Genomic DNA, 71246 nt, shown 5'->3' with positions numbered 1-71246 from the left:
TCTCGTACCTTTCTTTTTTGAGGTACGAAATCTTTTGAACTAACTGGTCAACCACGCTTCTAACGTAATTGAGATTCATTTACTATGACAGATTGTCTTTTAGAGACATCAATTTTGCTGTAGTATATCCTGTTGGTATATATGACTTTATTACTTTTCTTATGTCAACAAGTACATCATAATTAATTTGCAACATTTTGTAAATAAATGATTTTTTCAACATCTTGCTCACATTGATTGTTGTGGAATCAAAGTGATATAGAGTAGTTTTATTCTAATAATTTTTACCTTATTTGTCATAACGTAATTTTTTTCCTCCCAAAGATATGAAAGTCATTTAATCAAAATGACAATCTACAAAACGTACAGTAAATAAATTACCCATTAAAAGTTCAAAATACATAATAATAGATGGTGAATCAAAACCCATATAACTTCCAAATTTTTGTTAGAAACCATTTTAGTACGTTGTGGAGGGGTGAAATAGGGACTTAGACAGCACATCTAAAAACCCGTATGTGAGAAATATTAGATTTATGATCAAATGCAAATTGCAAAGATAAATATTGATAATAGGTAGTAGGTCTCGTGTGAACCAATGATGCAGCATGTAATATAATATGACCCCAAACAAAAACAGAAAGTTTTGTTTTAAGTAATGGTCTATCAATAAGTTGTAGATGTTTAATAAATGGCTCTACCAAACCATTTTTTGTATGAATATACGCAACTGAATATTCAATAACAATCTCTATTGACATACAATAATCATCGAATGCTTGTAATCTGAATTCACCGACATTGTCAAGACGAATTGTCACGATTGAGTTATCGAGAAATTGAATTCGTGATTTTATGGTTTAAGCAAGTAGTTTCGCAAAAGCTACATTTTTAGTGGAAAGTAGGCAACACGTGATTATCTAGTAAAAGAATCAATTAATACCGTAAAAATAATAAAATGGTCTACATGGGACTAACATGTATCTCCATGAATTCTTTTTAAGAAAGTTGGAGATTCAATATCGACATTTTTACCCAAAGGTTTGATGACTAACTTGCCTTGCGAACAAGCTACACATGAATAATTATTAGGCAAAATAATCTTCTGACTCTTTAAAGGATGTCCATGTCTGTTGTTTATTATTTGACATATCATTATAGCTTTTGGATGTTCAGGTTAATCATGCCAAGGTATAAAAATATTTTGGGTCAATGAGCTTCTAGTTCGTGATAATATTTGATTCAACCATTTTTACAAATATATAATACATGCCAGATGAAAGTGCATGAAGTTTCTTTTATCTGATCTAGAAAGATACAAAAGAAGTTATCAAAGATATTCAACATTATTTTTTAATATCATCTCACTATGATATTTATTGCAGCGGGTATCTTTAAAACTAAACAAATTTCTTTTGAATTTGCTAAAATAAAATGTATCGTCAATATATAATTTTGTATTAGTTAATAAAATAGTACAAACTCTTTCGGAGCTTTCAACGATATTCGATGCACTTGATATTGTATTAACATTATTTTCTGCTAATGTTAAGTCCAAAAAATATATTTAAAAAAAAATAGTATGTGTAGTTGTACTATCAATCAAACAAGTATTTTGCAATTCATCGTAAATCTATAAAAATATTAATGATATATATATATTATGAAATTAATGATGAACGATAAAGTTTCAAATTTGTAGAAACATATTTCAAGTGGAATTTCTAAAACAAAGGAAAATATTATAAAGTAAATTAATCTATAATTTCCACCACACCACCTCCTATTAAATGGTCAATATTTCCATTTGGATCAGTAAAGAAATTAGAGACATCTATCAGATAAACCATGATATCAATAAAATCTGTTTCAACTATTTTCTTTCACTTGATTATTTTTTATAGAGATCCACAAGTTGTTTTGTCCTACGACAAGTATATGCCCAATTATCTTTCATTTAACATTTAAAGCAATTTTCTTTGTACCCCTTTTTGGATGTGCTACTTATACCTTTTGAAATTGTTGTCTTGTTGCTAATAGTTTTGTCGATTATTTCGTTCACGGTTTATTCCATGTGTACGTCCAAATTCGTGTTCATGTCCATGTTCACGTATACGTCTTTGTCTTGATATTGCATTTACTTCAGGCAATGGTATAGAACCAGTTGGACGTAACCTATGATTTTTTATCAGCAGTTTATTATTTTATTTAATCATAAGCGGACAAAATATAAGTTTTGAGTACTCTTTGAAATGATGCTCACGAGCTTACCATTGCAAGAGTGCATTCAAGGTATGAAAGGTGGAAAAAGTTTTCCAACATATTTTCATGAGTGATTTTTCCTTTACAAAATGTCAATTTCGAGAATATTATGAACAGTTAAGAAGTGTCCTCACAAATAGTTTTGAAATCTTGCAAAAGCAGGTACATCCACTTTTAATGGACTTTAGGGAAGACTATAGTCATCTGATGATCAAATTTAATTAATTTTTTTCTAAAGAACATGTGAATCTTTCTTGGCGAGATATTCAATTCTTAATTTATCGTGAAGATGATGATGAAGGAAGATGAGTACTTTTGCACGATTCTACAGGAATTCTTTGCTTCATTCTTTTATTGTCTCTTCTAAACATTTTTTAGACAAGATTAATATTAATATTAAGTATCCATGATAAATAATTTTTGTCTGATATGTACAACAAACTCAAGTTTTGTGACATTTGCCATGTGATTAATTACACAATAAAGAAAAGAAAATACAATTAATTTCAAAAAATATGATGAAACATAACATAATAGTTAATCAAGCGATCAATATCATGATATAAGTTATACGTGTTCCTTCAAAGATAAATACTAATTAAAAATAATATATTATTCAAAACATGTGCTACTTCTAGAGCATGTTGTATTTTAATATGCTTTTTCAATAGCAATATGTAAATATTATTCTCGAATATTGAAAATTATAATTCATGCTCTTCAGGAGCAAGTGATATTATTCTGAAATATTAATTAATGTTGTACTACTTCAGGAGCAACAATGAATTATTATTTAGAAACATCAACTCTTCAGAGCATGTTTTCTAGTTGAATGTTAAAATTTACAAAGTTATGCTTCTTCAAGAACAACAATCTAATACATTGTCATGTTTTCTAGTTGTTAAAATTTCCAAAGTTTCATCGATTGTTGTAGATTGTTTCAACCACAAAATTCATATTGATTTCAACAGGAATTTCATCCAATAAATAATGCATGTTTATATAAAAAAATTTACATGTCACTAAATTGATTTTGGTACATATGATAGATATTTACGCTTATAAAAAAATTACTACCTTCACGAGACTTTGTAGAATCAAACTTTCATGTTGATAACGTGCTATAAAAATGAGAAAAAGATAAGAGAGAATACAAGTCATAGATTTTTTGTATATTTTATTAAGAATCAAATTTCTATATTTACAGGGAAGGATTAGTGATACAATAGCAATAGTTTATAGGATTGCAGTGGTACAATTATCACTCACTAATGAACTTACCATTTACAACATGATTCACAATTTTTCAACAACACATTTTATTAACTTTTATCTAAATTTACTAAAATTTTAATTTTAATATAGACTTAACAAGAGCTTAATAGTTTGCGATAAAAATAAATAAATAAAATAAAACCATGGGGAGAAATCCACCCCTCACCCCGCCCAGCTCACAAAGTCATGGGTCCTTGGTGAGCAGCAATAATTTATCGAACAAATTGAGTTGTCATGATGATATCTTTCTAAGTGACCTCCACAAAATATGCTAAATGACGGGACAAGATGTGAAGAGCTACGTTTTTATTAGTTGATTTAATGGTTTTTAAGAGTCTATTTGATGTAAAAAAATTTATAATAGATTTTATGAAAATAGACCTTTTTTTTTTAATGACAAATACGTGATTAAAAAGTATGAAAAAGTTATAAGACCACATACAAAATTATTTTATTAAAAAAATGTGAAGTTGAAAATAATTAAAAAAAAATACTAAAGAATTTGTACCATACATGGGCTAAATTATGGACCAACTGTTAAAAACCAGAAAGTCACTAACAGTGCTTGTAATCCATCGCTAGTAGGAACACATTTCTTAGCAGACTAGGCCAGGCTAAAAAAATTGTGAAGATCGACACACTTGAGTGTTGAAAGCTATGAAATATGTATGCAGAAATTGGCACAATATCGAGTAGTGGTTTAAGCAGCCAGCAAATGATAAAATAACACACAAATTTACTAGATGAAATTTTAAGGACAGGTTTATCTTCAATAACCACATTCAAAAACAATACAATAATAACATGCACGAAATACCAATTAAAGGATCTTCCCATGTTAGCAATCCACCTAACAAAGGAAGCTAATTTTATAATGCATAATAAAAATGAGTTCAGTTGCTCTAATAAAAGAAAATTTCCGAGCATGTTTGGTACATAGTGTGTCTTAATCCACCTGACAAAACATACCATCTTTCTAGCAAGTTCAATTTCAATTGCCAACACTATCTTGATTACTATATTATTTCTACATTATGTAAAAGACACTTGGTTTCATTGGGTCTCCAATGCCTCTATATATTAACATAAATGTGCAGGAATAGCTGCATAAACTACATCAATTGCAAGACACACATTTTTAGGAGGCCTTCTCAGATTGCATTTTTTCATGAATTGCCTTGTAGCATTGGAGACTGCAAAGAGGAAGCTTCGACTTTGAATCACGGTATTTGTAAGGATTTGTACAAGAAGGACCAGCACACTTTTCGCGAGGAGGAGGATAGCTGGAATGTCAAAACTAACATGAAATTAGTGTCATTTCCAGTTATATTCGCCAGTGAGAAATGCACATGTATGGCCTATATATATTCGTGCACATGTTCACGGAGTGCATGTTTGGTATGCATTATTAAACATCATTACACAATATAACAGACAGGATCATGGCTTTTTTAACTTCCTCAAAGTGTCCAATACCATCCTATCCTCCCTACAAAAGAGGAAATGAGACGGAAAATATGCAAGCTTTTCACTTGTGGAAGGTTTTATCTTTACACCAATAATTTCCAAGAAATATCATCAAGCTTAACTGCATAGAAGACAATGAATTTTACCTGAGGGGTTTGGAGTCAAAAATTTTAGGCAAACCCATATCTTGTGGGAAAGTAACAATGGTACCAGTAGACTGCATAGTCCATCTAATTGTATTTGATGCAAGTGTCTTTGCATTAGCAACCTTCTCCTGAATAATGAATAACAAATAATCAGCTATTAGTTTCACAATATATTTGGAATAGCACCTTCTCAAGATACATGGCACTTACCTGTGCCAACTCTTCCAGGCGCTTCTTTCTTTTGTCTTCTTTCTTCTTTCTACTAGAATCTTGAGAGAGAATTTTTCTAATTGCCTCAGCCTGCAGGATTTAACATGCATGCTTGTTTCAAATATAAAATTCTAAAACCTAATATTAAAGAAGACAATGAAGAGAAGTAGAAGGAGAGTAAACCTCCAACTCCCGAGCCGCTTTCTCATTTTGAATTTTACGTTTCTGAGCGGCCTCTGCTTTTTTTGTTTGCTGCTCGACTTCTGAGAGTTTCTCCTTTTGCTCTGCAATACAGGAGATAGGCAGTGACAAGTTAAACAGCAACATCCCAGGGAACAACCAACAGGATTCACAATGGATAACACATCATACTCACTTCGAGGTGGTAGTGGTAAACCATCCGGGAATTCAATTTGACTCACGCCAGGTGAGGAGGCATCCTTGCCGGATAAAAGGGCTCGCTGGCGGGTTGTGAGAGTCATCTCCCTCTTGCTTTCAATTTGTATATCTGAGAGATCCTTTTGTTTTTTCTTCTTCTTACCCTCAGGCTCACCATCAGACAACAGTTCATCCTCATAATCAATGCCTTCAACTGCACTCTCAGAATTGAATTTCTTAGGGATCCTCGGAAGATTATGTTGGTATTTTGTTGATTCAGTCTCCAAATCTTTGTATCTTCCAACCTTTGCATTCTTCAGTTTCTTGAGGTACCGAATTTCAGCATCATCATCCTCATCAAATTCCTCATCCAAAACATGTCTCTTAGGAGCCCTCTTACTCTTACGAACTGGAACCAACTTCTCCCCTTGCTTCTCAAAGGCATTTTTTGCAGGCATCTTATTGATGTCCTCCTTCCCAAGATTAAAGCCGCCTCCAGAGAAATCCTTCCACGGGATCCCTTGCAAACTACTTTTTCTATCTAGAGATGTAGAATGATCACGATATGAATTCTCCTGAAATAATAAGAAAATTTCACAAATGGAAAGATTTTATGTTCACAAATAGCCAAATGTGTTAAATGACATTCAACATTCATGAACCTCGAGATTATTTTCCATACAAACAGATTTCTTAATTTATTCCCCTGCTAGATGAATCAATCATTCCATGTGCACAGTGGTCTCATATCATTAGAACCAAAATATATGTAATCAAGCATCATCAAATTTTTCATACCGTTGGTCAGCTGAAGTAAATGCCAAGAGTCAGAAGATTTCAATAATAAAACTTGGCTTTTCCATCGGGATTACTCAGGTGGAAATTTTTTATTTTTTTAAGGAAATATTCTTGATGTGCTTGGATTATATATAAATTCACTTCCAGTTTTTCACGCTCTTACAACATAAGTTTCTCCATAAGGGTAGATTGTCATCTAGCAAGCCCTTCCTGGTTAATGTGGCTTATTCTTCCAATCAAGGCATGGCACTAAGAGTGTGTTTGGTGGTGCTTAAAATTAGGAGTTACTTTCTAGAAAATTAAGTTTCTTTAGACTTAAAACGTAACTTTTGAAAATCATGTTTGGCAAAATAAGTAACTTTTTTGAGCTTAGACAAACACGCTTTAAACATATGACACGAAATCAAAGACCAAAATAAAGGTGAAATAATAGCCAAAATGAATTGAGTCCAAAAGATTTCCGCAGGCAAAGAAGATTCCCAAATCTATAATCAAGAAACAAGAGTGCAAACCTGTATAACGAGATTCTGCCTTGCTCGACCAATGTTTGACGATTGATCGATCTTAGCCAAAGACCCATCGCTTGATGAACAGTTGGAACTGGATTTGGTTTGAATCGTGTGCATTACACCACCAACCTTCAACGTAACCTTTTTCGGCTTGTTCTCATTTGCCGTTGCATCCCCCAGTACACCATTACTGAATAACACATTTGGTCCACCATCAGATCCACTCGCTGGAAAGCCCCTCGATATACACTGATTAAGATTGAAAATTTTCCCTCTAGAATTAGCATCTCCGATATTCTCATCACTTGACACTTTACTCATTTCATCTGAAAGTGGAGTTGATGGCATGGGAGATCTATCAGAGAGTGGCTGTGACTCAGGTATAGATCGGTGTGAAATCTGGCTCCTCCTTTTTCTTGCAGCGATCCCAATAGCGGCAAATTGAGGAGCCCTAAATTGATTCATTGTCTTGAGAGATTCTCAATTCTGATTTCTACTGTAACACTTGTGCCTATTAAATGCCAAAGAACAGTAATGGTATATGAGCCACGTAGAGCCTCAAATGCATTAAGTCTGCATCGAAAAAATCGAAATTTCAGGCCAAGACCATATAAGCCCTTGAAAACTTCTACTCTTACAACCAATTGACAATAGAATGACAAAAAATAAAAATAAAACCTCAACTATGATTTCGAAGGGTAAAATGAATACATACAATTTCTGGAGCGAATTTTAGAAACCAATAACATTATCAAAAGCTATACAATTGACGCAAAGGGGCATCGAGAAATCTTAAGTTTATATCCATATCGTACATATTAAGCCAAAAAATGCAAAGAAAGGCACAACAACATTGACAAAACTAACATAAAGATCAGTAATCCCTATTTCAAAACAATTAAGGAACTAAAAGCACCTCAATGAAACAAGGCAATTCACAAACACTGGCCATTGCAACAAAGAAAAGTAAATTATCAAAATCCCATAGACCAATACTATAAAATAAAGCTAATCAGTGACATCACTTGATAATAAACTTCAAAATGATAAAAATAAAAAATAAAAAATAAAGAAAACTTATTGAACAATTGGACTTGATCTTATATAAACACCCACGTTCAATTTCCACATTCCAGCAGCCCAAGGCCTTACATTACAGAAATCTAACGTAAGCACCCAAACCCACATGCACCAACGCATTAATCCAACACAATCAACCCCTTTCCCAAGCCCATCATCCCACAAAAACAATGTATCACAGACAGAGAGAATTCACCTACTGAATTAAGCCCAAATCAACAATACAAAACCGTTCAATTACACGTAAAATCGCAAAACACAAACGAAGGAAAGCGATTTACCTTGCAGATGAAAAAGAATGCGACAGAGAAAAGACAGGATACAATAGAAAACGAGCGAGAGAGAAACAGACGATGTAGTTGAGGCAGAGAAAACATGGTTTTGGTGTATGATATTGATATGTATTCGTAGATACAGAGATGGAGAGAAGAAGAAAGAGAAAGAAAAAAAGGGATTTGTGTGTTAGGGTTATGGATATTGATATGGGGGTCTGGTAACTATAGTAGTAGTAGTAGTAAAGAAGACTCTCAATTTCTTTCTTCTCCATCTTTTTTGCACTACACCTCTTTGTGTGTGACAATGTGTGTGTTTTCGTGGGAGGATTTTTTCCTTTGTGTGCTCCTCGGTCTCCTGACTCAGTCAGGTCATGACGAGTTAACTCGCCTCTCTCTCTCTCTCTCTCTCTCCCCCTCCGTTAGTCTTCTCTTATAGTTTCCCCTTCTCATGCTGCAATTACATGCGTAGGTTAACGTTAACCTACGCACCGGGTTTATTTTAGCAACTCTGGGTCCCTCCACGTGTGAGTTCTTCGTGCGCAAATGATTCATTTTTTCTTCCAAATTCCTTATAATCAAAATAAACATTTAAAATTTTTCATTTTGATAAGAAACTGCAAGTCTCAACCCCAGTGTTCGTGGGAATCTCACTCACTCTTTCTCATTTCAATACTAAATGGGAGCCTAGTTCAATGGCAGCTTTATTTCCAATTAGGAAAGTTCGAAGGCGCTTTTCTGCTGATTCGTCCTAAGATAAGGAAACATCAATAGTTGTAGTTGTGGATAGGACTTTCGTTCTTATTGCTCCAAATTTCGATCGCTTATTCCTCCAACTTTGGATACCATACATTTTGCAATTCTTAACTTAATAAGGATTTCAAGCGATCTCCTTTGCCATTGCATGACTAGATCATATTACATAGATAGACAAAAAGACAACAAAAGAAGATGAAAATGACGGGTTTTGGAAACTTTTTTAAAGGTATTCATATAGCCTTTGCATAGTCTACGAATTCTACGATGCCAACACAAGTACTTGATATAACCAAATTCTATTTTCGCTCCTAGTATATTTTTGATAACCCAGTGTTTATAAATTGATGTAAGAGGACCTATCAGATATATGGAGTTTCTTTCTATATATTATATGGATGATCCGATTTGCAAGGACCTTGATTGGGAATTATTTGATCGGACAAAGAAATAAAATAGAATCAACTTGAATTTGTTAAGAAAATGATGACTTTTCCCAAATGAAATGAAAATTGAATTCATCTAACAAGAGAATTCGTTCCTCCTTCCTATGGGTTTCCCCAATGACCCATTGACACAACAATCATGCCTAGTCTAACTAGACCATATGGCTGTTTGCAGTACCTAGATACAAGGAAATAGAACCAAAGTCAATCTAGGAACCTTACAAAACCACCATTTATTGTAAAAGAGTAACTGATTCCTTTATTTGTCACCCGGGAATCAATTGTATGCACCATACAGCGCCTTTGCCTAGAATGTAAGCAGATATATCATGTTTATTGCTCTCTCGAGACCAGGAGGAAAAGAAAGAAACGAAATAGCTGGAAATGAAATATCCCACAAAATCATTTTTTTTTTAAAGGTTTAAGTTCTCTATTATCAAAATAAATCAATCTTTTAACGACTAATTAGTTTTTATGAGTACGTATTTGAATAAAAAGTTTAGTTTTATTGGTTAAAATTTATCGGGTTGTTTTTCTTTTTCTTATTTCTTTTTGTCGTTTTAAGATTTGAGAATTGAGAAGTCTTAATCTGGTTTTGATTATCAAATTATAGATGAAGTTTGATTTGACTTTATAATTATTAGATGAAGTTTAATATGATTCTACATAATTAATTTTGATTTTATTTTAAAATTATAGATGAAGTTTAATTTGATTTTAGAATTATTTTTGAACCTCCATATTAAATTATTTTTATACTAATATATATGAATTAACAACTATTGCAACTAATAAATATTGTCATTCCAAATAGAAAGCATGACGGTGAAATAAAAATTAAAAATTTTGCAAGCAATTTATTCTTTACGAATTATTTTTTTATTTATGGTTTTTTCTTTTTTTCTGTAAACATCATTGTACATCAAAATCGTTTGATTTCATGTATAAAATTATTGGTACTCAATTTCCTTCGAAATCAAAGTGAATTGAATAATCTCCATATCGTTTGGATATGGAGATTCAAAAGTTAGCACTTGTTTAAGCCCCATTTTTTTGGGAATAATGAATTTTTGAATAGTGTATTGATGGAAAATGTGTACTTAAAGAAAATGGAAAAATTTTGAATTTTCGTGAAATATTATTTTATTGAAAAATGTTATTGAAATGATGTCAAAATACTGTTGAAAAATATATTTTTCCAAAAAAATAAAACTCAAACAAGAGCTTAATTTTCAAAAGGCAATCGATTAAATACATTAAACAGAAAAGATGAAACTAAAAACAATGGGTTTTTCAAAAAATTTAATCTTTAATCCGTAGGAAATATTATAAAAATAAATATGATTTGTAATTCACCTCCAGAGCATTGTTACTCTTTTATGAAAATACGAGATCATTCCCCCGAACGTGTAATCATATATTCCGAAGATAGTCATTTCTTACTCTTATATTCAAACAATGCGTACAAGTATAAAGTTACACGAAGATGATAGTAATATTTTTATTTTTTTTTTCCTATATAAAACTTTGCCTGCTTTTTAGTGGGTATTTTTGGGAAGACAAAGGAATGATATTTGCGGTCTAGCCCTTGCCTCTTCTTCCTCTAAATAGCATCCAACCTTGTTCACGTTCTATTTGCTTTTAGCTTTGCTCCAGTCATCTTAGCCTATAGTTTCCAACTTTCTCATAGTTCGTCACTCTTTCCCGCTCTTTCATCTCAAGATGCCTAATCACCATGTCAATCACTTAGAAGAGGCAGGTTTCGAAGCCTCAACGACTAGTTTAGTGGGAGGTACGGATCACAATTTAATCCAATTCACAGTCGACGCTCTAAAGGTAAGAAACACGAGACTATCACTCATTGAAAGAAATGAAATTATCATGTAGACAATGCATTGAAAAGTTGGATGATTTTCTCAATGTAGAAGCAATCAAGAACACCGTGCAAGTAAAAGTACACGACTTAAAAAGAAAAGTAGGTTAATCACAAAAAATCTTGATTTAACAATGCAAAGGGCCACTGAGAAGTGTGCGTTGTAAGTCATGACATGCAAGAAATGTTAGAATTCAGATAAATCAAGGTATGAAGAAAGTATATACTGCAAATCATAAAAAGGTGAGAAAATAACAGGGAGTCCAGTTAAAAAGAGAGATCAAAACATATATACAAAGTTTCATCCCGAGGTGTAGAGAATGACCAACATATGGGGAAAACTGACCAAAAGTTCTCTACAGGGTACGAAGGGAACATCAATTCTCAGATCTCACCAAATAGAGTTACAGAAATTCAAATCCTATCCACCATCCGGTCAATTAGATGCTCTGAAGCATTCGATCCACCACAAAAATACTTATCGTCCTTCATGAAGATCTTCAGATAATACGGCCCTCCTAACAATGTTATCATTATCGAAAGCACTATAACCCGAATGAGGACCAGAAGAAAAAATGGATGATGTTCCATCAGACTCAAAGGTGGTGGATGACTGCCTAAGATTGGGTCCAGGATGGGTAGTTACTGCAGAATCATGATACTCCATTGCACGCTGCACCATTTTAAGTGACTGCACCACTTCTCCAATCGTAGGCCTTTGGCTTGCTTCTGAGGCAACACAAGCTGCTGCAATTGTGCAAACCCGTATAAAATCTTCCTTTGGGTACTTACTATCAAGCCTAGGATCAACAAGTTCTTCCAATCGATCCTTGTCTCTAAGTATTGGCCTAGCCTGAAACCAAATGAAGCACCATAAATGATTACTTTATAACCAGCTAATGGAATTTTTATCATTCAGTAATTGATTCATCAGATGTTAAAAGATCATCATGTGGCTGGACAACATATTAAAATTTCTATTAACATATGAAAACGTGAAATGTAAAAGATTAAAGATGGAGTAAAGATTTGGGAATATAACTACCCAAGTAACAAGGTTCTCTTGTCCTGAGGGTTGCGACATATCTACAGGTTTTCTACCAGTCAACAATTCAAGAAGAACCACTCCATAGCTATATACATCACTTTTCACTAAAAGGTGCCCAGTCATTGCATACTCTGGGGCTACATACCTGTAAAACAAAGAGTGCAGTTCAGTGCATAATGCATATACAATCTTGGTGTAACGAGAACTTTGACTGAGAAACTAACCCAAAAGTTCCCATGACACGAGTAGACAGGTAATTTGCCCTGCCTTCAGGAGCCAGTTTTGCAAGGCCAAAATCAGAAACTTTTGCATGAAAATTGTTCTCAAGCAAGATATTGGATGACTTGAAATCTCTGTGAATAACACAAGGTTGTGAGTCCTCATGCAAGTATGCAAGTCCTCTTGCAGCATCAAGAGCAATTTTCATTCTTGTGTCCCAATCCAGCGGGCAGTTCAGACCCAAGGGACCTGCAACAGAATAGGGCAGTTAAAAATCACCCGTTAAATCACGTCAGTTATGATATATGTGGATGTTAGCATGATTTTTAGACTAAGAAATAACATGTCATGAACAATTACCATGTAGCCAGGCCTCCAAACTTCCATTTGGAACAAGCTCATAACATAGTAGGTTGGAGGAATCACGATTAGTATAGTAACCAACAAGTTTCACTAGGTTACGGTGATGCAGCCTGCTAAGCATCTCAACCTCAACCAAAAATTCTTTATCCCCTTGTTGACCACCACTAGTAAGCCTCTTTATGGCTACAGCTGTACCATCAGATAATACACCCTTGAAAACTCTTCCGAAGCCACCTTCTCCTAGTATGCTAGCAGGTTCAAAGTTATTTGTAGCTTCTTTTAGTTCTTCATAAGTAAGAAACCGTGTACTTGTAGGATGGTGAAGAGATCCTCCTGCTGGAACAGCATCCACATTCCTTGCCATTGCTATTAAAGGATTCAAGAATTATAGAAAGACAGGTGAGATCCAAGTAGAAGAAGCAAGTATATGATAACTGAATCTGACAATATTACATACCAGCTTCTTTAAAAGGTTCTGTTTTCCTCCCTTGATGAGATGTGCACAAACAAATTATAAGCACGGAAATAATAGCAATAAGTAGAATACCAGCTCCAATTCCAATTATAAGAACTAAACTTGGGCGTTTCCCTTTGTCTGAAGTGGCAACAGCTGCAGGAGTTGAGGGCAGGTGCGGAGGTGTTCCCACTGGAGGCTTAGAAGAAACAGGAGCTGTGAAGCAGACAAAAAATAATAATTTCAGCTTTTCCTGTTTTCCCCCCTTTCCTTCTGGAGAGAAAGTGGGGATCACATTTAAAACCAAGTGAACAAACTACTAAACTATAGAATCAAAGCCCAACTTTTTACAGCAGTCTAACTTATATTTGATGATCAAATCATCAATTTAATCAAATATTATTTAATACACACCAAATTCACCTTTAGTTTTGCTTCACTTCATCTTGCTGTTTAATATATTTACATGAAGAAGACAAAGGATTAAGCTTCCCATCTCCCATCTCTAACTTTAAATGCTCAAATTATTTTTCGGTCACATTACATGTCACCAAGTTTTGGCAATTGAGGAATAACAAATCATGAGTCGGTTGGAGGAAAAATTAGCATATCATGTAAATATATAATACACTCAACATAAAGGCACCTTGAGATGAAACTGGGGGCTTAAACCAGGTTATGTTGAGAAGTTGGTAGTCACCCACTAAAGCAGGATCTAGATGGACCTTGTGCATAGACAGCGAAGAGTTAATTCTAGCAGCTTCACTGGCGGAAAAGGTAATCCCTTTAAGTGGAGTAATGTCCATCGATATATTAAGTCCCGATATACCAACAATATAAAAATTAATAAGCTCGATCTGTGAAACCTGCAAATCTAGTCGGGCAGCAAATTGTTCTAGAAAAAGATTCCAATTTGGATTAGACGAGACATTCACAAGAAGAATATCAAGCTTTATTGGATATACACAGTGGCATCCCTTGCTTTCTCGTTTGAGCACCATGTCTGGTCCACAACAGTCTGCTAAGACGGAAATACCATATTAACATATTGGCAATGCAAAATGGGAGGAGTGATAAATTATATTATGAGATAACAGGAATTATTTTTACTTGATTGTGAAAATATAAAAAGGATAATTCATTTTTAAGTGAAATATAATCAATTTAACAGTTCTTGCCTCTAGAAAATGGATCAAAGAGAATCTAAGCTTACTGGAGATGTTAGTAGATAGTGGCGGCTGAGCTAAAGCGGCAGGTAGAGTAGTGGGTGAAGGTTGAGTTGGGGCAATCTCCGACAAACGTGGAGGTCGAAGGCTGGTTCTGAGAGGCACTGATCCACTCTTCTTCATAGATAGTTTCAACAAACGTGAGCTTGAAGCGGGGGAAGATGTTATAAAAGGACCATAATGAGGAGGCTGTGCAGATGTTGGTACACGGCCAGGTGCACCGTGAGGAGCAAGAAGTTTCTGGCGAGCTTTATGAAATAAAGGCAGGTTGGATGGTTGGGGAAGCTCAGGCATAGCAAGAGCTGTCAAAGGCACTGCGACTGGAGACAGAACTTGTGCTTCCAATGGTTTATTCAGTAAGTCAGCATCTGTGATGGATAACACATAACATAAAACAAGCAACCCCTTCAAGATTGACCAGCAGATATCTTGCACCAACCCTGATTTTATGTTGTAAACCATGTTAAACGAGTTCGCAAACCATAACAGGGGAAGGAAAAAGTTAAAAGATAAGAAAATATAAACTCTTGCTCGAAATCAAGAACCAATTAAAAATGGTTCTATTTCTCTGTCCAAATATTTACATAATTATGTGGCTTTCTAAATTGCTGCAACAAATCTGAGAAGGGGATATTATGGTGCAAATATGCTTGAGCTCTATCTCCTTCTTTTAGTAATATAAAAAATAGGAAATTCTTTGGTATTCTCCATGTTGAATCGGGTAAAATTCAATAGTCTATGCTTTGCATTGGTCACAACTTCACCATTATTGTTTATATATACCTGTGAGTTTGAAACAAAAATCCCTTACTTTTTGCCAAAAAGCACCTTCAACAATTAAATTAGAACACCTTATTTTCCCACAATCGTACAGTAGCTTATGCATCTGTAACATAAATTTAGGCTTATATATCCCCAGTACCCGAATTTGAACTCAAATATCGTCCATAATAGAATTAACTTTTCAAAAACAGAGAAAAACTAACTGCAGAAATTAATGAGTAAAACATGGAAATTCCTAAAAAGTAAAAAATGGGGTGAAAACTTGAAAGTAAGCCCGACTTTGAACTGAATCGAAGAACTCAAACTCAACCAACTCATAAACATTAGAATCAACTACACTTCAAAATTAAAAGCTTAAAGCAAATAATCACATTACATAGATCCACGCTCACATCATAAACTTCAAACTTACGGTTTAAATACACGAATATTGAAAGCTAATAAAAAATTAATATATACAAAATTAAGGCAAAGAAAACGCACCAGAGCCGCTGAAGAAGAATGGCAGTCTATCGAAGCACAACATCGCCGACGCCGACAAATATGAGCCCTTTCAGATCTGAGGAAAATTAAGAATCAAACCCGACAGCGAGATTTCTGTAAACAAACACCAAAAAGATTGAAACCGCACTATGAGCAAAACCAGCACGAATCAAATACTGAAAAAGAATCCAATGACCGAGAAGAAATTCTCCAAAAATTCATCAAATTCCAATAATTTCGATGCATATTCCTCAAACCCCCAGCTTCGATACAAGAATAAATTAAATGCTAGAGAGAGAAAGAAATATGACTCTCGGGTGGGAGATTTCGTTCACTTCACTCAGTTATCAGTACTCTCTAGCTTTTAATTATTTCTGTTTTTTATTTTTGCTCATTTTGGGGAGGAGTATGGCGTTAGGAGAATTACTTTTTACTTAAATACGGGAGTATTAATATTTGTCTAACGTGCGCCATTGACGGAATAGTGAAGTTTGACAGTTAAAAAAAAAAAGGGACGGTCGACGTCAGTCGTTCAAGTGTCTGGTAGAAGAGAGAGTGACGTGGATGATTTGATATCTGCGCCGGTCCAGAAATACTTTTCAGATACCGACGGTGAACCGTCACTCAACTTACATGTTTATTGAGAAATTTCACATAACGTCACTCAACTTACATGTTTATTTTCATAATTGTCAACTAATTTTGATGTATTTTAATTTGACTATACAAGTTATATTTTTTGTTTTAATTTCATCATTCGTTGTCTCCGTTCAAGATGGAAATTTTTGTAATTTAGGCAACATAAACTAAAATTTTATTTTTTTGCAAACTATAATTTTTTGGGTGATTAAAAATTCTGAGAGTGAGCCTTCTTAGGTATGGAAACAAATGGGACGAGTTTTCTATTTTTTTTTACTTATTTATTCAATTTAAAAAAACAATTTGAAAAGTAAAGGTAGGACATGTCGAGGTAGGCAAGGCCAAACCAGGGCATTTGCGTCTATAAATGTTCGTGACGAATGATGTGCATATATAAATATTGAATAATGTTCAATAGTGTAAATATAGTTCTGCATCTTTGAATTGAAAAATTTAAGTCATTGAACTCTTATGTCTATTTAATGATTATCAACTAGTTTTGATGTATATTAGTTTGACTGTCCAAAATAGATTTTTAATTAATTTGAACATTTTTGTCTAATGTCTATATTTGTTGCCAAAAATGAATAAGATTTGTAACCTAACCAACTGAGTTTGTACTTTAGCCTATGTTTATAAACCCCTAAATTTTATTTTTTAATGTGAAAATTACTCTTATTGTAAGAGTGAGTCTTCCTAGGTTTGGCAACAAATTAGACTTTTTTCACTTACTTATTTATTTTTATTAATCTTTTAAATGTAAATTCAACTTATAAACAAAAAAAAGTCGAGGCATGGCATAACGTGACTAAGGCATTTTGCCATTCCCAAAAACTTGTTTAGGGGTAATATGTTTGAGTCTTAGAATATGTGCAAATAAAATGTGATTAAATTGATTATAAACATTGGCCAAACATGAGTTTCGATGGAGACAAATAACGTGTGTGTGAATACTTGACTTTTTGTATTAATCAAGTCACAAATTTCACTATACCTTCTGGAATTTCGTTAATCATGTCATAAATTCACAACAAATGTACTATTTACGAACAGAAGAAATAAAAATATAATTTTTGAGATTACATTGAAATAAAAAATTAAGTTAATTAACCAAATTGAAATAAATTAAACTTAAGTAGCTAATATGAAATAATGGTATGAATAAGGGTCGCTCCAGCAAAGTCTACCGCATTTCGTGGGGTGGAGGACGAGAGGGGAAGAAATTGGGGTCAGCGGTCAAACTATTTTGAGCTCAATAATTTGATAAGTTTCAGATTTTCTCTTGATTAGTACTTGACAAAGTTTGTAAAATTTTGAACTTTAATTTGATCAATTCAACATTTATCCATCAACGATATTATTTGAAGTTTGAACTTTGATAAATCGATAGAATAACGTGTCATAAAGTATTGAATTGATCATGGATAATTTAAAATTAAATTCAAATTAAGTGCTTCACGGCTTTTAAACTTTCAAATAAGCTGTATGGATAACTACAAAATCAACTTCAATTAAAATATTTAAATATTCTCTTACTCCAAAATAAATAAATAAATAAAAATCAAGGGTAAATTATAATCAATGAAAATACTTCTTATATGGGACTCTTAACAATTTATTTATGTTGATCTTAAAAATCCGATCCAACAAGTGGCAAATAAAATTTTGACTATCTCACCTTCTATGTGGATTAGGATTGGACAAAATTCTCGAATCAAATCGACCGAACTGAACTCGAACCGAACCAATGGTTCTTCCCAAACTAAATACCTGAACAGGTACGATTTGATTCTCAGTTCTGGACCAAGAACCAAATCTTCTCAATTTTTTTATATTGAATAAATCAAATTATTTTAATTTTTTCTAAACAAAATAACTAATTAGGCGATTTATTGGTACTCCATCTCCCAAGCCCTAACCTAGTTAGCTAGACCCGACCCGACCCAACCAATTTCTAAATACAATTTTTAGGCTTAATTATCTGTTAATATTTAAAAATATTTTATCTCTATGATTTTTAATTCAAGAATATTTTTTATGTAGATTTGAAGGCTTGAAAGCTGAAGCAAATGAATTATTGATATGGATCGTCGATATTTTAGTATTAGCATCTATTTTTATTATTTGTATATGTTTGTAAATTAATCTTCTTGGACAACTTGTTATTTATATGTTTTTGAATTGGATTTCTTTAATTTATAAAAGCTATAATTGAATATGTTATTAGTTGTATTTATGTAGTGTTATTGTAAATGTTAAAAAATGAAATTATGGTACGGAACCGAATAGTATCGAATCAGATCGAACCGATTCGAATGAAATCGAACCTGAACTGTTCCATAATTATATTTAGACCTGACGGTTCCACTTACTTAATACTAGAAATTTTCGGTTCGGTTCGATTCTAAAGAGAACCAAATCGAACCGGACCATACCCAGCTCTAACGTGGACATCATGTTCCTGTTTGACAATCATACTTTTTAAACTACTTTTTTCTACATACTCATTTTTAATCATTCATTCACACAATAAAATATTTTATAAGTAAACCAATTTTTTTTTTTTACTATTTAATTATACATTCTCCAAAAAATTACTATTTTCATATATATAACGTTTGAAACAAAAATTAGAATGAGTGCTAGACATAGTGGTATTGGAGGAATTTGACTAGAGTTTATGTATGAAGAGTAAAATACATGATACAACAAGTGGGTCAAAATAGATTAGTAGATTAAACCCAAGTCTAATAAGAGGTTGATTGATCTGATTTGATTCAATCTAATTTAAGCCCGTTTGGCCCCATTTTTTCAAATTAAATTGGATGGAATAGTATTTTTTGGAGAATAAATGGTTGAAAAGAAGTAAAAGTTTTTTATTTACGTATAGAAAATTGTGTAATTGAAAATAAGAGAGAACAAAATAAAATTTAATTTAATGGAGACCAAACGAGGGCTTAAATCGCATATTTTATGAAATCTATAATTTTTAATTATACATTGCATCAATTTTATTAAAATTTATTGAAATTTTTATTTTTATCTACATCAAAGGGAGATAGAAAATCTACCGTGTAATATTTCGTGAGAGCTGACAATACAATGTAAGATATCATTCGTACAGTACCAAAATTGCCTTCCATAATAAATTCCTGAAACGTAAGTTGTCTACTCATTTTCCTAGGGTCAGACACGTGTGTTTGTGCGAATGTTCAGTAGAGTTGTGTTTGGTAGTCTCGTGAAAGTGCCTTTTTAGCAAAGTTTGTAACATCTTTGTTATCTAAATAAAAAGAGTTCGATCTAAGGTCATGTTTGATTCTTTTTTTTCTCTCTTTTCTTTTTATCAACATATTTTTTATTAAAATAATATTACACGTAAATCAAAAATAAATTTATTTTTCATTCACATATTTTTTATAAATTTATTATTCTAAAATTTATTTTCATATAAAAATGTTTGTCAAACACGCTTTAAATACCATTGCTCTTAGATTAATAAAAAAAATTCAATAAGACAATCATATACTGAAAGATGCTAGGCTGAAAGGCAAGCGCCCCTCTAATAGGGGCTGCCATGTGGCGCCCTGTCCAAAATCCCCGTTTTCGTGGTTTTTCCCATCATATACTCTCATGTGATATGACTATTCATTAAAATAATGACACGTCTCTTTTGTGTCACTTCTATTGAGACTATGTTTCCCTCTTTTCATTTTCAAACTCACCCACTTAAATGATGACACGTGTATTTTAATTTTGATCCATTCATATTTAGCCCATATTTGATCACAATTTCTTAAAATATATTTTTAATCAAACATTTTATTGAATTCGCTTTTTTTTTAATTTTATTTTTATCAAAATATACTAAAAACCTAATTATAAAACAAATCAAATAGGGGCTTAATTTTTTACCATGAACATCTAAAAAAATTTGAATATATTTCTATAGATGTAGAAATACTTTCTCCACACATATATTGCTAATTACACGTCACGTAAATAATAAAATAAGTCAGACATCATACAAAAATGACAAAAATGATTCGCATTATTGCTCATTTTACAATAACACGAAACAAATAAATTTTCAATTAGTATAGGACTTAAAGGCGCTACGGAACGAGGTGACGCAGCAGGTCACATTTCCTTTTGATGCAGTGGAAGTGTTTTTTTTTTTAATTTTATATACTTAGCCAATTCAATCATTAGTTAATTTGAACTTGTGCTAGTGTTCTTAAAGTCAAAGATGGTTGAATTTGAACGGGATTTAAAATTATTGATTATGAGCAACTTCAGCACGCCAAATATTCTTATTCTTTAGGCTATTGAGAGTCGAAGATAAAGTAGAGAGACGAAGTAATTTGTGCATTATGATTTGGTAGAATCGTCAAAATATATGATTCATGTTTTAGGTGGAAAAAATGTATCTATAATTATTTTAATGTAGTTGGAAGATTTTTGGTATTAAATTGGCCTACCAAACTGTTGGCCAAAATCAATAGTAGGTGTATTAGTATTCCAATAACCAAATGACAGTTAGGATTCAAACCCGATAGAGTTTGCCCAACAATAGTATGAACAGGATTATCGTTTAGTTTTAAAAGTCCAATTAATTTATTTAGTGTGCTATTTTTGACATTGACATGCTATCAATATTAACCTTTTTGGGTTTCGAAAGAATGTCAACTGTCGCTATTTATGATTTCACAAAAAATTTCTTCGGGAAAACGAATTCCGATCTTCGATGCAAAAGGCCATTAATAAGAAGAAGAGAAAAAGTTTGTTAAAGGAGAGTTACTCTATAAGACCAAAGAACGTAAATTACTTCTTCGGAGCACAAGGTTGTTACGACCATGTTTTCCAGTGATGATAAAGGAATATACATTATGAATTCTATGACACGTGTGAAAACAGATGAAAAGAAATCATATACACCCCCAACCAAGCCCTAACTCAAAATACGCTCCAACCCAGTAAAAAAATAAAAATAAATGTTTCATTCATCGTCACCGTAAATCACTTTGTGACTCGCGTGACTCATTTAACAGGGTTGACACCATTATAGATCTCCGATGCATGTAGGCTTGTTAACGAATTGAGTCGGCTCGCGAGCCAAAACTCGAAGCTCGAGCTCAAGTAAAATGGTTCGAGCTTTTTTGCGAGCCCGAACCTAGCTTTTGCTCAGCCAAGAAATCTAGGCTCGAGCCTTATTGAGCCAAGCCGGCTCATAATTTTTTCTTTCTTTCTTTCTTTTTTCCATGACAATTTGTCATTTTTCTTGTACAATTTTTCATGAGACAAATAAATTTTAAAAATTATGTGCGTCATAGCAGCCTGGAGTACTCGAACTATTCTTAAACTGATTAATCTCATCATTAATAAAATCCATCTATAATCTATAATTATTGTAACAAATGATACAGAGGAAAAAAAATTATCAGAGGAAAAAAAATAGAGCTTGAAGTTGAAACTAAAATACTGCAAATTAAAATTGATTGAAGAAAATTGATGTGATATTGAGAATTTTAACCCATATTTATAATAAAAAAAAAATCAAACCATTTAAATTCAAATTTGAAATTTGAATTTCAAAATTATATATCGACAAATTTCTGCCTGTTTAAACAGGCAGCTTAGCAACAGCAAATCTACTGTCGGTTAAGGCAGCTTAATCGGCAGAAAATCTGCTGCCGTTTTTAAAAACATGTTTTCTTATAACTATGGCTCGATGCCTTAAAATGAGGCTCGGCCCAAGCCTCGGCTTGGTTTTCCCAAGCCATGGGACTCTCAAGCCAATGAGCCCATTTACATCCCTAGGTGTATGGGTGAAGAAAGCGACTGCAGTGGTGCTAAATCGACCACGATGAGGAGGAAGAGTAATTCGGCTTATGGACCTACAACGAAGACGAGAAGACTTTCTTTAAGGGCTCACAAACCTAAGGTTAAGTTCTATTTCCTCGTAAATTTGTGAATGGCTTCAATTTCAATTTCAATTTGAAATGCTTCACGGTTAATTTGCTTTTTTCTTGCTTTGTTACTGCTTCCGCGTGTTATCTAAATAATATTATTTGTGTTGTTATGTGTTGCTTTCAGAAACTCAAAAGAAATCCAAATCAACACATAACTATCATATGCCACATAGCCAAATGAAGTCCAAACGATCAAGAATCGATATGGATTTTTGTCTTTCAAATGTCAAAATTGAACCGTAAATGTCAAACTCATATCCACATGAAAATGTTGCAGCTGGAATGTTTTAATGAATAATGGTAAATTTACGGGGAGCTTAGCTTTTAATTTCTTGTGCTGATATAACTTTTATGGTGATAACATAGCAGAAAAAGTATTTGAGTAGATGAAAGTCCAAACTCATTTTATGATGATAATTATAGTTGATGTTAATATTATCGATCATTTTTTTTAGTTTTTGTCTGATTCAATTTACTTATTTGCATTGCAATTTTTGATAAATTATAACTTAATTCTTATTTCAAAGTCATTGAAGGGATATGATTGGACCCAATTAAACTAAATTTCAATGATTTAATCTTGATTCGAGCAAAATAATTTATTAATCTTGTTATATTTTATTAAAAGTCTAATTAAAATTATAGAAAGTGTATAGTCAATAATATATTAATTGACTTATCGCCTTTTACGCATTACTCCATCAATCATTTCGAATATTCGAAATAAGGTTAAATTAATTAAAACGTCATTTTTCAAATGAAATGATTGTGGAACAATACCCTTTTATCTGCCTGGTGGCGTTCGGCGTTCCGACTACTCCGTCAAATGTGTGTGACCTGAAAAACGAAGGCGGGGCTCTCTCCCCGTTTTACCTCCAGCGTGAGAATTAGTTTTCAGACTTAGAGAAAATGTATTTGAAAATCAGATGGCTAAAAACGAGAATGGGAGCTCAAAAGAAAATCACCCCTTACCTATGTCTCATCCAGGGGTATTTATAGATATTAGGCACTAGGTAACCGCTGGGCGGTTGTGGTGCCACGTGTCCCACAATGGTATTCCCACTACACCCACGTTCTGAGTGATGAGTCCTTAACCTCCCGTCTGAAGATTGTACCTGTATCAGTGGCCATGTAACCTTGTTGATTCATTAAAGGTTTTATGGCTAAGTGTTTGGACAAGGGATATCATTCCCGTTGAGGATTTCGCTTAGTGGTAGAATGATTTCTTGGGATAGCGGTAGAGCGCCTTTTGGGGGTTGAGGTAGAGCGCTCCCTAGATGTAGTGGTAGAGCGCTCCCTGGGCGTAGTGAGCGCCCTATGAGGGTCGATGGCCTTGCATCGGTGTGCCGTCATCTGCCTTGCATGTCCTTGAGGGTGTCTACTTCTACCAACCTATATCAATAGCCCCTCTATCCCTTGTCGGTGTTTTCGGCAAGGGGTAGCAATTTTAGATTGGTTTGAAATTATTTTTTTTTTATTTTTTTTAAATAAAGAGAAAGGAATAGTTCGTATTAGCGAATCGAACTATATAAACACGATCGAGTGGTAATTCTACTGTACACATGGATCCTCACTAATGGCTTTAATCACATGGATCCTCACTAATGGCCTTAATATTGGAGGGAGATTGGACCCCCCAACCCCCCCCCCCCCCCCCAAAAAAATTTGAATTCTAGTGTTATAAAAGGGGGGTAATTCTCATTCTAGAAAATTACTTTCATTTTCTCTCAACCTCCTAGGCTTCCTCTCTTCTAAGGTAATTTCCTCTCCTTATTTAAATCCAAGGACTTGCTTTAAATTTCTTCTTGGTCGAATCATTTTTGTTGTCATGTATAAAACTATCCTTTCTTCTCCTTCCAATGAAAAAAGTGATGGGGGGTATAGTGATTCGACCGGACTTTCGTTGGAGGGTGCCGGAGGGGGTCCGACCGACCCACGGGGGGGTCGGTCGCCGGCCAGCGGGGTTGGTTGCTCAACCAGCCCCGCTGGTCGACCAGCTGGTCGACAGTCGACCAGCCCTATAGCTGGTCGACTTACGGCCAGCCCGAAGGCTGGCCATCTCCCGCCATCCATTGATTCTCGTGGTTTGTCCAGTCCTTCGATCCGCCCTTGTAGTGACTCTCCCCCTTCATCCGGCAAATCCCTTTATGATAGTGATAGTGAAACTCATTCAATTGACTCTCAGCCATTTGTTCCAAATCTCCTAAAGAGACACATTGGTTCTTCTAAATCTCCAGGCAAAAAATTGGAAATCGGGCGCGACCCGGCCGGTGAGGTTGTCCCCCTAGATATCCCAAAAAGTTATAGTCTCTACAATCCGCCACTTAAGTTAGAAAAATGTCTAGGAAAGTATGACCGGGTTGATGATTACGTCTATAGAGCCCCTGGTCCTAAAGAAAGGCTCCCCGGGTCCGACCCCCGTGAAATAGCCATGTACAAGGATGTTATGGACGGGGGTTTTCGGTTCCCCATTCATCCCTTTTTTGTGTCGATTTTCAACGAGTTCCACCTTACTCCTAGTCAAATTAATCCTAACGCGTGGAGAAAAGCGTTATATTTTCTGTATGTCTGTCTCAAAAAGGGAATTTCACCTTCCATGGATATTTTCAAGTGTGTCTTCGAAATGCATGAGCTAGTTCAATGTAATGCCTTTGTCTATTTTACCACTAGGGTACCTATGCAATTCCCTAAGTTTAGGAATTCGAATAGCGGATGGAAGTCCCGATTTTTCTTCGTCCGGCCTTCAAAGGGTCAGTTTTCTTTTAACATAAACTGGCGACACCCCCAAATTCGTCTCTTCAATAGCCAAGTAGAAGCTACTCCCTTTCTAGAAGCTCAAATCCAGGACTTGGTTGATGTTCCGCCCTTTGCACCTGACTTAGGGTCAGTCCTAACCATGAAGAACATGTTGAAAGTGGGGATGAGTCGTCCATTCGGTAGGTCGTTTATGTTGTTTTTCCCCTTTTTTTTTATAGCATGCACACACGTTCATTTATTATTTTTGCCTTTAGCTCGTCGAAACTAATGAGCTTGGATGTTTGTTTCAGGTATGGACTTTGATCTTGATGAGGTATTGAGGACTCTGCCAGGAGAAGATGAGGGCCTTACCCTCGTTGATGGTAAGCTTTCATATTCACCCCCACCCTCTCTTCCCCCCCCCCTCTCTTTTTTTGTACTCTACCTTGTGAGTTTAACTAATTTCAACTTACATGTGCAGGGGTCGAGCTTGATCTGGAAGGAGTCATGGACTCCATGCCTGACCAGGGGCAGGAGGGTGAGGTGGATCCTTTGCCTATCCCTTCAAAGAGAAGGAGGGGGCTGACCTTGGGAGAAAGTCTCAGACGATCAACGAGACTTCTCAGCCCTTAGATGAGCCTCGTGATGTGGTTCCAGCTCCTAGGCCGGGAGCTCCTAGTCGTGCGCGATGTGAGCGCGAGGACTCGCTTCCTAACTTTGGGTTTCCTCCCACCCGGGGCTATAATGAGATGGGGGTGCTTAAGTCGTTGGTGACCCCCGCTCGATCCAGAGCGATTGCAGGACGCAGCGCAGATGACATAGAAAGGGCTGCGGCAGTTTACCTTCAGAGGGTATGTTTCTCATTTCGAGATTTTTTTTTTTGTTGGATCTTGCCTTTTAAGTTAGACTTTAACTCGTGGTTTCCCTCTTTTTCCCCTTATACGTTTTTTTTTTTTTTTTAGGTGGTGGCCCTCTAGACCGGACTCGCTGAGTCGAATCGCCGCCTAGTCTCAGAGTTGAAAACTCTTACTGAAGAAAAGAAGAAGGAGGCTCATCACCACAAGAAGAAAATATCCTTTTTGAGGAAATCTCTGGAGATGTCGGACACTCGAGCTCGTGAGCAAGAGACGGAGATTGACAATCTACGCTCTGTTTTGGCTCGTGCTCCTGAAGAGGCGGTTGAGAGGTATAAGGCCTCAGATGAGTACGCTGGAGATCTTAAGGCGGCTGTGGATCAGTATAAGACATCGTCTGATTATGCTAAGGCTTTGAACTCATACGGGGGGAAGGCGATGTCAGCATCAATTAAGCTCTCCAAGGAGTGGATTATGGCCGAACATCCTTCTATAGACCCCTCTGGCTTGGATAGATTTCTCGCACAGCGCAAGGGGAAGGAGAGCGTAGCTCAGTCATCCAGATCACTCGGTCGTTCATCACAAGGTGGTAGTGGGGATGTCTCCCCTTCGAGCTGAAGCATTTCTTAGTTGCTGTTTTCCTTGCTAGTTTTTTCCTTTTTAGCGTTTACTTTTGCTTAGCCTTGTTATCCTCTACTTGCTCGGGATGTGGGCAAGAATTCTTCGAATGTATAAACACATCTTTCATTCGATATTATTGGCGCTGGATGCGTGGTTCCTTTAAAATGTCGTCTCTCATGTTATTTTTCTTTTCACTGCTTGATGGTGCGGGGGAGTGTTCATATATATATATATATATTTTCCAAGGCTCTCCACCTAGTCGCGTATGCTATGTCGACCGCAGGGGGTGATTTGGCGGTTAAGGGCCTTAGCCAATTTTTTGACTTTCCAGGGCTCTCCACCTAGCCGCGTATGCTATGTCGACCGCAGGGGGTGATTTGGCGGTTAAGGGCCTTAGCCAATTTTTTGACTTTCCAAAGCTCTCCACCTAACCGCGTAGGATATGTCGACCGCAGGGGGCGATTTGGTGGTTAAGGACCTTAGCCAATTTTTTGAATTTTCAAGCCTCTCCACCTAGCCGTGTAGGCTATGTCGACCGCAGGGGGCAATTTGGTGGTTAAGGGCCTTAGCCAATTTTTTGACTTTCCGAGGCTCTCCATCTAGCCGCGTAGGCTATGTCGACCGCAGGGGGCGATTTGGTGGTTAAGGGCCTTAGCCAATTTTTTGACTTTCCGAGGCTCTCCACCTAACCGCGTAGGCTATGTCGATCGCAGGGGGAGATTTGGTGGTTAAGGGCCTTAGCCAATTTTTTGACTTTCCAAGGCTCTCCACCTAGCCGCGTAGGCTATGTCGACCGCAGGGGGCGATTTGGTGGTTAAGGGCCTTAGTCAATTTTTTGACTTTCCAAGGCTCTCCACCTAGCCGCGCAGGCTATGTCGACCGCAGGAGGTGATTTGGTGGTTAAGGGCCTTAGCCAATTTTTTGACTTTCCAAGGCTCTCCACCTAACCACGTAGGCTACGTCGACCGCATGTCTTAGTGGGGTGGGCGTGGATTTCAAAGTTGCCTGTTGGCATAAAAAATTCCTGGTCTTGTGAGCTCAGTAGGCGCACCGGGACGTCCCAGCTAGGCTGGCCGTTCCGTAGCGCCCTCATCATCCGTCACCGCCAAGGTCTTTCATTGAATAAGATAAATTGTTACAACTAAGGGCGCCTTTGTAAGGCATTACATAGAGAAAATAAGCAATGCAACCTAATCTACTATATTTACAAAAGCGCAGCCGGCGCGTACATTTTGAGTTCTACTGGTAATACTTTTTGAGATGTTCTGCATTCCATGGTCTACCTAGCGGCCTTCCTTGCATATCTTTCAAGCTGTAAGCTCCCTTTCCCAGCCTGCGAATTACTTCGTACGGGCCTTCCCAGTTTGGACCAAGCTTTGGTGGGGGGTGTCCTACCGCTGCTGCATCTCTTAGAACGAGATCTCCTGACTGGAAGACCGTTGGCTTCACTCTCCGGTTGAAGTACTCAGCGGCTCTTCGTTTATAAGCCACCATTCTTATCGCCGCCTTGTCCCTTACCCCTTCGAGGAGGTCGAGTTCTCCCCTAGTTGCTGCGTCGTCGGGTTGCTTGACTTTCATCCTTCCTGTCTCGCTTAAGATCTCAACCGGAACCATGGCTTCCATCCCAAAGGCCAGTTTGAATGGCGTCTCCCCGGTCGACTCTCGGGGGGTAGTGTGATATGCCCATAGTACATTGGGCAACTCCTGAGCCCAAAGTCCTTTTTCTTTTTCTAATCTTGTCTTCAAATCCCACAGTATGGTTCGGTTGGTCACTTCTGCTTGCCCATTTGCCTGCGAGTGAGCAACTGAAGTCAGCCTGTGGTCGATGTGGTAGCTGGTGCAAAAGGCTCTAAAACTGTGATTATCGAATTGCTTTCCATTATCTGTAATGATTACCCGAGGTATACCAAACCTGCATATGATATTTTTCCAGACAAATCCCTGTATCTTTGCAGTCGTGATGGTGGCCAAAGGCTCAGCTTCCATCCACTAACAAGAACTTCCTTTGTCCTTTTGACAGGGGCAAAGGTCCCAAGATGTCCATCCCCCATTGGAAGAAGGGACACACCCCGAAAACTGCCGTCTGTTGCTCGGCCGGAATGTGGATCAGATTTCCATGGCGTTGGCATGCATCGCATTTTCTCACCAACTCTCTAGCATCTTCCTTAATTCTGGGCCAATAATATTCTTGTCGAAGCGTTTTGAACGCAAGCGTAGTCGCCCCTTGGTGGTTGCCACAAATTCCCGCATGTACTTCGACTAGCACCTCCTGTGCTTCTGTCGGTCGCAAACACTTCAAATATGGCATTGTGAAGCCTCGCTTGTAGAGTTGCCCATCGATGATGGCAAACGAGGCTGCCCGAACTTTTAGCCTTCTGGCTGTGAGAGCATCCTTCGGCAATTTATTCTTTGTGAGATACTCAAACAGCGGGTTTATCCAACTTTCCTCATTTTCTACATTCATAACATCGATTACGTGTTGGATGCTAGGTTGTCGCAGAATTTGCACGCTGGCTGTGCGAGACAGTCGTCTGGGGTTGACTAATGCGAGCTTAGCCAGCGCGTCCGCTCGCTCATTGTCCTTTCGAGGGACCTTAGTTATCTTAAACTTAGTGAACCCCTTCTGCAAGTTTTTGACCTCCATTAAATATGCAGCCATCTTTCCGTCCTTTGCTTCGAATTCCCTCGTCACTTGCCCGATTATCAACTGAGAGTCGCTGCAAACTTCCACTGAGGTTACCCCGAGTCTGGCTGCCAATCCCAAACCCGTGATTACTGCTTCGTACTCGGTCTCGTTATTTGTTGCTGGGAATTCAAAATGCAGTGAGTATTCCAACTCTTCTTCATTCGGACCTATCATTATGATCCCCGCCCCGGATCCTTCGTCATTTGAAGATCCATCGACAAAAATTTTCCAATCTGCCTGCTCCCCTGGTGGGAGCTCGGGCGGGGTGGTGAGCTCAATGATGAAGTTTGCTGAAGCCTGTGCCTTAATAGCTGTCCTTGGCCTGAATTCGATATCAAACTTGCTTAACTCGATGGCCCATTTTAACAACCTCCCAGAGGTCTCGGGCCGATATAGAATCTGCTTGATAGGTTGGTCAGTCATTACTTGCACCGTGTGAGACTGAAAGTAAGGCCTCAATTTTCTGACCGCGACAATTAATGCAAACACCAGCTGTTCAGTCAGGCTGTATCTTATTTCTGCACCCCTCAATACTTGGCTCACATAGTAGACTGGTTTCTGCGCTTTCGAGAACTCTTTCACCAGGACCGCGCTGACTGCCTTTGGTGATACTACAAAGTAGAGACACAACACGTCCCCAGGAGATGGGCTGGTCAAGACCGGGGGCTCTTGTAATGACTGCTTCAAGTTCCTAAGAGACTCTTCGCATTCCTAGGTCCACTCAAAATTGGAGGAGCCCCCTATAGCTTTGAAGAAGTGGTAGCATTTGTCTGCCGCCCGGCTCATAAAACGATTTAAGGCCGCTACCCGTCCCGTCAGCCTCTGAACCTCCTTCCTGCTGGTGGGGCTTTTCATTTCTAGGATTGCCCGAATTTTGTCCGGGTTCACTTCGATGCCCCTTTGCGTGATCATGAAACCTAGAAATTTTCCACCTGCGGTACCAAAAACACACATCTCTGGATTGAACCTTAATCTGCTTTGTCGGGCAACGTCAAACACCTTTTGCAAACAGGCCACATGGTCATTGGCTCTGGCACTCTTGACCACCATATCGTCAACATAGACTTCTACGACATCCCCGATTAGCCCACGAAAGACTTTGTTCACCATCCTCTGATACGTCGCTCCTGCGTTTTTCAAGCCAAATGGCATGGCTGTGTAACAGTACGTGCCGAAGTCCGTGATAAATGACGTCTTCTCTTGATCGGCCTCGGCCATTGAAATTTGATGATACCCCGAAAATGCATCTAGAAAGCTGAGCCTTTCATGACCCGACGTTGCGTCCACCAGTTGATCTATTCTGGGAAGTGGGTATGAGTCTTTTGGGCATACCTTGTTCAACCCAGTATAGTCTACACACATGAGCCATTTTCCATTTGACTTCTTCGCAAGTACAACATTTGCCAACCACTCAGGGTATTGCACCTCTCGGATAAAACCCGCCTGTAGCAATTTTTCCACCTCTGCTCTGGCCGCAGCCTGCCTCTCAGGGGCAAGGTTTCTCTTTTTCTGCTTCACTGGCTTAGCCCCTGGCTGGACACCGAGGCGGTGCTGCGCGACAGTTGAGCTAATCCCCGGGATATCCTTTGGGTTCCAAGTGAAGACATCCAAATTTTAGGCTAGACACTTCGCCAATTTTTCCTTCTCTTCGGATCCCAGGCCTGTTCCAACAAGAAACTCATTTCCTTTGTCAATAAAAATTTTTTCAATCATATCAAGAGGCTCGATCCGCTCCCTCGGGAGTTCTACATCCAGCATCATGACTGATGGTGGGCTTTCGGCTTGTATACTATCCACATAGCACTTTCTTGATGCATGCTGGTCTCCTCGCACACTCCCGATCCCCCTGCTGGTTGGGAACTTCATAATTTGATGGTATGTCGATAGGACCGCACCAGTTGCATTTAGCAACGGCCGACCGTAGATAGCGTTGTAAGCCATGGGGGTCTTGACAACCAAGAAATTAGTCACGATCACCACTGTCGCTGGGTATGTCCCAAGCGTGACTGAAAGCTTTACAGTCCCTTCCGGTATAATCGTTGCCCCTCCAAAGCCTTGTAGGGGGGTAGTCACCACCTTCAACCTTTCTTGAGGGATTTTTAGACCCAACAAGGCATCCCAGGTGAGGACATTCCCCGCACTCCCTCCATCGACTAATACCCTCTTCACGTCAAAATCCGCAATATCGCCTACTATTACTAAGGCGTCATCATGGGGGTGAGTTACACCAATCAAGTCCTCTTCATCGAAAGTTATACTCTGGTTGAATCTTGCTTTTTTCTGTATAGAGCAGACCCTTAATGAACGCGCATAACTCTTCCTAGCTAAATTTGAGTCGCCGCCCGACGCTACTCCTCCGATGATCATGTTTATCACTCCTGCTCTTGGTGGGGGTATGCCTTCGACCCTTTGCCTACTCTTATCATTTTTCACATACTTTGCCAATAGCCCCCGTCTCAGCAGGCTCTCAATTTCTTCCTTTAACTGTAGGCATTCTTCGGTATCATGCCCGTGATCTCTATGGAAATGGCAGTATTTACTTTGATTTCTCTTGCCCGAAGGGGTTAGCATTGGTTTGGGCCATTCGAGCTCCTTCATTTGCTGAATCTCCATCAACAACTTTGTTCGTGGAATGTTCAAAGGGGTGGGTGTCTTGACCTCCTCTCGTTTTTGCCTGACTGATCGATCTTGGACATAACCCTTGCTCGTGCGTTCACTCTTCTGCTTATTTTTATCATTGTGCTTTTGCTCGTCATATGTTTTTCGCTTATTAGCTTCCGTCTCCCTTCTATCCCTGAGATTTTTAGTTACCTTCTCCGCTTCCTCCGCATCGACATACTTGTCTCCCTTCTTTAATAGGTCATGCATCGACTCCGGGGGGTTCTTGGAGAGTGACATCTTAAAGGCCCGGTTTCGCGTTCCATTCATCAAGGCTGTAACCACTGCGGACATTTGCAGGTCTCTGATGCCAAGAGTCGCCCGGCTGAACCTGACTAAGTATTCCTGTAATGACTCGTCTTTGTCCTGTACAACCTGCATCAACCCAATGGTTGTCTTCCTCTTCCTCTTACTGCTTAGGAAATAAGCCACAAAGCTCCTGGAGAGCTCATCAAATGACTTGATGGAGTGCGGGGCCAAGGTTGCTACCCAGTCCCTAGCCTCCCTCCTGAGCGTGGGGGGAAAGGATCGGCACATCACGGCGTCCGGGACGGCATAAAGTCTCATCAGATCCACGAAGGTTCGTAGATGGTCAAGCGGGTCCGTGACTCCATCATAGGCTTCAATCATGGGCTGTTTGAAGCCTTTAGGCAAAGGGACCGCCATGATTTCTGGGGCGAACGGGTCTTCCTCCAAAACCATCTGTCTCCGCCTATCCTTCCTTTTGGACAACGCATCGTCTATCTTCTGTGACTTGATTTCTTCCATCTTTCGTTCCAAGTCTACCATGGTTTGCGGGGGCTGTTGAGCTCCGGTCATTGGGGCTCCAGCGTCTCCCGCTCCCCGCTGAGAGGTGGGTGAGACAACCGCCGGTGGCACTTGAGGCGGTTGTTGATTCGTCACTTCCGTCGGGCTTAAATGAGGGATGGTGGTTCTCTGCGACTGGTCTTGTAAAAGCACCATCATTGCTGCCAACTGGTTTTCCAAAGCGCTGAATTGACTCTGCGTCACATACTGCGGGGGCGGTGGTGGTTCATGACCCCTTGCAACTGACTCCGACTCCACCTCCGCCGTATTCCCAACCAGGCGAGTATCACTTCTTGTTCGTCTTCTTGACATGGCTTTTTAGTTCAAATGAATAGTTTCCCACAGACGGCGCCAATGAAATGATTGTGGAACAATACCCTTCTATCTGGCTGGTGGCGTTCGGCGTTCCGACTACTCCGTCAAATGTGTGTGACCTGAAAAACGAAGGCGGGGCTCTCTCTCCCGTTTTACCTCCGGCGTGAGAATTAGTTTTCAGACTTAGAGAAAATGTATTTGAAAATTAGATGGCTAAAAACGAGAATGGGAGCACAAAAGAAAATCACCCCTTACCCGTGTCTCATCCGGGGGTATTTATAGATATTAGGCACTAGGTAACCGCTGGGCGGTTGTGGTGCCACGTGTCCCACGATGGTATTCCCACTACACCCACGTTCTGAGTGATGAGTCCTTAACCTCCCGCTGGAAGATTGTACTTGTATCAGCGGCCATGTAACCTTGTTGATTCATTAAAGGTTTTATGACTAAGTGTTTGGACAAGGGATATCATTCCCGTTGAGTATTTCGCTTAGTTGTAGAATGATTTCTTGGGATAGCAGTAGAGCGCCCTTTGGGGGTTGTGGTAGAGCGCTCCCTAATATCGACATTTGGTAGTACTTTTGACAAAATATATTTTAAATTGTTGTATTTTATGTTATATATATATATAACTTAATATTTGAATGAGAAATTGAAAGAAACAAAGGAAAAAATCAAAGAAAGTGTGAAATAAAATGTATGGGGACTAACTTGCAACAATTCGATAGTTGATTCGAACCACTAAACGAAGATCAAACATGCAAAACGTTCAATTGGATGCAATTGGGAGCCAAAGGGATGTAATATAGTCGAAGTATTCTCACAAATCACATTTTAGTCAAAGAAATTATGTTTCAAATTTTTAGCCTTAACTTGAGACCCATTTTTCAAATATAAAACATTTGAATTGGAGAAATTGTACTGCTAGAATAATTGTAACTCTTTGAGTTATCATTTCAAAGCATTTGAATGACCTTAATCGAATATTGGGGAAAAAAGTTACGACCAAAATACCAAAAACTGCTCATGGACGAGTCGACGTGAATTGATGTGCGTGCGACACTCTATTTTCACCAACCCGAAAGTCATTTGGCTCAATTGAGCGTGCGCAGTATTTATGCCGGTGCACATGCAGGCTAGCCAACCAATAGCAATTTCCTTTTTCGATTCAAACTCAACATGGCAAGGATTTTTATGAGATTTTTTTACCTAAACTCGACCCGTATATATACTTGGATGACTCGTACATAAACTCTCCCCTATTGTACACCATACATACACCTCAAATACATAAATTCTTTCAACATTCATCCATCCAAACCATAAAAATCATGTGCTATTTGTTGAAGAACTGTGAAGAATTCATAGGGCATTGCAAGAATAAAATCGTGAGAAGCTTCTACTTGGATTTTTGGGCAAGAACTTGAAGACTAAATCATGATTCATGAAAAACCTCGCGAAGAAAGTCAAGAAGTTCAAGACCTATCTTCTTTTATTCAATTTTATTCATTTTCGAGTGATGTATTCTCAAAAAATGTTCATTTCTTTTAATTTTACTATGCTAGGCTAACTTTTTAGATGCTAGAACGTAGATAAACCCTTGTCCTGATGTTTGTATATTAATTAATTATTTTGACGTCCAAATTTGTTTGTTGATGGATGTTTGTTATTATTTTTAGCTACTTTTAAATTAATTAGCTACTATGATATATTGAAAATTGTCGTTAGCAAGAGAAATAATAGATTTTTAATTGAAATAATAAACATGGTAAAATGCTTTACATATTTCTATAGGCGTTCTAGAGCTTTTAATGCACTTATCATGTTTGGTTTCTTTAATGCACTTATCATGTTCGGTTTCTTCATCGAGAAATTGGAAGGGTTACAAGATGGGAAAATATTTGGTAACTATCCAGAGATTTTTTTTTAAATTTAAAATTGGAAGATTAATCAACTCTTCTTCACACATATTTGTCAAAAAAAATATTTTTTTTTGAAAATTGATTAACAAGGGGATTTGAAAGTCTTATTGTTGTTCTCACATATTTGATAAAAGCTCATTTGATTTAACCTTGGAAATAAATAGTTTAATTTTCATAGATTAGAATAAATACACAAAAACTTGTTCTCACATATTTGATAAAAACTCATTTGATTAAGGTTTTTATTAAGTTTAACTCAATTAAGCATTTTGTCCTAGTGAGTTCAGCACTTTATTCATCATTTTATTACTTGATTGCAATACCAGACACTTGCTGGATGTCAAATGGTCGCTGACCATCACACATGATCACAACATAATTTTAATTTAACATTTCATGTTGAATTATCGAGCTCATCTTTAATTGTCAATTAGAAAACCCATTAAGATCATGATCACGCCTATTAAATAGAGATGAATTCCATATTACGAATATTAATTCGTAATGCATCCACATGGTGATTAATAGATTTGCCTTACCCATTGATAGCTCAAGGAACTTCGAGTTGGTAACCGAAGTCTATTACCCACCTACGATTAAGGTTTTACGTACGACATTCAAGTAAATTTCAAGTGATCCAATCTAATACATTCAAAATGTACACTGATAATCTAATTACAAAAGTTAAAGATGAGTTTTAATAAAACTGAGATGATTGTATTAAAAAAATGATGTCTTATTAACGACCGTGGTTTATAAATTTTAGATCGAATTAAAAATCAGGTATTTCTATGCTGAAAAACTTAATCACTAAATTTATAATATCAAAATGATCGGCGGAAAGAAAAAGCTCAAATTAATATAATCGATTTAAAGAAAACAAAGTAATTATTTCAAACTTCATGAATGCAAATATTACCCGAGAACATAAAGAAGATGAAAATATTTTTAATTTTCTCATTTTATTTTATTTTGTATCAATTCATTTATGGATGGTTATATTCACGCCACATATTTTTATAAATACACCATATTTTAATTACATTAAAAGTTATTAACTTCTATTCATCCCGTCACATTTATATCCTATATTTATTTTTCATCACATTTTTAATTTAAATATTTTATTAATAAAAATATTGTCTTTAATTATGATTTTCGTCAAAAAATATTGTTATCGTACTTTAAAATGAGGGTCAAATATTTAATCGCATTTTGTGTTATTATTCTTATTTTTACTTGTTTAAAAATACATTGGACAAATGAGTATTTTTACCATATTTTAAAAATTTGGAGATAAACCATAAATAGTAACAATTTATGTTAATTTGAGAGTAATAATGCGATCAAAAAAAGTTTTGAGATATAATTTATATAGTCTAATTATTAAAAATTGTGCTATAGATATATTTTGGCTTCATTTATTTATGTGTACCGCTATTGACATCAACATTTTTTATATATATCGACTTTTAAACATATAATTATATTATTAAAAATATAATCATATTATACTTTTTATCTTATACAAATTTACCTAAATAGACATAAATAAAAATATATAGTTCTAACTTCGTCCATTAATATTTATTTTCATAAAGTCTTTTAAACCTTTATATATTCTTTTAGAGTTTAAGTTTAACTAAAATTCTAATAGTAATAAATTACCATCTTCATCTAAAATCATAAAACCCTAAAAATAGAATATCGTCTTCAATGAAAATTTTAAAAAAATTAAAATAAATCAACACATTATTAGAGTTATAATTCTTTCATGATATGAAAAATGAAATATTATTTTGAATGCTTTTTGAAGTATTGGTTCGATAGATGAAACTATACGAGACATTTTAAAATAAGTTTCAATACCTATCAAAATATTTTTATGTTACAAACGAAAACGAACTTAAAATTATCAATTATAACACAAACAACCAAACTTATTAGCTTATAAGCAAATAGTAATAACAATAATAATAACATCTTCATCTACAACATAAAACCCTAATAAAAAAATATCTTCTTCAGCAGAAAAAATCAACACAATATTAGAGTAATAATTCTTTCATGACATGAAAAATGAAATATTAATTTTTACGCTTTTTTTAAGTTTGGTTTGATAGATGAAAATATACGAGAAATTTCAAAATAAGTTTCAATACCTGTCCAAATATTCTTATATTACAAAAAGAAACAAATTTAAAATTATCGGCCGAAGCACAAACAATCAAAATTACGAGCTTATAAACAAAAGAAAAAAAAATACCATCTTCATCTAAAATTATAAACCTTAATCATAAAATATAATCTTCAACGGAAATTTAAAATAAAAAATAACACATTATTAGAGTTATAATTCTTTCGTGATATGAAAAATGGAATATTTTTTTTTAAGTATTGATTTGATAGATGATAATATACGAGAAATTTAAAAACAAGTTTCAATTCCAGTTCAAAAATTCTTATTACAAAAAAAAAACAAATTTAAAATTATCAATCGAAACACAAACACCCCCCCCCCCCCCCCCCCCTCCCAAATTATTATAATAATAACATCTTCATCTAAAATCATAAAACCCTAATCATAAAATACCCTCTTCAATATAAAAAAAATCAACGTGATATTAGAGTCATAATTCTTTCATGAAATGAAAAATGAAATATTACTTTTTTCATTTTTTAAATATTGGTTTGACAGATGAAAGTAAACTAGAAATTTCAAAATAAGTTTCAATATCTATCCAAATATTCTTACCTTACAAACGAAAACAAACTTGAAATTATCGACCGAAACACAAACAACCAAAATTAGTAGCTTATAAAAAAAAAATATATATCATCGTCATCTAAAATCATAAAATATCATCTTTAACGAAAATTTAAAATAAAAAAAAATCAACTCATTATTAGAGTTATAAATATTTCATAATATGAAAAATGGAATATTATTTTTTAAATATTTGTTTGATAGATAAAAATATACGAGAAATTTCAAAATAGAGTTTCTATATCTGTCCAAAAATTCTTTCATTACAAAAAAAAAAAAAAAAAAAAAACTTAAATTTATCAACAGAAATACAAACAATCAAAATTATGAGCTTATAAACTAAAAAAGAAAAAATAAAAATTGATTAACATATGATTTGAGGAGGAATTTTTTTGGTTGCTCGAGCAGTACACTTTTAATAGAATCCTATAAATTCAAGAAAATAGATTTGCTAACATTTATAACTAAATATTAAAGTATCGACACGATAATATAGAAAATGAAAAGTAAGAACCAGATTAAATATTGATAGTGAGTGGATGAATATAGTGATTTTAAAATTTTAAAATTTTTAAAATTGTATTAGGAATGTATTTATAATGGGATGAATATATAAAATTTGTATGAATTTATAATTTTTAAATGAATGAATTTATTAAGGACAATATTTGAATTTGACATGGATGAAAATAGTAAAAATTGTGGACATAAATAACAGCACCCTTTTATTTATTTTCTGTTAAAATTGCTTACATGTTTTTTAGTTTGCCCTTACAAGTTACAACAGTGACCCAAATCACTTGTGATGCCGCCTCAACACAAAACGGAAATGGCATGTTTGGATTATCACCTGTATTAGAATATAATTGGCAACCTTTTAAAAGATTATAAGTTGGTTAAATATAGTTTTATTCACATATTCTATAAAATTTACTATTGTTATTTACATATTGTATAGAAGGTAAATATTTTCGCGCTACAATTTTATTAACTATATCACATTTTAATTACATTGCATATCCCTAAATCTTTCTTATTTTTACACTTATCTTCTCAACCTATTTTTTTTTAAATTCTTTTTTATAATCAATCTTCTATTAATTTTCATATATTGTCTAAAGAGATAATTTTCGTCCAAAATGTTTGTTATAAGGGCTAAAAAGACATATTTCTCTCACGTATTTTCAAATAATCGAAATAAAAAACTAATACAAAAATTAAATAAAATATTTGTCCATCTTTTCAATATACGTTATTAAAATATTTAGATGAAAATCGTGATTAAAAACAATTTTTTTTAATTAATTGAAGGTTAAGAATGACAATCCGACGAAAAAACAATTGAGAACATGATAAAAGTAAAATTAACCAAATATTGAACACATTTCTCGTAAATGGAATGTGATGCAGTTATAAAAAATCGTATTGTGAATATAATTACCTTTGTCTAACTTACATTTTAGGGAATAATACATAATTCCTACACAAGATAATTACATTTCAAAACTAACAAACTCGTCAAATTATTTCAAAATTCAGGTGTTAATTTCAATTAATTATATATAAATAATTGGAATTAATTATCCCACCCAATTAGTAGCATCTTCCACCTACCCCAACAAACTAATAATATCACACCCCACCTGTAAAAAATTTTCAAAAATTGAAAATTAACGTCAACTCTTCAATCGTTAGCAACAATATATATTAGAATTCAACAATCGGATTTAGGATTCACTTAATAAATTAAGATTTTGAAGGAAAATCATTAATGGGTTAGAAAAAAAGATGATTGTTTCAAATAAGACAAGAAAATCACTTGTTTGGAATGATCTAAAAAATAAGGAAAATAACAATTTCTTATTTTTTTAACCACATATTTCACATCAATACACTATTAAAAAAAAAAAAAACAGTTTTCTCTAAAATGGGGCTCAAACAAAGGGCTAACTATGACCAAATTTATATTTAATGTGATCGCCTGATATCAAGTCTGTATTATTTGTGACTGTATGTAATTAAATAACTAAACTAGTGTTATCTGTTACTAATTGTGATCAAGTTCGTCTTTGTTGTTGTTACCAGACTAATCTCAACTATGACGGTTTGTGACGAAATCACAACTGATTACGATTAACATAGAATTGGACACAACTGATCACAATTAACACAAACTTGATTATAGAGGATCACCACAAATAAATTTATATACACCGGAGACCAACACTACAATAGATATAGTCACAACTGGTCACAACGAACACATATTTAGTCACAAATGGTCACAATTAATACATACTTGGTCGCAAACCGATCAACACAATTAAATCTGCACGGTGTGTATCAGCACAACAACCCATCACCACCGCATCCCGGAATAACAAGCCAATGATAGATTGAACAACGAACTCCCACCACCACCTCCTCCAATGTACCACCATCGCCACTACCTACAAGCATCACCACCATCGCCACTACCTACAAGCATCACCACCATCACCACATGCACCACAATGGACCACCACCCACTCTAATAATCACCAAGAAAATCATCCTTTCATTATTAAAGAATAATTATAGAGAGAGAATATACAATACTAGTTGGACATAAAATCATCCTTTCACAATTTTTATTCACTTTGTACTACTCAGAAGGTAGATCAGACCTCCCAAACCACATAGCGTTAACACCACCTGCTCCGCCGCACTGCCACCACCACCTACATTAACAACACCACACACAGTTGAACCACCCAAATCGCACAATGCCACCACAACCTAACATCATGCTTGATAATGTTATTCCATGGAGATAAACGCCTTGAGTAGGCAAGTTGGCCGGTGGGAGGTCGATATGATGGTGGGGCCTTCTGGTTGGGGCGGCAAATAGAGTTTTCATCTAAGCCCCCATTTGACCCTCATTAAATTAAATTACATTGTATTTTATTTTATTCTTTCTTATTTTCAACTGCACAATCTTTCATAAAATAACATTGCACGTAAGAAGATTTTTTTTAGAGAAAGAAGTGAGGAATCTTTTTTCGACTCTAGCTCTCCCACTCTAGTCGTTGCTTTTTTCTTTTTCAACTACTCATTTTTTAAAAAAAAACTAATTCACCCATTTTCATTTCCAAAAGATGAGGGCCAAACGGAGGCTAAGTGACTACCAATTTGACCATTTTTGGGTAGGAAGATGTGGTGGCGTGAAGTCGGTAGGATAATGGGCCAATTGGGGAGCAAGTTCACCATCGATTAAGGCCGTGGGTGGTGGTTGGGATATGTGATCAGTAGTTCTTCCATGACTCACTTTTCTCTCACAGTAGCAGTTGCAATTCATTTGCTTGCAATTACAAAGAGAAAAAGCCTGTATAATGGAAATTATTTACGATGGCATGGTGGAGTAACCCATTTGCAAATGTTTAAATGAGAGGGTGGGTAGTTGCATAATTTGATTTTAAATTAAAAAATAATTATAACATGATTCCTGAAAGAAAACGATTTGTACTTGAATTTTGAAATTGAAAATTAGAAGGTAGGGGTTAAGGTAATTTGGAGGACTGACAGCCCCCTTCCATGGGACTCCCGCCCTACGGGTGGAGTTCGGTCGGGGGCGGCTGTAGCATTTTCCAGGTAATTTCCCTGCATCATATTTGTTTGGACGAAATTGCCCTGCTACTTTGGTAGGAGACTTGCCACGGTTAGGGCACTGAAAAATGAAATTCCCAAAAAAATCGGCCCATTAAATTTGTTCATGGCCATAAGCCCTAAGTACTGCACCTTGGAAGATATACCACCAAATTATTTGTAAGGTTTATGAAGATGCCATTTTGAATCCCCAATTCTTAGATTTTCAATTCAATACAACCAAAGGAAATGTCGAAACGAAAATTCGGTTTCGAAGGGTTCGGCATGAATCGCCAAGCTTCGTACAACTTCGAGCGATCCTCAGCTCCTCAACGGCTTTACGTTCCTCCGTCGTCTCGCTCCTCTGGTGGCAGCTACGACAATTACGAAGATACTGACCTTGACAACATTGAGTACGCCGACGACCGTGAAAACGACTCCATTAATGGTGCCGGTGGTGGTGATGAGATTGATCCTCTGGATGCGTTTATGGAGGGTATACACGAGGAGATGAACGCGGCGCCGCTACCGAAGGCAAAGGAGAAGTTGGATAAGTATAAAGACGACGAAGATGAGGAGGATCCGATGGAGAGTTTTTTGAGAGCTAAGAAGGATGTAGGTTTACAATTGGCTGCTGAGGTTCTTCACGCGGGGTATAATTCTGATGAGGAGGTGTACGCCGCAGCTAAGGCGGTGGATGCTGGAATGCTCGAGTACGATTCTGATGATAATCCGATTGTTTTGGATAAGAAGAAGATTGAGCCTATCCTGGCTCTCGATCACAGCTTGATTGATTACGAGCCCTTTAACAAGGACTTCTACGAGGAAAAGCCTTCCATTTCTGGTGACTAAACTGTGACCTAGTATTTTTTTCCTGCATTTCTTCTAGTTGGTGTTTTTTGCTGTACTTGCGTACTCATAGAGTTAACACCCATTTGGCGAACAAGGGCCAGGAGATTACAGGATAATACAGTAAAGAATATGTTTCACCTACCTGCAGTTGCTGTTCTGTAACCTGTTTCTTATATAACAAAGATGGCGTTGAACTGTTGATGATATGAGGTTATAAATACAAGCAAACACAACAATAAGCTCACTCATAGAATCAACATAATGGGTTAAGATTAGTGATTTCCCTTAGAGACTTTAACGTGGGGAAACTGTGTGATTAGTTCTCTGGTATATCTATGATGTTCCATCTAAATCTGCTTTAAAATCTTTAAGAATTATACCATTTTTAACAGGGCATGTGCAGCATTTTCTAGTTGAAGGGAAAAAAAATTCCTGTAGCAAATTCTAGTAGAAGGAAAGAAAATGTTCGGCTAAATATTCAATGGATCTTGCTGGTGTCAATAGAAAATAAAAAATAAAAAAAAGCCTTTTTTTTTTTTAAGGGGGGATCCAAGCTAATTAAATCAGTGCCCATTGAACTTTACTCTTAAGTTACTACTTGCTCACCGACTCATTTATTTAAATGTTTACGCATTCATCACTCCTTTCAAATTCGTTATCTACAATTGATGGAAAACTCCACGTGTACAAACGGAAAACTGATGTGGCACATACATTGTTAATTTGTCCACATGGATTAAAAATAAAATAACCCCCCGCCCACCAATTTAATAACAAAAAATTGCCCAAATCGAAACTCCCAATTGTGTGAAGATAAACCCTATGCCATACCCAAATCATTCACAAGAAGCTTCAAAATCGATATCTCCAGAACATTAGATCCATAGGTACAGTGCCTCACTCTCTTCCTTTCTTAATATTCTTTAATAGTGCAATCTCCAGTAAGAAACAAAGAGTAGATTCAAAGACCCCACCTAAATCTTTCCTTGCTTGTTCCAGCTTCCCTTGTTCCTGCAGTCTCATGCACCTCTCATGAGCTCTCTAGTTTTCAATCTTCTATCTGTTAACAATAAGAGAACAAGAACAATATGTAGCAAAGCCTCATTAAAGAAAATGAGAGGATGATTTCAGTACGGGTTAGGGTTTATCTTTCACACAATTGGGGTTTTTGACTTGGGGCGATTTTTTGTTTTTAATTTGGGAGGTTTTTGGTTTTATTTTTAATCCAAGTGGACAAATTAACGGTGTAAATGTGCCACATCAGCTTCTAGTCTTTACACATGGAGTTTTCCATCAATCGTGGATATGGATTTGAAAGGAGTGATGGATAGGTAAACATTTGAATAAATGAATGAGCAGTTGGTAATCTTTTTTCGTTTAATGAGTAAGTAGTAATCTAGGGTAAAGTTCAGTGTGCATTAATTTAATTAACTCAGAGGAATCCTTTAGTTTTAGTATTGATTGATTTCTTCCTGCGGAATTATTAAAGTAAAGATAAGTAAATATATTCTAGCTCTCTCTCTCTCTCTCTTTCTCTCTGAACAAATAACCATTCAGAGTTCCTAAAGCTCCTTGTAAGGCTTGTTGGAAAACATGTTGTCGGACTTGATTAATCGCCCTTTGCTATTCAAACTGAATTGTTTCAGTTTTATAATTTTTTAATTGTTCCAAAACAATCAAATTGTAGTTGGGGCGAATGAAAATGTAGCATGCCTGGTTGTAGTGTCTTGATTTAATGTCTCACACGCTGATTCCCTCTATAGTGCAGTCAAACAAGAGTTCTGGTCCTTTTTTGTAGTGGCCTGTCCATTTTTGTCATCTTTTTGGGACTTCTCCTCGCTTCTATTTGCATTGGCTTGCTGCTAACTGATTCCCTTTCATTATCTAGGTATGAGTGAGCCGGATGTTACTGAGTACAAGAAGAGCTTGGCCATTCATGTGTCGGGTTTTGATTTTCCAAGACCTGTTAAGACTTTTGAAGACTGTGGTTTCTCTGTGGAGCTAATGAAAGCCATAGCTAAACAAGCATATGAAAGGCCCACGCCAATACAGTGCCAAGCTCTGCCCATTGTGCTTTCAGGAAGAGATGTCATTGGAATAGCCAAAACTGGTTCAGGAAAGACTGCGTCCTTCGTGCTTCCTATGATTGTCCATATTATGGATCAACCTGAGCTTGGGAAAGAAGAAGGCCCAATTGGAGTAATATGTGCACCTACTAGGGAACTAGCTCATCAGATATATTTAGAAGCTAAGAAATTTGCAAAGGCAAGTGGGATTCGTGTCTCTGCAGTTTATGGTGGAATGTCTAAACTTGATCAGTTCAAGGAGCTGAAGGCAGGATGTGAGATAGTTGTCGCTACCCCAGGGAGGTTGATAGACATGATAAAAATGAAGGCATTGACGATGTTGAGAGCTACGTACTTAGTACTTGATGAGGCTGATCGAATGTTTGATCTTGGTTTTGAGCCTCAAGTTAGGTCTGTTGTTGGTCAAATAAGGCCAGATCGACAAACCTTACTCTTCTCAGCTACTATGCCGCGCAAAGTTGAAAAACTTGCAAGGGAGATACTGACTGATCCTGTAAGGATTACCGTGGGAGAAGTTGGTATGGCCAATGAGGATATAACACAAGTTGTTCAAGTAATTCCATCAGATGCTGAAAAATTGCCATGGCTCCTTGAAAAGCTTCCTGTGTTGATAGATGAAGGTGATGTTCTGGTTTTTGCTTCAAAAAAGAACACAGTGGACGAAGTAGAATCACAGCTTTCACAGAGGGGTTTAAGAGTTGCTGCTCTGCATGGTGACAAAGATCAGGCTTCTCGAATGGAGATATTGCAAAAATTTAAATCTGGAACATACCATGTTCTCATTGCAACTGATGTTGCTGCTCGTGGTCTTGACATCAAGTCAATTAAATCTGTGGTCAATTTTGATATAGCAAAAGATATGGACATGCATGTCCATCGAATTGGAAGGACAGGTCGTGCTGGTGACAAAGACGGAACTGCATACACTCTCATAACAGAGAAGGAGGCACGGTTTGCAGGTGAATTAGTCAACAGTTTGATTGCTGCTGGTCAAAACGCAACTATGGAGCTGATGGATCTTGCCATGAAGGTATTTTCAAGTTTTTGTAAAGCATACACGGGCATGCTATGTATTTCAATTTTTCTGCTGTTTTGAAATTGGATAGAATGCATTGCACCTCCAGAAATCCTCTCATATACTTTTAAATCTTTGGATGACTTGGGTTGACTAAAATCTGGAGCTAAAGGGAGACATATTGATGTTGTTTGACTGAAGAAGTAAAAAAATTTGGATGTAATAATTGCTTTTGGCTTTCTTCATTTGGCAGCCATGCATCCGAGTCTACCAAGTGGTCGTCTATTAGAACTAACAATTATTCATCCGAGTCTACCAAGTGGTCATCTATTAGAATTAACAATTATTCGTCCAAGTCTACCAAATGGTCATCTATTAGAATTAACAATTATTCTAACTCTCAAGTCATCAGGGAAATGATGTAACTACGAATACTCGCATATATATCTTTTACCCAGTCCGTTGTCATTCAACCATAGCAGGATGAATTATTAATTAGCTGTATGCCAAAGTTGTCCAAGATGATTCTCCAGATAATACTTTCTGATGAGGACATCTACTTTTTATTTATTTTTAGTTGGACTTTATTTATGTTTTAGATTTTATTTATATAATTGGGCTTGTGTTGGCTCAAGCCCATTCTACTTAGGGTTTCAATCTTTATTATTTAAACCTAATTGCGATATAATTTCATTAGTTTTGATGAATTGAAGAATATTTTGGTGGTTTGTTGTCTATGGCTTCTCCTTCCTCTCCCTCCTCCTCTTATCCATGAATTTCTACTTCTTCTCCGGTTTCTCCTCCATTCTCTCCGGTTCTCCCCTCTTTCTTGCTTCTTCTTTCTATTTTTTAATTCGTCCTGCATCAAATTTGGTATCAGAAACTAAACTAGGGTAATCTCTCATCTCCAATCCAAAAATCTCTTTCTATTTCTTTCCCAAGAACTAGTGGAACAGCACAAACAAATAAACTTTTAGCATGAGCAGTCAAGTTATTATTTTTTCAGATTCTTTATAGTTGTTCTAAAAAAAAAAAAAATAATAATAAATAAATAAATTACTGTTCATCGCGGGTACTGTTCACCTAGAATTTCAGTTTAGTATTTTGGTCAGTTTCTAAAAAAAAAAAAAATGTTCATGGGTACTGTTCACGTCCAAAAATAAAAAAAAAAAAAAATGTTCATGGGTACTGTTCACGTCCAAAAATAAAAAATAAAAAAAATCTCGTCTTTTCTTTTCCCTGTTGCTGCTGCTCATAGATAAAAAAAAAATTGTAGTGTTGTTCCACAAATCCCAAACCCTAGCATTCAAGCCCATTTAGCCCAACTAACCTAGCTTACTCTCTACGACCTAGGTCCACTCCCCTGCATCGGTGGATGAAGAATCGGGAACATAATAATTTCTGGTTGACATGTTCCCAGAAAAAAAGATACTTTCGAGAAAGGACGAGCACGACTGAAGTGGCTATACATACAAATCTATTTACGGATCTATATGCTTTGAGCTGATAGCTGATGGCTGTTGGTCACGACTACTACCAAAAAGCTCCAATGAAGATGAATATTTCACATGGAGGAGTGTGCATCTTTATGTTGGGTGTTCTTCTGTCGTGCGACCTGGGGGCTAACCCCAACTGGCCCATCTCTATAACAGAATCCAAATCCCTTCCCATTTTGCCCAGTCCCAAATATCCAACCAAGCCCGATTATAACCAATCCATTAACATCAATTACCCCATAGTTTCACCCGATTCCTCTCTCACAGGTACTCTCTTGTCGCTGCTGCCTCTAATCACCATCACGCCACCACTTCATTATCTATTGTACCCAGGCATCCAGAGTACTACCGCTTCATCGCCATAGGCCACCACCACCAACCTAAGAACATACACTTCCACCACAATTACAACACTCATATATTTCCTCATTCATCTCAACAATCTAAAAGCCACAGTTACCACACACAATTTTACGTCTACACCAGAACCAGCACAAGTTACAGTCAACGGGGGCTAAAACCATTGGACACGAAGGGAAGAACAGAAACATAGTTGGGGCTCATAAGTCGGCAATTCAGATCAATCGGCATACAAATAATCAAAACTAAATAACAGGGAGTCCTTGATCTCTATTTAGTATTGGTTTATACTACTGCTTCATTTTTAAAATTGCATCAATTAAAATCTTGTGCTACTGTTATCGTGATAATTTTAGCCTTAAACCCCACTTGATCGAAACCATTAATCGAATTGACACCAGTGACCGAATTGACTTCCATTGTTCCCCACTTAAATTGATTGGAGAATTTGATAGTGTGTTGACCCTTGCTTTGCCATTTTACATGTACCAGCAGTATTAACTTGTTTTGGATTTAATTAATCCTAATATTTAAAATTAAATTAAAAAAATAAATTGGTACAAGTTATTTTTCATTGCTTGCACGTATTGTTCACTGATCTCATCATAGCACATCATTTAGCTGGTATTACATTGCATGTAGTTGCGTAGTGGTCGTTTTGTCGCCTCTATTTCCAATACATTGACCATGGCATGAATCCATCCCAATTTGATGCACTCACTAGACAATTAGCGCAACTTGCCACTAGCCTATCGACTGTCCAATCAGATATAACTGCTACTCATTAGGAGAGAAAGACCCTAGCTGCTAAGTTGAGCAATTTTAAGCGAACCCTTCGTTTAATTGACACTAATTCTGAAGCGTCTCATAATAGACAATATTATCGTGGACAAAGTGATCAAGAATATTTTCGACGCGATCGTAGGAATAGGGATCATGTTTGTGAGCGAGAACAAGGCCATAGTCATCATGGTACTCATTCTCTTTTTCGTCGTAAGGAGCGTTTCTTTAGAGACATTGATTTAGATATTCCTACTTTCGATGGTTGCTTAGATCATGAAATTTTTACCCAATGGAACACCCTTACACAAGAGAATCGGCTAGTAACTGAGTACATTGCTCAATTTGAAAAATTTCGAGTGAAATGTCATGTCGTTGAGGATGAGACCCTGACTTTAAGTAGGTTTATACAAGGTCTACGAGATGAACTTAGGTGTGAGCTTTTCTTTCGAAGCATTACTACTCTTGATCAAGCTTATTTTTCAGCTCGGGACTACGAGTTACTTATTAGTACTACGTATGAAAAGCGTGATCTCCATCGTTCACCCATCTCATAAGCGTCATCTCATCATAAGTCTATCATAGAGCCTTCCCAGTCTAGCGTTCCTTCCCTTTGGAAAAACAAGTGTAAAGGTCGTGATAACCCAAGGTCGTCTTCTTCATGTAGAAAGCGTAATGACAATCATCTTTCGGTTTCATTGGCTCCATTTTCTCTTGTTAAGTCCCTTCTAGGACCTCAACGTCTAGTGTTCCTCCTATTTGAAAAAATAAGTGTAAAGGTTGTGATAGTCGAAGGACCCATTCTCCTTATAGAAGGCGTATTGACAACCATTCGTTTGTTTCATTGGCTCCACTTCCTCTCGTTAAGTCTCTTCTAGGACCTCCCCCATCTAATGTTTCTCAAATCTTGGAAAATAGGGGTAAAATTTTTGAAATTCCAATGACTTCTTCTCACCTGCTATGCATTAGCTGTAAGGACTTTGGCCACATCTCTTCCAAATGTCCTAACCGAGCCTTAGTTATAGAAAAACGAAAGGATGTAATAGAAGAGTCGTTAAAAGATCAAATTTATGAACCTAAATTTGAAGAATGTGATGACTTGAATGATATTGAGGACACTTCCTTATGTAGTATCAGAATTTTTCCTATGAATCTAGGGGTTGTACCCTTTGTTCCCGATACCCCTCAGTTAAATGTTGTGTGTTATACTCTTTGCCAACCCAAAGGTATGGATGATTTGTGTAATCATGTCATTTTCAAGGAAAATCTTGAGAATTGGGATTTGATCCTCCCAACAATTCAAATTGCATATAATAATTTTGTGCATCGGTTTGTAGGTACGAGTTCCATCGAAGTTATTCATGGTTATAAGTCCAGGAAACCTTTAGACCTTATTCCAATGTCTCCACATACTAGTATGTCTATGTCAATTGAGGCATTTGTACGTCATCTTCATGACTTGCATATTAAGATCAATAAACAACATGACGCAAGTAATGCATTAAATAAACTTCAAGTTGATTTGCATAAACGATATTTTGAATTTAATATTGGGGATTATGTTATATTGCAAGCTTGTAGTGTTGATCCTTTTAAAATTTTAAAGCATGTTGGTTCAAATGCACATGTCATTGCCCTTTCATCACATTTTGGCTACCACTCTACTTTAAATATTGAGGACTTCATTACTTACAAATATCATGTTACTTCCTTTGATGATCTATTTCTATTTAACTTTATGGACCCCCAACTTGACTATGTTGATATTTCTACTTCAATACCATCTATCGTAGTATACAAAGATAAAATTGATGTTATTTTAGATGAATGTATTTTATTGACCAATGATGGCAAGATTCGGTACTTTCTTGTTTGTTGGGTAGATCGACGTGCTTCTTATTCTTATGCTCATTATATACAATCATGTGAAAATCTTGAAGATGAGGTGCATGAGTATTGGTTATTTGGAGTCCAGTATCAGTACTTAGTTAGAAGGAAAGATCGCCCTCCATTGGTCAGATCATATTCTTGGGAATAAGCTACAGTTTCGAGTACTATCAATCATGGAATTTCGTTACTTGGTTCGTCAGAAAGATCGTCCCCGTGACTTGACTTGATGCATTTAGAGTATCAGATTGATTGCAGTCTATACTATCTATCAACTCGACAGAGACGAGTTTTTCTCCCACCCCGAGAGAGTTGATGAGGACATCTACTTTTTATTTATTTTTAGTTGGACTTTATTTATATTTTAGATTTTATTTATGTAATTGGGCTTGTGTTGGCCCAAGCTCATTCTACTTAGGGTTTCAGTCTTTACTATTTAAACCTAATTGCGATGTAATTTCATTAGTTTTGATGAATTGAAGAATATTTTGGTGGTTTGTTGTCTATGGCTTCTCCTTCCTCTCCCTCCTTCTCTTACCCATGAATTTCTACTTCTTCTCCGGTTTCTCCCCATTCTCTCCGGTTCTCCCCTCTTTCTTGCTTCTTCTTTCTATTTTTTAATTCGTCCTGCATCACTTCCTATGTAAATGGAAAACAATAGATTATCAAGGTGGTGACAGTCTCATAGTGGAACTCTAATCTTGGAAGGGCCTTTTGGCCTGATATTTAATATTGTGTTGATCGACGATTTGAAGCAGATACAATTGCACACATAAACATTCTCTATGACAATTTATATTTCTGCAGCATTTTTGCTTTTGTTTTTTTATGTTTCATGATCGAATGATTTTTACCCTGTAAATCATTAGGATGGGAGGTTCAGATCCAAACGTGATGCACGGAAAGGAGGTAAGGATCTTAGTTTTGCAAGTGACATGCTCATAATGTTCCTGATAATTGAAATAATTGAGAATGCCTCTGAATGATCTGGATCAACATTCTCCTCTATAATAGTTTTTTAGGAGGTTCTTCCATTACGCTGAGGAGTCACCTAAAAAGGAAATAAACTTGCATTAATGATTAATCTTATTTTCTTTCTATTGGAGTGTTTTGAAAACATATGTTGCTCATTGGATGTTAATATTATTTGCAGGTGGGAAAAGAGCTAAAGGGAGGGGCGGAGGTGGTAACCGAGGTGTGCGAGGCGTGGATTTTGGATTGGGTATTGGGTATAGTCCAGAATCCAATGCAGCATCAAATACCGTTCCAAGTCGTTCGGCCACCGCAGTTAATTCACTGAGGACAGGGATGATGGCAAAATTTAAAAGCAATTTTGTTGCTGCATCATCAAATTCCCAAAATCAGGTTGTGAACCATAATCCAGGCATGCTTGCCAATAAAAGAATGGCTTTGCCGGGCTTTGTATCTGGAGGCACTATAGGTGGAGATGTTCATACTACCGATAAAACCAGTTCAACTGGTACTGCTTCTGTGTCAATCATTGCCACTCAGAATTCCAGAGATAACGCGAACCAAAAACACTCAGAAAGGTGACTTTACTGAACTCAAAGTTCTCATTTTTGAGGATTTTGACTTGAGTGGAATATTTAAAACATGTATCAAGTAAAAACAGATTAAGAGTTTCGTGTGATTCCAATCTTTAATTTTGGTGTTAAAACTTGTATTTTTTCCATTCTTGTTTTGTTTGCAGCTCCAGAGAAAGGCCTAGAGAAAGGCGGAGGCCCTCTGGTTGGGATCAGTAATCTGTACAGGAAAAGATTTGCTCGTTCATGGATGGTAGCTTATACCTTTTAGGGCCTGTTTGTGCCTCTTTAATTTGAAAAATTGTATTATGGAATATTGATTAATGTTGAAATATGTGGTTAAAAAAAAAAAAAGAAGGAAATTTTTTTGATTTATGTGTAATATTATTTTAATGAAGAATGTGTAGTGGAAAATGAGTACTGTAGAAAAAATAACATAGTAAATTGGTTGACGAACAAAGGCTTAATGTTGAATTGCTATTGTATCGTGTCTCTGTACTCTTTAATCTAACAGTGTATTTATCACAATTTTGTGACAAATGCATCGATGTTCAAAGTATGTTAATTTGTCATTTTACCTAGTTCTTTGTCTACTGTTAAGAGGACGGGATTCACAGAGACTGGGATAATTAAATTAAATTAAATTCACTCCATTTCATGGGAATGCATGAACCGCATTAATACTTTTTTCTTCATTAAATTTTAGTATTATTAGACTTCAAAATCCCGACTCGGTAATGAATATTCATAAATGACGGATGGGTGGGAGGATGGCATTTAGTTAGGCATGCGATCCTATATTTAATTATAAAACAAAGGATTTACTGATTGTATGGTCACTGGTCGTGTCCGTGCACTTGAGAATTTTCAGGTTATCCTGTTTTTGTCCCTGTACACTAAAATTGCAGTCCAAATCAAATAGTCCAAAGAGTGAAGTCCAATTGGGGAGTCCAGGATAAAGGTCCAAACATGATTATTGATAAATGCAGTGGAAGCCCACGAACACAGTAACATCATCGTCCAAACTTGCAAGACGCCCAGAATCCGAGCGAATGGAGTGCCTTATGGTCGTTCAGAGTGATGACCCCGTTATCGCCCAAACTTTCGAATCGTCCAAGATCTTGGCAAATATAAAATATTATGGTTGTCCAGAATAGCAGTTATTGAGTAATCTTATCATATTCTACGATTCAAGGAGCCCAGCTGAAGGCGGTTGAACGACAAAGAGTAATGGCAGCAGTTAGAGACGATAGTTTCACGTTAGCCACCATAAAGAAAGTGGGTAGTTATAAAACAATCAAGCAATTTCCAAGCGATTTGTCACGGGGAAGTTATTAAGGGAATATAAAAAGGAAGAGAAGACATAGAATAAAGGATCGGAATCAAACACTCTCAAATAGAGAACATGTAATTTTTAATTTCTTAATTTAAATTTAAACACTTCTTTTAGTACTCGTGTGCTTGCGTCCCTTGGAGGCATTCTGTTTATTTCCAATTGTAAATCATCGCCAATAAAACATCTCTTTTTGGGACTTTGTCTCAAAATGTTTGTTCCTTACACAATCGTCTGATCCCCTTTTTAATTGTTAGCGACTACCTGCGCGAAACAATTTGGCACGCCCAATGGGACCTTGGTGTTTGGTGTTGAGGATACAAAAAGTGAAACAATATGCCTCACAAATCTGATAAGGAAGCAGCAAGTCAGGGAGGAGTCCAGTATGTGATCGGGCGATATGAAGAGCAGCAAAGCTCTCCACAAACAGAGGGACAGAGTCAGAGTAGTCATAGTCGTTACGAACCAATGACAGAGTTGAGTCCTCGAACCATGCGTGCATTGCTTGGAGAACTCACACAGGATGTCGTTGAACAGGTAAATCTATGAAATGTTCATAATATGGAAAGATTTACCCAGAATGAGAATGCACATTATGACAACATGGCTAAACAACTGAATACATTAAATGAAATAATAAATAAGTTAGTAGGCCAAATTTGTCAGCAAGTTGTGCCTATTGCAAGTCACTTTCAAGTTAGGACAATTGTAGGACATAATTCCCCAGTCCTAAGTCCAAATCAAGGGATAGAACCACCTTTTGGTCCGTCTACTTCAAACCAGGGGGATGGTGTAATGCCAAATCAGAATAGTGGTAATGGTATATATAACTTGGGGGTAACCTAAATGTAAGAGACAATGTCCTAAATAATGGACAGAACATCCCACATGTTAATGATGGAATAAATATTCAGGCTAATGGTAACAATGACCCAAATCATGGCAACTTTATTTCCAACCAAGGACCAAATATCAGGCCCCAGGCAAATCAACCGATCAACCAACCTGTAGGAGTTCCATATGACCCCAACGTCATGTTGAGAAATCAAATTATGGAAATAGTACAGGATCAAATGACTTTTGGGGTACGTCCTGTCATTAGGCCGATTTACACAAAGCCATATTTTGATTGGGTAGACCAAGTATATCCATGACCTAGAGGGTATAAAGTGTCATAATTCTCATTTTTTACTGGTTTAGGAGAGATGTCTACTCTAGAACACATAGGGCGATTCATACTGCAAAGTGGTGAATTAACCGACTACTATAAAATGAGGTTGTTCCCTATTTCATTAATAGGAGTAGCTTTCTCCTGGTTCATCAATTTGCCAGCGAACTCTGTTCAAACATGGTAACAATTGGAGCAATTGTTCCGTGCTCAGTTTTATAAGACTGAGTTTGAAATTACTTTGGCCGATTTGACGAATCTACGTCAAATGCCAAACGAATGGACAGAAGGTTTCCTTCAAAGGTTCAAGACAGCAAGAAGTAAATGTTTTGTACCTTTGTTTGAAAAGGAGTTTGTCAAAATCGCTCAAAGTTGTCTAAATTTTGATTTGAAAAAGAAATTCCAAGACAGGGAATTTCCTGATTTTTTTCAATTAAGCGCAAATGTGATTAGGTATGAACGAATAATAAGAGAAGAAGAGCAAATGAAAAATTCTAGCAAGGGAACTTATTATAGAGATCCAAATTTTGATGTTCATTCCATTAACGACGAGTATTCCGATCAAACCGAAATGTGTTTGGCCAAATTAATCAAAGGAGACGTGTATACTTGTCCTATAATGGCTAAACCTAGATCGTCGGATAAGGATGAGCCTATAAAAGATGAAAACAAAAAGGCTAGAACGTTCTCGTTCGATGTAACCAAAGCTGACCTTATATTTGATAAACTATATAAGGATAAATAGATAAAGTTGAGCGATAAACATAAGTTGCCAAACCCTAAACAAATCAAGGGTAAAAAATATTGTAAGTGGCATAATGCATGGTCACATTTGACTAACAACTAGGGGTGGGCAAAAACCGACCCAACCCGTCCAAACCGCCCAACCCAACCCAACCCGACCGGGTTGGGTCGATTTTTTTGTTGTTTTTAAGTGGGTTCGGTTTTTTGGCTACGTAGGTGGGTTGGGTTGGGTCGGGTTGTGGGTTAACCTATAAAAACCAACCCAACCCGCCCAACCCAACCCGAACTTAAAAAAAAAAAAAAATGCGTAAATGGCTAATCGCTCGGTCACTTCCAAATTCAAAAGAAGCCCTAAAATCTCTCTATTCCCTCTCCCTCTCCCTCTCCCTCCCCCTCCCTCTCACCGGTCACTCCCAAATCCAAAAGAAGCCCTTTAATGATTTGGAGCATGTTGTATTAATGAAATTTTTTTACCTTGTAAGTTCCAATCCCATCCCACTATTAGAGAATTTTGTGATAAACCAACTTCTAAATTGGTTGTGATTTCTGATCTTTAGTGTCTCAGTTGAATTTTATCTATGCTTATGTAATTAGTTTTGTAAATTTTGAGGCTCCGGGACTATATTAGTGATGCTTTACACCCAAAAATAATATTTATTAACAAGTTGTCATAAACCGACCAACCCAACCCAACCCGACCGATACTTGATTGGGTTGGGTTGGGTTGGGTTTCAAACTTTACACGGGTTGGGTTGGGTTAAATTTTGACCAAACCGATCATGTTGGGTTGGGTTAGGGTTGGGGCGAAAACCGACCCAACCCAACCCACGCCCACCCCTACTAACAACTGTTTGGTTTTTCATCATGTGTTACAGGAGGCCATTGAATCAGGACGAATTACATTCAAGAATAAGAAGAAGATGGTAGTGGATGAAAACCCTTTTCCACAGCCACTTGGGGTGAACATGGTGACGACTGGTTTCAAAAACAAGTTGCCAAAATTCAAGTTGGTTATAGACAACGGAGAAGAGGACCCTGGGCCACACCCCAGTGTCTTTGAACTTATCAAAGGGAAAAGGATGAAGACGTATTGTGTGCAAGATGTAAAGGAGAAGTGAGTGCAAATATAGAGAAACCAGGGATATAACAGTATCACCATCGGCCTAGTTTTTTCCCAAACGCTCAACCTGTTAGAGGGCGAGGTATATCATTCTATAGGGGACCGCCTTTTGAGAGGTAGTTCAGGTTAATAAATAATGGGAGAACATTTAGGCCGCAACCTCGCCAACCAAATGTATGACATTCGTTCCAGTATAATGCAGGAAGGGTGATACCCTTCAACGAGATGGCTAGAACCCAACAAAGGTGTTTTCAACGAAATTATTGACGAGTGATGAGGCAACAACAGGGAGTGCTACGTCCTAAGGCACCTAAACTACTCGAGGTAGCCAATCAAAATGTTCTCGAAAACAGTGAAGAGAATGACACAGGTGAATCGATGGAAGAATTGCCAGAGTTCTTCTAGGAGATCGAAGTTTGAGCGAGACAGAAGGGATGAAGAAGATCCAGATCAGCCTCTTACTATTCAGTTCGGTACATTACCTCCTGTCATGGCTAATAACTATTTACTAGCCAATGAGTTCAAGAACAAAGAGAAAGAAGGAGAATAAAGGGAGGATAACGAAGAAGAAGCATGTGTACTGGAATGTGAAGAAGGCCAAACTTCTAGAGGGGCCTACCATGATGAAGAGGATGATGGTATGACGGACATCGAGGAGGAGATTAATCTGGAAGCAGAAAGAAGAAAGAGAGGAGTATCGCACAATACCCTGTTGAAGCAACTACATAGAGAAGGTGTTCGTGAAGTGGATTTGTTGGGAGAACCATCTGGGAGTTCTTTTGATTATTATGTGCTGTATGAGACACCTAAGAGAAAAAGGAGAGTATCTCACTCTGAAAAGTATGGGTCACCTGCAAAAATATTGCTTCCTCCCACAGGTTGGGTAATCGAAGAAGAAGCATTAGAAAATAATAAAAAGGAAATTCAGGAAGTGGAAGCTCAGTGCGACATACTACACATTGACTTATCACAAAAGGACAATTCAACAGAGAACAAGCAGGAAGTGGAAATAGATGCTGCCGAGAAGGTTATTTTTAAGAGACCAGCCATGAAGTTAACTAAACACTTGAGGCCATTGTACGTTAAGGCTTTAGTTAACGGTGTACCTGTGGCGAAAGTACTTATTGATAATCGAGCAGCTATAAACACCATTCCATCTAGGATGATGAGGAAATTTGTAAAGACAGAAAGTGATATAATTCTAACAGAAGTCATCCTTACAAGTTTCAATGGAGGAGTAACTTCAGCTAAAGGGGTTATGCCATTGGACATAACTGTACAGACAACTACTAGGACGACAGTCTTCTTCGTAATAGATGGTCCTACTAGTTACAATGTATTATTAGGAAGAGATTGGATACATGGAAGTTGCTACATACCTTCATCGCTCCATCAATGCCTGGTTTTTTGGAATGACAAGGGTGAAGCAGAAGTGGTGCAGGCAGATCATAGACCTTTTGTCGCAGAAGCAAACTCAGTGGAAATGTTCATGTACGAAGGAAATTACGGACCTGTCAGGGTAGTCCAAGATGGAGAAGAAACTCAAATTGTTGTACAGAGCGAAGAGCCGTTTTCAGTAGATGCATTCACTGAAATATTCAGTCAAATGAGGCCAAACATAGTGGCCCTAGAAGAGCCAGTAATTGGCAAAAAAAAGAGTAATCAAGGAGTTTTAAATGAATTGTAAGCAACAAAGGCAAATGGTCGATGTTCAGGACTTCAAAGCCAAATTAATGGCTTTCAATAAAGAATATAAAGACAAGACGAAAGAAGAAGCAACCTTGAAAGTATTGGGAGACAAATTGACAGTGTTCGAGTTGGAACAAAGTATTGGCCGAGAAGTTAATAAGGTGGATTGTTTAGAAGAAGAAGTGCCTATAAGGGAATTCGACGATGAAGTAATGAGGACACCAAGCCTGGATACGCTCAAGCACAAGACCCTTTAATTAAAATGAATATTGACAATGAAGGGGAAGATCGCCCAACATTTGTCAACCAGATGCTCGATTAAGAGGTTAGTGAAAAATTAATCGCTTTATTAAAAGAATATAAGGATTGTTTTGCTTGGGAATATGAACATATGCCTGGTTTAGATAGAGATTTGGTGGAACATAGATTGCCAACCGAGCCAAATTTTAAACCTCATAAGCAATCTCCTAGGCGCTTTGCTCCTAATGTTCTTTCTGAGATTAAGGAAGAAATAGAGTGATTAGTAAAAGCAGGCTTTATCAGAACATCCAGATATGTTGAGTGGTTGTCCAATATCGTGCCAGTACTAAAAAAGAATGGTAAATTAAGTGTGTGCATAGACTTTAGGAACCTAAGCATAGCGACACCCAAAGATGAATATCCAATGCCTACGGTAGATTCTTTAGTGAACTCGACTGTCGGACACGTAATGTATTCTTTCATGGATGGGTATTTAGGATACAATCAAATTTATATAGATGAGGAAGATATACACAAAACTGCCTTTAGATACCCTGGATCTCTAGGATGTTTTGAATGTGTAGTTATGTCTTTCGGCCTGAAAAATGCAGGAGTGACTTATCAAAGGGCAATGAACTTGATTTTTTATGATATGATAGGCAAGTTTGTTTAGGTGTGTATAGATGATATAGTGGTCAAATCCATTAAAGAAGAGGATTATTTTGATCAATTGAGATGTTCATTTGACCGAATGAAGCAATATAAACTAAAATTGAATCCCTTGAAATGTGCATTTGGCGTTAATGTAAGAACTTCCTTGATTTCTTAGTACATAAAAGGAGGATTGAACTTGATAAAAATAAAGCGAATGCCATTTTAGAGGCCAAACCACCTAGCAATAAAAAAGAATTGCAAAGGTTTCTAGGCTAAGTAAACTTTCTAAGACGCTTTATTTCCAACTGTGCAGGGCGAACTAAAACTTTTTCGTCGCTTTTAAAATTGAAAATCAGGACGAATTCGTTTGAAAAGAAAAGCATCAAAAGGCTTTTGAAAGCTTAAAGACATATTTATCAAGTCCTCCAGTGTTGGTGTTACCAATCCAAGGACGGCCAATGAAAGTGTATATATTGACTGAACAAGAATCAATAACTGGAATGGTCGCGCAAGAAGACCAATTTGGTGAAAAAAGGACGATTTACTACTTGAGTAGACAGTTAACAAAATGTGAATGTAATTACTCTGCCATTGAAAAATTATGTTTTGCATTGTATTTCACATGTACGAAATTAAGGGCTTATTTATGGCCCGTAACCGTTTATATGATTTCTAGAGTAAATTTGGTTAATTATATGTTCTCTAGCCCTATTTTACACCAAAGGGTAGGCCTCTGGACTTTAGTGTTATCAGAATTCGAAATACAATACATACCCCAAAAGGCAATAAAAAATCAAGCTTTGCCTAACTTTCTGGCCGATCATCCATGCCTTGACATGGTCGAAAAAATTGAATTAGAAATCAATTCATTCGAATTAAAACCTTGGGTTTTATGTTTCGATGGGTCAAAAACCTCTAAAGGTGCAGAAGTAGGAGTAGCATTGATAAATCCTTTAGGGATTTGTTACAAGGTCGCATTCACTTTGGATAGGATGTGCACCAACAATCAAGCCAAATATAAAGCCTTAATCGTGGGCTTATAATTAATGATAGATATGGAGATAAAGAATGTGATTGTTAGAGACGATTCTCAATTGGTAATTCACCAATTGATCGGTGATTTTAAGTGTCAAAGTGATTCCATTATAAGTTAATATGAAATCGCCCAAGAATAGTTGGAAGAATTCGACCAAGTAGAGCTTCATGTGTTAATATGATATATAATGACATAGCAAATGAGTTGGCCCGGATGGTCTCAGGGTATTCGAAGGTTTTAAATTGAAAATCTACTTATGAATATGAAGTAATATTGCCCGTAGTCCAAAGAAGGGGGAGAAGGATTGAAATCCATTGCATACAAGATGGAGATGCAATAGACTGGAGGGTAGAGATTAAAATGTTCCTTAAAGAACCTAATGAAGAAGGTGGTAGAAAAATGAAGTTGCGTTTGCTAAATTATACATTGATAGATGAAGAGTTGTTTAAGAAATGTTTTGATGGTATATTACTAAAATGTGTAAATTTGCAAGAAGCCAGAACAATCATGGCTGAAGTGCATGAAGGGATACGTGGAGCTCATCAAGCTGGCCAAAAGATGAGATGGTTAATTATTAGGAATGAATATTTTTGGCCCAAGATGGGAGAATAATTTGTTCAATATGCGAAGAGTTGTCTAGCGTGCCAAAAACATCGTCCAATACAAAGGGCGCCAGCAAGAGATGACACCCATTATCAAACCCTGGCCGTTCAAGGGTTGGTGATAGACTTGATAGGGAAGATTTATCCCCCATCGTCCAAACAATATACCTTTGTTATAGTTGCAACTATTTTTTCACTAAGTGGGTAAAAACGATACTTTTAAAGGAGATCACCCAAAAGAGTGTCATAGAATTTATCCGTGATCATATTATTTATAGATTTGGGATTCCACAAACTTTGATGGTAGATCACGGAACTTTTTTGAATGGAGATCAAGTGAAGAAATTCTTGAGCGAGTTTGGAGTTAAGCTAGCGAACTCCACACCATATTACGCTCAATCCAACGGACAGGCAGAATCTTCTAATAAGGTTCTAAAAAATATCAAAAGAAAATGATAGATGAAAATGCCAGAAATTGGCACGAATGTCTAAACAAGGCCTTATGGGCTTATAGGACGTCGTCTCGATCAAGTACCAAAATTACTCATTTCCAACTTATTTATGGACAGGAGGCCATTTTGCCTATGGAAATCAATGTGCAATCAATCAGAGTGTGTTTGCAACATAAGTTAAGTGATGGTGAGTATACCGAATCACTAGTTCAAAACTTATTAGAGTTGGACGAATTAAAGTTGGACGTCCTAGATAGATTGCAAGTTCAAAAACAAAGGATGACTAAGTTTTATAATAAAAAAGTTTTAGCCAAGTCATTTAGCTTGGACGAATTGGTTTGGAAAATAATACTTCCTTTGGATAGCAAGGATCCAAAGTATGGCAAATGATCACCCAATTGGGAAGAGCCTTATAAAGTAAATAGTGTGTTGCCTAATGGAGCCTATCATTTAGACAATTTAGATGGCACCAAGCACATGATGTCATTAATGGAAAATATTTAAAAAAGTATGTTCCTTCCTTATGGGAAAGTGAACAAATAAAAGCATAATCAATATAATTGCATTGAACGATCGTAGATAAATAAGGCAAGAACGAAATACGTTCAAATAAATTCCTTTGTTGTCAAATATTCATTACAAATTGTAAGATACAAAATACTAAATGCTCTATAAGCTATAATTGAGAGCAAACTAATTTCTCGGTCGATCGCCAAGTAAGAGGGTGAACCGGCCTTGATCGCCGTCCTGATCGCACTGCTGCAAGGGCAGGCAGAGAGGCCGAGAAGCACTCTCAACAAGCAAAAAGGAAGAAAAGCACCCTCGAGTCGCCTGCCTAATCGCATTACTGCAATAACGGGTAAGGAGATTGAGAAGCACTCTCAGCAAGCAAAGTGGCTTGAAAGGCATCCTAAAAAATCGCTTTCCATCATTGAACTCCTTATAAAGAACATGGAGACGATGGGAAGACCTTTGCTGGCCAAATAATATTTCCTATATTTCCCATATCAAAGGTGACATCAAAACAGATAGCAAAATAGGCGGATCAAATGATCCATTTCTATGGAAGACGAAAATTTTGGATCAATTGTTGAGATGCCAAACGATGGTAGCAAATTAGTTTTTGAAGAAAAGAATGGAAACGAAAATGATAAGTGCGAAATACACGCGCATTTATAGAGGCGTGAAGGTGAAAAGATAGAATATGAACGGCCACATTCGTGCCTAATAACTGAAATCAAATGACCCAAAGTCTTGGGAAAAGAGATGGGAATACCAAGAAAGAATGTACATGAATCTTAGCATAAAGCAATTAAATGCTTGAGGGGTTGACGATTAAGGACAACGTCAATTAATATGCAAGTAGATAAAATAGTTGTTCATTAATGACGATAGCTACTGTTATATTCAAAATTAGCAATGGCAGTTAGTGCGAAATTACAAAAGGAAAGTTAAGGCATTGGATGTCTTAATTACAATTCACCCCAGGCCGATCGTATTCTTTCCCTAAGTCTTCCCCAATTTTTGCTCTGTTGAGAAGAAGCGACATTTAATTCAGTTACAAAATCGTCATCAACCTCCAGCTTTTTATAGTGCTCAACCAAAGACTTGGTTCATTCAATTCCTTGGGAAGCATTACGCTTTTCAGCAGCCATTCTCTCCCTACAGTCGTTCATCTTTGCTTGAAGCTCCTTCATCTCTACAGTCAAGCTTACCATCAAAGAGTCTTCGATCATAACGTCGGAAGAGATTTCTTTCAATTCATCCTCGACTTTGTTAATCTCTAGAAGCAAAGACTCTCTTTCAGATGCAGCACGAAGATATTGAGTATTCCTGGCCTTCAGTTCAACATTCTTAGCTAGCAAGGAGAGGATGTCAGAGTGGACAACCTTCAATATCGCTTTAAAGTCAGCAAAAATATTGAGCGACGGAAGTGTAAGTGCTTGTGCCAATTTCGCACTCAATAGCTCAAACTTTTCCTTATGTTTAGTAGCACTAGCCTGGCTGATATCCATGTCCATAAAAGACACATACTCAAGTACCGACTGCTTGAGAGATTTCATATTTTCCTCCGAAAAAGCAGAAGATGAAGCAGAAGGATGACTGGTTGAAGTAGGGCGAGACGTCTTGACTTGTCCCCAGGAAGTGTACAAGTCTTGGATGGAACGCACAATGTCATCAGCACCCTGCAAAGAAAAATGCCAACATTGAGGGCTTTCACTACAATAAACGAAGCGAAAATGAAAGTGAGGTAAAAAGGTTACCTCATCAGCAATCTTGGGAAGTGCAGGCATATCACCAGTTGGCTCCACCACCTGTGGGGACTTCCCCTTATCTGGACCAGAAGACTCTGCCACAATGGGTAGACCCATGGGAGCCTCTGCATAATTCAAGAAGCAACGAATCAAAAACCAGTAGCACAAGCAAAGGTAAAACATCAAAATATGTATTACCTTCTGATTCAACATTTGGGGGGTCGGCGCCCTGGGAAGAAGGTGGCCCTTCTATTGGTTGTGATGAAGATTCCGGGACTAAGGGTTTCTCTTTAAGTATAGTCCCTTCATCAGCTGATTTGGACGAAGCAGCTTTAGCAGAAGATGGTGAAGCAGGAGTTGCCAAAACCAAAGCCATTGAAGAAGAGGCTGAATTTTTCTGAGAAATTCAGGTAAACCATTAGTACATAGATAAGTATGTTTGTGAATAAACAAATTCAATTACCTTTCTCCTAAAGATGAGAGAAGCGTCCTCATCATCATCATTATCATCCCGCAAAATAGGAGATGTCGAAACTGGCCGTTTGCGGCTTAAGGCACCTTTAGTTGCAGTAGCCTTGGCAGGTGGAGAAGTAGATGGATGGATAGGACGTTTAGCGCGAGCAGGGGAGGGAGGATTCCTAATGGACATAGGGGTGACCAAAATAGGAGAAGTAGAGGAAGTGTCTGGCTGATCCAGTAAATGGAAGGCACGATTAACATCAGTTGCAAATAATCTGCGTTTTACTGATGGTCAGAGCTGTTCAAAAAGACGATGGACGGCACGGCTAGAATTGAAAGGGGCTAATGAAAATTTGCTCATCAAAAGAATGTTGCGAGCATCTACAGCTTGTGCTTCTACCTTATTAATAGTGTGAAAACGATCTGTCAAATTTTTGGAGTAGCAAGGAGGACCAGGCTAAGTTTGACCAAAATCAAGTTGGCGAGCAAAAAATTGGGGAGTATATATTTCAACCCCGGCCTTAGCATTGGTTCCAATTAAAATATCGTGGAGCAATTCCCTCTCAATCAAAAACGAAATCCAAACAAGCAGAGAGGCGCTCGCACTATCCAGGGTGGATGAAGGTTGCACATAATCTGGAGTCAAGTGAGCAGGAAAAGGAAAGAAAGAAGGAATCGAATTTAAGGTATAAAAGAATGAAAAATGTCCCTACTGGACATATTTACAGGTTTCAATGGGTCAATGACTAGCCCATAGCAGCTAGCATCTAGCAGAACGAAGGAAAATGGATGGAGCACCAAGTGGTGGAAAGTATGCTCTCAACCACAGTTGAGTGAACCAAAGGGGCCACTGCCAGTGGGAGATGCACTATTCTTCAATTGAGATTGAAGGGAAGCCATGCCTCTATGGGTAAGTAGCTTATAGAAGGTTTCATACTTGGCACGCAGAGAATATATTTACAGAGCCAAATTTGAAGAAAGGCCACACGCTCAGTGTGGGAAGGTTCAGCGCTTGAATGATTATAAAAGCCTTGCATTCTTGAATAGGACTCAATAAGTTTCTTGTTAAGTTTCGGGCCAACACCGGAAATCAAGATACCAAGAAAGATGGTATCGTCCAAAGGCGGAAGATTTACTAGGGCTCCAACGTCCCTTAAAGTAATAGACATGGGACCAAGAGGGAAAACGAAGGTATTATATTCAGAAGACCAAAAACTCAAAGCAATCGGAAAAAGCACTGGGTCGAAAATTGGGGGTTGAAGAGCGATTTCTAATAAGTTTGAATCCTAGCACGATCAAAAATCGCCTTGGTAGGGCCATGATTCACAAGACGTGTATGCTATCTATGAAAAATAACATCAGCTTTGGGTCAAGTGCGAATACCTTTTTCGCGAATTGACCTCAGTGGCAGAGAGTTCAGGAGCGGAGGGTCTTGAATGCAAGGGAATAGCTGGCCCACGGCCACTTGTTCAACGGCTTCGACATTATTGAATGATGGACCTACATAGAATTCATTGAGGCCAGCATTGGCTGGTGTAAGGAAGTTTGGATTTACATACGGCCTAATAAAGATTTTCTGGAAATCTTCGAAACTAAAAGAATCATCAGATTGAGTTTGTGAAGTCGCCATTGGGTGCAAAGTACAATTTTGTTAAAATTTGCCTGAGAAACGTAGCAGAGAAGTAAGAATATGAACAGTAAAATAGTGAGGAGGAAGCGCGAAATATAGAGACGAGATTTAGTGGTGCGATGAAATGACGTGTCTTTTGGGTTTATAAGGGTTTGTAACGTCGCACATTTTCCGACTATAGAAGGAAATAATGATTGAAATTCTTGGAAATTTCAAATGTTGCTGGAGAATACAAAGTGAATATGACAAAGATTAATAATTGGTATTGATTCTGCCATATTGGGGGGTAATTATTGACACACTAAAAATGCAGCCCAAATCAAATAGCCCAAAGAGTGAAACTCAATTGGGGAGTCCAGGATAAAGGTCCAAACAGGATTATTGATAAATGCAGTGGAAGTCCACGAACACAGTAACATCATCGCCCAAACTTGCAAGACGCCCAGAATCTTAGCGAATGGAGTACCTTACGGTCGCCCAGAGCGATGACCCCGTTCTCGCCCAAACCTTCGAATTGCCCAGTATCTTGGCAAATATAAAATATTATGATTGTCCAGAATAGCAGTTATTGAGTAATTTTATCACATTCCACGATTTAAGGAGCCCAGTTGAAGGCGGTTGAACGACAAAGAGTAATGACAGTAGTTAAAGACGGCAGTTCCACGACAAGTTAGCCACCATAAAGAAAGTGGGTAGTTATAAAACAATCAAGCAGTTTCCAAACGGTTTGTCACGAGGAAGTCATTAAGGGAATATAAAAAGGAAGAGAGGACATAAAATAAATGACCGGAATCAAACACTCTCAAACAGAGAATATGTAATTTTAATTTCTTAGTTCAAATTTAAACACTTCTTTTAGTACTTGTGTGTTTGCGCCCCTTGAAGGCATTTTATTTATTTCCAATTGTAAATCATTGCCAATAAAACACCATTTTTTGAGATTTTGTCTCAAGAGGTCTGTTCCTAACACAATTATCTGATCCCTTTTTTAATTGTTAACGACTACTCGCGCGAAACAGTCCCATTTTATTTTTGATGCGTCTCCTCATAGTGCACATCCTGGAATGGGAGAATTCTTGTGCGCACTCTCATAAATGTCAAATTTGCAGGGGATTACGTTTTTTTGTATTATTCATAGAGTTGACTTTAAATTTATTCAGAATTCTGATTATTTCTGACGATCTCTATAATGTGATAATCTCACTATCACGCTGTCTGAGAACAAATGCTGCTTCCTGATAAGAGATCTTATTGGCGAGAAGAAGGTAAAGATAATCTGCATGAATATGAATTTTTTTAGATATATACATACATTTAAAGTATGTATGAATTCTGAACTCTTTCATCTTTGGATATGACGATGGAGAGAATCTTTACTAGCTGAAACTCAGTATTGACTGGTAATTTCAAGCCTTGGGGCATTTTAACACATTCATCCCACCAGTAACTTCCCTGCGTCGGGTGGCACTTGGGCATAACTCGAGGCATGGTTCCTTAAGGGCGCTATCATCTTCCTGTGGAGAAGGAAGTACCCCAAAATTGAACTGCCACATTGACCACATGTCGATATTACATAATCAAAAAAGAAAGAAAGAAAAATGCACATGAAATGACTTGCAAATGATGCTAAACAAAATGCACATGAAATGACTTGCAAATGATGCTAAACCTCAAGCGTTAACGTATCAAGTAGAGTTTTCCTACAGCAGTTTTCCAGAAAATATAATCGATGACTATTTCAAATATATATAGATGGCTGGAATTATGTAAGCATTTCTATTCAGTTGTCACAATGTCACTGAAGAGGTTCCTACAATATTTAAGTTCCATGGAATTAAAGATGATGACAATGCTGAATTAAAAAAGGAAGGAAGAAAAAAAAAATCTGCCTTAAGGATAGCTGTCAAAGGAGAATCGTAGGTTTTGATTGATTTGACAAAATCAAACACGAACGTTATATTACTTTAGCATTGACGACGGATTCTTGAGAGACATTTTACCTGGCAGCTATAGTCACTGAAGTTGGGCTCCATCACCAACGGAACTCCCATGTACTCCTTGAAAAAAGTCTGAAAAAATAGCAATAAGCAAAGACCGCAATACTCATAATCTAACAAAAAAGCTACTTTCCTACTAGACTTGGTCATCCAAATGTTAGCAATGTCCCTCACAATGTACAGTAGAACTTAGGTGCGCTCTATTAAATTCCACAGAAGAAACATAGTTTACCTAATTGCTGGGTTCATTTCACTTACAGAAGATTTTAATCGGTTGAACCAATTTAAACTTACAACCTGGCAATGATTTAAATGGTTTGGACATCTCAATAGAGCAAGTCAGAAGATGGAAAATGAGATTGCAGTTAGTATGGTTTGCTAATGATCCAGTTAATTTAGTCATCCACGACAATATACGTAAAAAAGATGCAATGAAGGATGAAAATGCAAAAGCCAAGTGACAGCCACCAACCTGTGTAGGAAGCTTACATGTATTGATACATGCACCTACACATTTGCTCTCCTCCAAATACTTGCATTTCTCCACAAACACCTGCACGAATATACCAATTACTCAATATCGGTCAAACTACGATTAAACAGCACAAATCAATCCCTAGAAATTTAAATTATGTGCATGTTTGGTTGAATGATGTTTTCATCTTTAATATTGTCTGTGTCACGTTCTAGTTCTTCATATCAACATGTGCTTAACTCAAAATCTTACCCCACTAGACAATGAGGATCCATTAGGTAGATTGACAGTGTTAACAGTACACGGTCCCATGAGCCATTGACAAGAAACTGCAGTCACCCGTGCTTCCAAAAAGAAAATAAGATTAATTAAATTAAATAATAATTGGTAAATACCCATAATATATCACTATTAGTATCATTCTGATAATTTTGGTAAATGAATAATGCATTATGATTGAATGAATAGACTAATGCTACACATACAAAAGAAATCTACCAAACAAGCCTACCAACTGAATGGTAGTTTCCATGAATGTTCTTGGTTTTAGGAGGTCTAGTTTTCACGTGTATGTATTTTCACAACAAAATGGTATGAGTTCATGCTTACCCCTATTGGATTAAGTGCAGTTTTATGAAAAAAACTACCCAGTCAATGACAATGAATGCTTACACCATAAGATTTTTAGGCCAAACATCATAACAGTGAAAGATACTAGTTACCACCATGCATCAGTGAACTAGTATAAAGTTTTTGGTATTCCATTATGTGCAGTTTGGCTAAGCTTAAAAAAGTTTAGTTACAAGTAAATAAGTTCTTAATATAATAATATTTTTTATTGATCAAAGTTAAAAAATAAGCAAGTTTACAAAATAACAAGGGTAATATATCCAAACATGATTAGAAACCAAGGTATAGCTTATAGAATATTACTGCAAAGAGACTCCAATTCACTCACCGACCATTATAGCAGCTACCTTGCCTCCAGCTATCGGTGCAATAAGCATTTTGTAGAGCTCTAATAATAATGGAGGAAATAAAGCTCTTAATATCCGGACCTGCCCACAAACCCAAATTACTTAATCTCCAGTGAACAGCATACTGTTGCAACTAACAGCTTTAATCACTTTTGGTGATGATAAAGGAATAAATTAAAGCAATGGAAATAGTGGATACCGCGGATTCAGTAGCTTCAGCATTGGATCGACCAATCATTATACGATGTGCAACATCGATTAATCCATCGTACTCTGGCTTCTCCGAGTCCCATCCAATCTCCTGTTAATTACTAAAACCATCAACAGTGGTTATATGCTTGACCTTGGCTATAGATAATTTTTAAATAACTTTTTGCTTCCAAACATGTTAGAATTATTTACTTATTTTTCTCACTTTCAAGTAATAAAAGTTACTTTATACCATACTCTGTAACAAACTTATTTCCAACATGCACCAAGGAAAAATGATTAATTTAAAATAAACTTATTTCCTGGTAGGTATACTTTTTAAGAAGTTTGGCTGAACTTACAAAAGTTGTAATTAATTACCCAACATGATAGGAGAATCTGCCAATTTATTCCAAGCGTTTAACTGAAAAGAAACAGGAAAAGTAGAAACGAACTGAGAAAATACCTGAACCATTTTCTTACGGAACAAAGTGAGGAAAACATTATCGAGGATTCCTGGCTTGTATTCAGTTCTTGATTTTGTTTCCGTTGCTTCAAGCTGAATGAACAAAAAATTATTAAGATACTAGATTGTAAAAGTGAAAGAATTGAATACATATTGAGAAATTCACACAGATTTTTGTCCGGTTGAAAAGCAACTGAATCGAGCAGAAGAGTTTCTGTGGTTGACTTTGTCATAGGAGAGTGAGGGTAAAGAGAAGGAGAATTGGTGCGAAATGGCCATAGCCGCAGGCTTCAAGCTCTCCCTAAGCCGAACCTTTTTGCCCCGGGTTAACGGATTCATCAACGGGTGGTTAATTTGATTTTATACACATTTAATTGCAATTAGCTTCTTCAATCATTGTAACAATTTTTTTTCGTTTTTTTTTTTTAAACTTTTTCCATCGATTTTTTTTATCTTCAACCTTCCACTGAATCTCATACTGATGATGATTTATATTAAAATATTTTATTTTCATATTGTGAAACGAGGAAAAAATATATTTGCACTTTTTCTATTCATTTATCTTTCCAAATATGATGGAAAATAAATTATTTTACGTTATTTTAACGGACTTTTCGGACATAAAATTGTTATCAAATCCAATACAAAGTGTTAACTAATGAAAATTTTGAGAACAAGAATGATATTAAAAAATCGTTCGGAACATAAGTGCTATAATGAACAAAGATTAAAAATCCTATGTGTAATTAAAATGTGTTGTAAGAAAGAAAAATTATTGTGTGAATATAATTACCCTTCATCATCGATGGGCAGATTAAATCTTCTTTAAGACCAAATTGCCCTCAACATTTGGAAAATCCCTTTTCTTGAAAAAGAAAATGAGCCCCAGCTCCGTTAGGCTAAAATCAAATACTTAGCAAATTTGATAAAGATGAAAAAAAGTATGATTGAAAAGTTGATAAAAATTATTGATCATAATTTTATGCGGTTAAAAATGAATTTGATAAAAAAAATTGGAGATAAACAAGGACTAAATCCTAAAGCTACAATTGACACACCACATTAGGTCATATTAAAATTATAATGGATATAAGCCCTTGTTTGGCCGCCATTAAAAATTTAATACATTTTTCTCATCATTCTTTTTAACCACACATTTTCTAATGGAATAATATTATATGTGAATTAAAAATTTTTCTTTCTTTTTCAACCACTCTTTCTTTAAAAAACATTATTCCAAAAATTAAAATCTCATATAATGGAGACCAAACGGTGGCTAAATATGTTTATATGGTAAAATAAGTGGATGATGTTATTTAGCCCCCGTTCGAGCCACATTATTGTAAAAATGAGAATGAAAAATATAGCCGTTATAGATTCCATACAAGATATAAAAAGTCAAATATGATAACTTGATGTGACGGATAACAGTCATATTTTTCATTTTGTTGAAAAAATAATGGGGCTCAAACATGATTTTTTCCTTCAAGAAATAGTAATTCGCACTACCAACCATATAACATGATAGAAAGGTGAACGCTATCTAATATCAATGATATTGAACACTAAAAAACTTGTCATAAGTTCTATTAAAGAAATCATAAATCCTTTTTAATGACACAACTGCTATCATTTGAACATATCTTAAAAATCAATGGTGTTGAATAACATATTCTATGAAGGTTGATGGTTGGTTCAATATAACAGTAACACTGTCCAATTCGGTGTTTGGTTCTGCCCACATGATGATAAAATGGGATTATGTATTAAAACATGACTGTTAACATCACTTAAATTCCCACAGTTAAAAAGCCCTACTACAAAATTTCTCCTAACCCTTCTTTGATTTTGATTATTTGAGAATCTCCTCCTACACTTATTTCCATTCATATATTATTAAATACAATATCCACGTTACTCCATTATTTTTAAAACACACTATGAAATTTTTTCTTAAAAGAATCACTTCTCAAAAAATCTTTATCAAATAAGAGGTAAATGTCTAACTGTTCTCATTAAAGCTGATTGAAGCACACACGATATAAACCTTTTCAAAAGCCAGGGATCAACGTGTCTGAATAATCCAATAATTG

General features: G+C 36.6%; 7 protein-coding genes across 14 annotated transcripts in view; 2 read left to right on the top strand and 5 right to left on the bottom strand.

Annotated features, from left to right (window-relative positions):
• Positions 1–4419: 4419 nt before the first annotated feature.
• Positions 4420–7612, bottom strand: LOC111405732 (INO80 complex subunit B-like). Its single transcript, XM_023034752.1, has 6 exons — positions 7049–7612; positions 5737–6313; positions 5544–5644; positions 5361–5450; positions 5151–5278; positions 4420–4820 (listed from the first exon to the last, which is right to left on the bottom strand). Exons 1-6 carry the CDS (start codon positions 7508–7510, stop codon positions 4676–4678), a joined length of 1503 nt encoding a protein of 500 aa, XP_022890520.1. The 5' UTR covers positions 7511–7612; the 3' UTR covers positions 4420–4675.
• Positions 7613–11683: 4071 nt separating this feature from the next.
• On the bottom strand, positions 11684–16466 carry LOC111405731 (proline-rich receptor-like protein kinase PERK3). The gene is made up of 8 exons (XM_023034751.1): positions 16049–16466; positions 14770–15222; positions 14203–14574; positions 13560–13772; positions 13100–13468; positions 12745–12988; positions 12518–12665; positions 11684–12325 (listed from the first exon to the last, which is right to left on the bottom strand). The coding sequence occupies exons 1-8, from the start codon at positions 16089–16091 to the stop codon at positions 11951–11953; spliced, it is 2217 nt and encodes a 738-aa protein (XP_022890519.1). The 5' UTR covers positions 16092–16466; the 3' UTR covers positions 11684–11950.
• A 9170-nt stretch (positions 16467–25636) lies between these two features.
• LOC111406982 lies at positions 25637–27254 on the top strand. Its single transcript, XM_023036329.1, has 3 exons — positions 25637–25775; positions 25874–26243; positions 26355–27254. Exon 3 carries the CDS (start codon positions 26490–26492, stop codon positions 26862–26864), a length of 375 nt encoding a protein of 124 aa, XP_022892097.1. The 5' UTR covers positions 25637–25775; positions 25874–26243; positions 26355–26489; the 3' UTR covers positions 26865–27254.
• An 852-nt stretch (positions 27255–28106) lies between these two features.
• LOC111406633 lies at positions 28107–33330 on the bottom strand. The gene is made up of 4 exons (XM_023036022.1): positions 31225–33330; positions 30361–31137; positions 28862–30264; positions 28107–28779 (listed from the first exon to the last, which is right to left on the bottom strand). The coding sequence occupies exons 1-4, from the start codon at positions 33328–33330 to the stop codon at positions 28107–28109; spliced, it is 4959 nt and encodes a 1652-aa protein (XP_022891790.1).
• Positions 33331–41392: 8062 nt separating this feature from the next.
• Positions 41393–52159, top strand: LOC111405729 (DEAD-box ATP-dependent RNA helicase 24-like). Of its 2 annotated transcripts, XM_023034750.1 has the most exons (5): positions 41419–42490; positions 44387–45615; positions 50993–51032; positions 51277–51673; positions 51835–52159. In XM_023034750.1, exons 1-5 carry the CDS (start codon positions 41896–41898, stop codon positions 51884–51886), a joined length of 2313 nt encoding a protein of 770 aa, XP_022890518.1. In that variant the 5' UTR covers positions 41419–41895; the 3' UTR covers positions 51887–52159. The 2 variants fall into 2 exon arrangements, 1 of the variants encoding a protein (XP_022890518.1); XR_002704882.1 differs by lacking the exon at positions 50993–51032 and having other exon boundaries at positions 41393–42490; positions 51835–52068.
• Positions 52160–66261: 14102 nt separating this feature from the next.
• Positions 66262–69507, bottom strand: LOC111405727 (beta-carotene isomerase D27, chloroplastic). 6 transcript variants are annotated; one of them, XM_023034744.1, is made up of 8 exons: positions 69322–69507; positions 69154–69246; positions 68698–68799; positions 68480–68579; positions 67774–67865; positions 67519–67599; positions 67050–67118; positions 66262–66593 (listed from the first exon to the last, which is right to left on the bottom strand). In XM_023034744.1, exons 1-8 carry the CDS (start codon positions 69490–69492, stop codon positions 66456–66458), a joined length of 846 nt encoding a protein of 281 aa, XP_022890512.1. In that variant the 5' UTR covers positions 69493–69507; the 3' UTR covers positions 66262–66455. The 6 variants fall into 6 exon arrangements, with proteins under 6 accessions (XP_022890512.1, XP_022890513.1, XP_022890516.1 ...); XM_023034745.1 differs by having other exon boundaries at positions 66262–66563; XM_023034748.1 differs by having other exon boundaries at positions 66436–66563; positions 67536–67599.
• Positions 69508–71195: 1688 nt separating this feature from the next.
• Positions 71196–71246, bottom strand: part of LOC111405726 (peptidyl-prolyl cis-trans isomerase CYP21-4-like) — a 5301-nt gene continuing 5250 nt past the window's right edge. For both annotated transcript variants that reach the window (XM_023034742.1, XM_023034743.1), the window contains exon 8: positions 71196–71246. This exon is cut by the window's right edge and continues 412 nt beyond it. The gene's annotated coding sequence lies outside the window, so the exon portion shown is untranslated.

The sequence above is a fragment of the Olea europaea genome, chromosome 12 (genome assembly GCF_002742605.1).
Source record: "Olea europaea var. sylvestris chromosome 12, O_europaea_v1, whole genome shotgun sequence".
NCBI lineage: Eukaryota > Viridiplantae > Streptophyta > Magnoliopsida > Lamiales > Oleaceae > Olea > Olea europaea.
This window is presented reverse-complemented; position numbering and strand designations above follow the sequence as displayed.

Coding starts and splice junctions, on each gene's coding strand:
- LOC111405732 (XM_023034752.1), bottom strand. CDS start 7,510: ATGAATCAATTTAGGGCTCCTCAATTTGCCGCTATTGGGATCGCTGCA. Junction 6,314..7,048: donor GGCAGAATCTCGTTATACAG/GTTTGCACTCTT, acceptor TTATTATTTCAG/GAGAATTCATATCGTGATCA. Junction 5,451..5,543: donor AAGCGGCTCGGGAGTTGGAG/GTTTACTCTCCT, acceptor TAAATCCTGCAG/GCTGAGGCAATTAGAAAAAT.
- LOC111405731 (XM_023034751.1), bottom strand. CDS start 16,091: ATGTTGTGCTTCGATAGACTGCCATTCTTCTTCAGCGGCTCTG. Junction 15,223..16,048: donor ATTCTTCTTCAGCGGCTCTG/GTGCGTTTTCTT, acceptor ACATAAAATCAG/GGTTGGTGCAAGATATCTGC. Junction 12,326..12,517: donor AAGAGAACCTTGTTACTTGG/GTAGTTATATTC, acceptor ATTTGGTTTCAG/GCTAGGCCAATACTTAGAGA.
- LOC111406982 (XM_023036329.1), top strand. CDS start 26,490: ATGTCGGACACTCGAGCTCGTGAGCAAGAGACGGAGATTGACAATCTA.
- LOC111406633 (XM_023036022.1), bottom strand. CDS start 33,330: ATGTCAAGAAGACGAACAAGAAGTGATACTCGCCTGGTTGGGAATACG. Junction 30,265..30,360: donor TTCAGAGGCTGACGGGACGG/GTAGCGGCCTTA, acceptor GAGTGGACCTAG/GAATGCGAAGAGTCTCTTAG. Junction 28,780..28,861: donor AAAGGACAAAGGAAGTTCTT/GTTAGTGGATGG, acceptor TATCATATGCAG/GTTTGGTATACCTCGGGTAA.
- LOC111405729 (XM_023034750.1), top strand. CDS start 41,896: ATGTCGAAACGAAAATTCGGTTTCGAAGGGTTCGGCATGAATCGCCAA. Junction 45,616..50,992: donor TGATGGATCTTGCCATGAAG/GTATTTTCAAGT, acceptor GTAAATCATTAG/GATGGGAGGTTCAGATCCAA. Junction 51,674..51,834: donor AACCAAAAACACTCAGAAAG/GTGACTTTACTG, acceptor TTTTGTTTGCAG/CTCCAGAGAAAGGCCTAGAG.
- LOC111405727 (XM_023034744.1), bottom strand. CDS start 69,492: ATGAATCCGTTAACCCGGGGCAAAAAGGTTCGGCTTAGGGAGAGCTTG. Junction 68,800..69,153: donor TCCGTAAGAAAATGGTTCAG/GTATTTTCTCAG, acceptor AGTAATTAACAG/GAGATTGGATGGGACTCGGA. Junction 67,119..67,518: donor CATGTAAGCTTCCTACACAG/GTTGGTGGCTGT, acceptor CTATTTTTTCAG/ACTTTTTTCAAGGAGTACAT.